The 72,089-nt window shown below is 42.9% G+C and overlaps 1 protein-coding gene across 2 annotated transcripts; it reads left to right on the top strand.

Annotated features, from left to right (window-relative positions):
* Nucleotides 1-6,734: 6,734 nt before the first annotated feature.
* RGS5 (regulator of G protein signaling 5) lies at nt 6,735-58,384 on the top strand. 2 transcript variants are annotated; one of them, XM_029935698.1, is made up of 5 exons: nt 6,735-6,844; nt 33,682-33,792; nt 41,357-41,418; nt 52,391-52,557; nt 55,635-58,384. In XM_029935698.1, the coding sequence occupies exons 1-5, from the start codon at nt 6,801-6,803 to the stop codon at nt 55,794-55,796; spliced, it is 546 nt and encodes a 181-aa protein (XP_029791558.1). In that variant the 5' UTR covers nt 6,735-6,800; the 3' UTR covers nt 55,797-58,384. The 2 variants fall into 2 exon arrangements, with proteins under 2 accessions (XP_029791558.1, XP_029791557.1); XM_029935697.1 differs by lacking the exon at nt 6,735-6,844 and having other exon boundaries at nt 33,635-33,792.
* Nucleotides 58,385-72,089: the final 13,705 nt, after the last annotated feature.

Consider the following 72,089-nt stretch of genomic DNA (forward strand, 5'->3'; position numbering starts at 1 on the left):
TTAGCCAAGTGTTTAAATTATAAACTAATATTTAAAATGTATACAGTATGGGGTGCCTGGGTGGCTCAGTCAGTCAAGCGTCTGATTCTTGACTTCAGCTCAGGTCACGATCTTGCAGTTCGTGAGTTTGAGCCCTGCATCAGGCCCTGGGCTGAACATGCAGAGCCTGTTTGGGATTTTTCTCTCTCCCCTCTTTCTCTGCCCCTACCCCATTCACATACTCTTTCTCTCTCAAAATAAAGAAGCTTTAAAATAAATAAACAAATATATATATATATATATATATATATATATATATAACGTACTCAATAAAATAAACATTAGAAAAATAGAAGGTAGAAAACAATAAAGATACAAACACAAAGTAATAAGATAGAAAACAGAAGACATAACAAGAATTAGTTGTTTGAAAAGGCTATCAGAAGAATAAACTTCTGGAAAGAAAGGAAGAGAGAAAAACAAAAAAACAAAGAATACCAGGGATAAAGAGGCATAAAAATACAAAGTAGAGATTTTCTAAAAATCAAGACATGTGCAGATAAACTTGGACACAGAGATGAAATGGACAGTGTTCCAGAAAAATGAAAATTGCCAAAACTGACCCAAGGAGAAATATAAGACTAAATTAAATTTGTTGCTGTTAGTAAAACTGAAGTGGCAATATAAAATATACACTTTCAAAGAACCCCAAGCCCAAATAGCTCTTCGAATTCTATTTACTACATTTTTACAGAACAGATGTGAACCTCTATCTTTGCTTTTATTTTCCTCTCCCTCCTGTGCTAAGAATGGTGTATTCGTCTCTGATGATTAATGTGTTTCTATCAAACCAGAGGGTGTCTGCTGTGTTTGTTATTCAGTATAAAAAACTTATAATTTTAGCATTTCCATTGTGAATTGTGGCTTTTAAGCCTTAAAAAGTATTTTCCTTTATCATGCTTGACACTTTGTGACTTGAATTCTTTGTATTAGATCGGAATTGCTTTTCTTCGTGTTCATACCTTCCTTTAGGCCTTGGTCCATCTCTTTGTTTTTAATTTTCCTAAATAACTTTGTTTTAACTGTGTTAGTTGTCTACAGAATACGGTTGGGTGTTATTTTGCAAGTCTAATGAAAACTTTGCTTTTAATTGGAGATTTACATCCACTCACATTTATTGATTCAACTTAAATTTTTGGTCTTAACTCTGTCATGATATTGTATGATGACGCATGTTTTGTAGTATTTTCTAATTTTTCATTCTCGGTGAAACGTCTATTCTCTGCTCTTTTATCTGCCATTTTTCTTTCATTTTGGTAAGTAGATGGGTTTGTATTTTTGCCCTGATGGTTACCTTTGTACATAGACTGTTGTTGGTGTTTTCATTCCTATCTCATTCCTATCTCGTTTATCAGATTCTGTGCGGATCCTTTAAGCCTAACCCATTGCCTAACCAACAGTGGGTGACCCAATTCTACTTTTCTCTTTCTTCTCCTTTCTCCCGTTTTCAGTTCCATGATTTGTAGGAAGAAGTTTTGCACATAAATATGGAAAAGCCAATCCACAAAAGAACAAACTGAGAATAAACAACTACAGGAAGAAAATAAATGTGACGGCCAATACAAATATGAACAGAAGCCCAAATCCACTAGTAATCAGAAAGGTACAAATTAGAATGGCATGATTTTTTTTTTTTTTGGCCTGGCAAAAAAAATAGTGTTAAAAAACTAAAGCCTGGCAAATGTTGTGGATTGGGGAAAGTGAGAGGAAATGATGCTTCTGTGCATTTCTGCTGGGGCTCCAGACTGGTCTGACCACTTTCTAGTTTCGCAGTATCACATCTGCCACTTCCACTTTGCAGGATACATTGTGGAGTGACTCCTCCAGGAGACATAGTCAGGGATAATAATTGAAGTCCTTTTGCCAATAGTAAAAAGTTAGAAATAACCCCAGTATTCAATAGTAGGTCTACAGAGAAATCCATCTACATATGCATATAATAAATTCTCTCCAGCAATTATAAGAAATAAACTGGAGGTAGAGTGTAGCTCATACTCGCTACGTTAATATTGATCCTTTTTTGACACCCAACAGCTTCATCTTCATTTAAAAGATCAAAGCGGGTGTGCTTAGGTGGCTCAGTTGGTTGAGCAATCGACTTTGGCTCCGGTCATGATCTCACAGTTCTTGGGTTTGAGCCCCACATCAGGCTCTGTGTTGACAGATCAAAGCCTAAAGCCTGCTTTGGATTCTGTGTCTTCCTCTCTGCCCCTCCCCTGCTTGCAGGCTGTGTGTGTGTCTCTCTCTCAAAAGCAAATAAGCATTAATAAATAAATAAACAAATAAATAAAAGATCAGAGTGCTCCCTTATTTTTAAAATGACAGGGGAGTCTGGGTGGCTCTGTTGGTTGAGTGACCAACTCTTGATTTTGGTTCAGGTCATGATCCCAGAGTCATGGGTTTGAGCCCCATATCAGGCTTGGCGCTAAGAATGCGAAGCCTGCTTGGGATTTCTCTCTTTTTCTCTTTTTCTGCCTCTCCCCTAGTGCTATGTGTGCTCTCTCTCTCTCTCAAAAATAAATAAATAAACATTTTTAAATGAAATTAATTAGACCACTTATCTCATGGTTTTATTGAGAGAAATTAATAGGTAAATATATGTAAAGTATTTTTAAAATCCCTAATACATAGAAAATGTTCTGTGTCCATATAGTCTAAAAACAAAAAGTTCATAATTCTGAATAAAACAATAAGGTGGAGATTATATCATTATATGTAAATGAAGCATATATAAATAATTACTTCATATTATTTATACAGGAAGAAAATTTTCAAATATCTGGAAGAAAACCACATACCAAAATCTGAATAAGGAGTGTGTGTGGAAGATGGGAGAAGAATGAAAAAATGGAAATAGAAATGGTAATTTACAAGGATTTCAGTCCTGTCTATTGCTTCTTTATTTAAAGAAAAAAAATGTAGAAGCAAATATAACAACTTGTTGACAGGGTGTACTTCTAAGCGGCAGATTTACAAATTGAACTAGTGCATGATTTTAAAAATGTATCAGAAAGAAGGAAATCAAGCACCATGTAAGATGAACACTTCACCTTATTTATCCTGTGGGCTCTTAGCGGGCCTTAGGGCCCGTGGAAGCCTGTTCACCATCCACAGGAGCCCAGATGTTTCCAGATCAGAGGTTCTCCCCACCATGTGCTGTCACTGGTTACAAAAGGCATCTCTGGGCACCTGGTTGGCTCCATCAGTTAAGCATCAGACCTCAGTTTAGGTCATGATCTCACAGTTTGTGAGTCCCAGCCCCACATCAGGTTCTCTGCTCTAAGAACAGAGCCCGCCTTGGATCCTCTGTCTCCTCCTCTCTCTGCCCCTCCCCTGCATGCTCTCTGTCTCTCAAAAATAAATAAACATTTTTTTTAAAAATTAAAAATAAAAGACATCTCAATAAATGTGTTGCTAATAATAGTTAAATAAGAGCACTTGGGTGGCTCAAACAGTTGAGAGTCAGACTCTTGATTTCAGCTCAAGTCACGATCCCAGGGTTAGGAGATCCAACCCTGAAGAGAGCTCTGTGCTGAACACGGAGCCTGTTTAAGAGTCTCTGTCTCTCTCTGTCTCTCTCTGTCTCTCTCTGTCTCTCTCTCTCTCTCTCTCTTTCTCTCTCTCTCTCTCCCCCTCAGCCCCTCCCCCCTTTGCCCATTCTCTCTCTAAAATAAAAAAACATGCATCTTTAAAAGTAATAATCATAATAGCTAAATGGATGGATGCATGATTTAATTAAGAAAATGACTCAGAAATGAATCACAGACATTCTGCGGGTCGGCGGGAAAACTTTCCCACTACCCCCAGTTCCGTAGGGAATGTCCGCCTCTGTAGAACCTACCGCTTCAGAGTCTGTGCCCCGTGGCATCATGCAAAGCACACGGACGCCTCTTTGAGTTGTTCTCTGATTTCTATTCCTCACTTCTTTAGTGACCACCTTTTATAAAGACACTGAAACCACTCTGAATACGACCGCCTGTTCTCTTTCCCTGTGGTATTATAGCTTTTTACATTTTTCATTCATTTACTACCATTTTGAGGGATGTTCGGGAAGGAGAATAGAAAAAAAATAATTCTATTTATTTTAAAAAGAGCTTCAAATGTATTTTACATGAGTGTAATCGTTAATTTTATGTGTCAACTTGACTGGCCAGAGGGTGCCCAGATATTGGACTACCCATGCTTCTAGGTGTGTCTGCGGGGGTGGTTTTGAATGAGATTAACATTTGGACCAGCCAACCCGTTTGCCCTCCCCAGTGGGGGTGGGTCTCATCCAATCCACTGAAGGCCTGAATGGAATGAAAACGCTACGGACAGAGAATTCATTCTCTCTTTCTGCCTGTCTTCACTGGCCCCTGGGTCTTCTTCCTGTCTTCAGATGTGGACTCAGCCTGGAAATCCACCACAGGCTCTGCTTCTCAGTCCTTTGCGCTAGGACTGCACGTCACTGGGTCTCTGGGCGCGAAGCTTGGTGACTGTGAGCCTTGGGACGTCTCAGCCTCTGTAATCACATAAGCCAATTCCTTGTCATAAATCTCTCTTTATATATGTGTATATATGTCTGCGTTTCTCTTCCGAACCCTGACTAATACAATGATTAAGCTCTTTTACATGCTCTTAGGCAATTCCATCCTTACGAAGTTTTTAGAAACAAACACGTACTGGATTCTCATTTATTTCTATTGCATTTTGCATCTGTTCGTATTCGGGGTCCTAGCCCACCTTTTAGTATGACTGAGATCATTTTGATTCTTGAGTAGTCCACCCATTCATCACTGGAGCTCTTCTGATCAGCTAGAAACCTGCTTTGATGTTTAGCCCTGGCTAAGACATCACCCTCCATTGCTCTACAGTAATTGTTTTCATATCATTCTCTCCTCGAGGATCCTTTCTTTTTTCTTTTAATTTTTTTATGTTTTTTTATTTATTTTTGAGAGACAGAGAGAGACAGCATGAGCAGGGGAGGGTCAGAGAGAGAGGGAGACACAGAATCCGAAGCAGGCTCCAGGCTCTGAGCTAGCTGTCAGCACAGAGCCCGAAGCGGGGCTCGAACCCACGAACCGTGAGATCATGACCTGAGCTGAACCGAAGCTGCATGCTCAACCGATTGAACCACCCAGGTGCCCCTCTCCTCGAGGATCCTTAAACATCAAGCGGTAAATTAAGCTCTTGCACAAGGAGTCATTCTGCTAGTTTAGATACTCCCAACCTGAGACTCAACGGTCAACACGCCGTTCATAACCTCTAGAAACACTGAGTGTTCCATCCCCCCGATTCATTGATCTGCAGGTGTTTATGCAGCCAGGAAATGGTAGAATCCAGACAGTTGCATTTAGTTCAAGCAATATTCATGAATGTCGACATGGTTGACATCATGCTAAGTGCTGGGGTTACAGAGGCTAATACAATAGCTGGCGTAGAGCTGTGGTCCTCAACCCTTTTTGATTACAAATTATAGTCAGAAACACAGCTTATGTAGTGACCTTGTTCGTACACCCACATTGATAATTAAAGCAAAAATTTCAGAAAATCATGTTTTAAGTTTCTTCATGCAATGTACTTGCATATATGTCTATTACAGTCTATTTATTTAATTTAGAATGTTAGATCTTAATACACTTATATTGATTTTACAAGCCAATAATGGGCCCTGACCAACAGTTTAAAACAAATAATTTCAGACGACATGGAACTCTATGAGAATCCTCTTGAATTCTTAATTTAGAGCTTTTCTTGCAGATGATCTGACGCTGTTTATTTTAGCTTGGACTCCTGCCCACCCCTCAGGGCATTGTATTAATTTATCAACCCTTTGGGTCCTGACAGGATGAAACACAAATAAGGTAACTTTTTTGGAAATATTCCTTGAATGGGAGGCAGGGAGAGGTTGAAAGGCAAGGGAAGACAAGCCTGGCTCAGGACGGGTAGTGGGGGATGGGTCCAAGGAATTAGCCGAAGACGCTACTGAAGTAAAGAATAATCAGAAGACCAATGACAGAAGCAGGGGGACCTGTGGGTGATACCTAGTGGATAGAATGGTGTAAGGTATTTTCTCTCTTACATCACTAAGCTCTGAGCTCATTTCCTCCCCATCTTGCCTGGTGACCCTTGTAAGCTTACACATTTGGTCCTTCCTCCATCGCTCACTTGCATTGCATTGCTATGATATGTTCAGGTCTCAACAGCAGGGGGTGCCTTTCTTTGAACCCCTAGCATCCTGCTAAGTGCTTGGCAGCCTGGGACACAGAGAAACTCAGTACACATCCCCTGGGCTTTCCCAAGTCTCGCCTTCTCCACTGTGACACAGAGTTGGGCCTTTGCAGTCCTAACAGGCTATGATTTTGGCAGATCTGGGCTGGCCCCGGGCCCTCTGCTCCAGTGCTGGCTCACACTAGTGTGTTAAAATGTGAATGACCTGCGCACAGGTGAGGGCCCTGCTCTGTCTTGCTCTGGCAGAATGAGTGTCCTCATTGGAGCAGCCAGAGGCTAATGCTGCAGAGACGAGGTTCCAGCCGCCTCCTCCTCCTCCTCCTCCTCCTCCTCCTCCTCCTCCTCCTCCTCCTCCTCCAACTGCTGATCCCTGGCCAGAGATTTCCTCTGAGGTCTGGATTGGTCCAGGGAGCCACAGAGGGCTGGCAAAGAGCCTCTATATATTCCTCAGGGAGGGAAAGGCAGTCCCAGACCGTTCAGAAGTTTTCAAAGACTCGCTCTGCTCTGCAGAATCTTGTGTTCGAAACTGAGAAGCTAAGCCACGTGCCAAAATGTGCAAAGGACTTGCGGCTTTGCCCCATTCATGCCTGGAAAGGTGAGAACTGAGTTATTTGGGCTTAAGAGATGCAGACACGGAGAATGTTTGCGCAGGGGGGAGGCTATCAGAGGCGGCAGAGAGCTGGTGTTTGTGCTGAAACAGGTGTGTGATTACAGATTGGGGCTGGCCTCCTCCCTCTGCTAACAGCACGGAGGCTTGCAAGAACCGAGCTATAGGAGGCAGACGGAGGCAACATGGGGTATCTAATGCATCCTTTAATATCTCGACCCTCATTTCCTCCAAGGAGATGCCTCATCCATAGGGTTCTTGCTCGGAGTCAAAAGTCTATGGTAAGAGCATAGAATACAATACCAAACTGCCTAGGTTTGAATCCCAGCTCTGCTAATTTATTTACTCTCTGTATCTCAGTTTCCTTCTCTGTGAAACGGAGATGCCAATAACCTGCCTCAGGGGCTGGTTATGAGGACTGGATGAATTACTGTGTATTAAACCCTCAGCACACTCTGGCACGTGTTAGAACTGTATAAACGTTAACCTTTATTGATTAATGTACGCGGACTGAGACAGGGAGGTAGGTTGCAATGAGGAAAAGAGGAATTCTCGTTGTTCTTTGAATCCCGATCTCACTCAATAAAATTAGCCGGAATCCTGGTGAGAAGAAAGCGTTAGGGACACAGAGGCTGTGTATTAGCTTGCTTTCTTTTTCGATAAATGGGAAAACACCTTTGAAGTTCTCTGGGTATCCTCAGGCTGGAAGATATTCTGGAGGGAATCCTAAACATCTGGGCTAAGTAAATAGAAGAAAACAAATATCTGACTTGTTCGAAAAGTTAACGCAACAATGCTCCCTGATGCAGAGATGTTTATTCTCCTCTTATTTCGTGAGCGTGGATTTGATTATATTTGGTGTGAGGCTTCATTGTTTAAAGGAAATAAAGGTGGCCTGTATGCAGCTGACTCCATCCCTAAAGGCTCAGGCGGCGTTTGCCTAAGAAGGTTGTGTTCAATGGGCTATTTAGGATTTCTCATGTCTCTTACAAGCTCAGGTCTGACTCCTATTACTGTTTTGTATCTGATTCATGATCAACCTTAACACTGAATCACTTTTGGAATCTTTGAGTGCACGGTGAACTCTTATGCTCCAGGATAGAACAAATGGGCACGTAGAATACTTAAGGGTGACCGAGGAGCAGCCATTTTTCCTGGATTGCGTGAACCTTTTCACTTACTGGCATGTGGTAGAATCTTGCAGTTGTGTCCTAGTAATTCTTTTTTTGTGTGTGTGTGTGGTCAATTTTCATTGCAAATAGAGACTGATTTCCAATTACAATGGTGCCTAAGAGGAGTGTTTTAGAGGAACAGCATTGTGCAACTGTTAGCGCACATTAGTGGAAAAAGTCTGAGACTGTCTACTCTCAGGGAAGCATGTTGCTTGAGTGAATGCATCCAAACCCATCATTCCTACTCTCCTTTCTGCCTCTCACCTCCTTCCTCCCCAGATGCCGCCCCCCACCTCTGATTCTCTCCATGCTACAAGAGGAACGTGGGTAGGTCTTACTGCTTACACAAAGATATTTGAAGACTCATGTAAAAGAAATTAGGACAACATACATGCATACAAAACGAATCTGTTCATAATGCAAAGCTCTGCTGAAGAATTAAATTGCACCTTTCAGTTGCTTTGGAAATAAATTCACCTTACAAAAACCACATTAACATGTTGTGATTTATCCTGGTGGAAAGGGGACCCATGAAGGAGTAAGGAACAGATTCAGTCTTGTTATCTATATTTGCACCCATGAGAAATTTCTTTCGCTGCCCCCGGAAATCTTCTATCTTCTTATTTAATCAATGAGACTTGGATTTGCAGTTCTCTAACATCCTTTTCCATTGTAACATAGTTTCAGTATGTTCAAAGCACAGTTGAACTCAATGGCTAGCAAGAGATGCAATTAAAGGGAAATTTTATCGGATCAGTTTCTCTCTAAATATTTGATAGCCATAAGACTCAATGAAAAATCATCAAGAACGCAGCCATGTCCTAAAATCAAGGCTGTGGCAGAAAAAACCTACTCAGTAACTCTAATTCTGATTTATAAGAAGGCAAACTACTTCTGGTACCTGGAGATTTGATCCCACCCAGAAAATATCGCTTTTCCAATGTGGAGGGAAGCATTAAACCAGAGTCAACTTGGGCATAATGATAGAAACTATTCTTTCTTTAAATCTTTAAGATCACTGCTTATTAGGGGCGCCTGGGTGGCTCTGCTGGTTGAGCGTCTGGCTTTGGCTCAGGTCATGATCTCATGGCTTGTGGGTTTGAGCCCCACATCAGGCTCTGTGATGAGCTAGATGTCAGCACAGAGCCTGGAGCCTATCTTCAGATTCTGTGTCTCCCTCTCTCTCTGACCCTTCCCTGCTCACACTGTCTCTTTCTCTCTCAAAAAAATAAATAAAACATAAAAATAATCACTGCTTATTAAAACTCAAAGTTGACCTCACATATTTTTATAGATTTAAAGAGATCAGTAATCCAATTTGGGCAACAAATGGCCACCATCCCAAATTTTTACCCTGTGTGTGAGTGGGAATGTTACAGTCAATGGAAAAATGAAAGACATAGAGCCAGTTGAAGTTCTTATTGTTTACTCATGATTTTCTCTCTTTTTAAAATGTTTATTTATTTATTTTGAGAGAGAGAAAGAGAATGAGTCTAGGAGGGGCAGAGAATGAGAGAGAGACAGAGAATCCCAAGCAGGTGTCAGTATGGAGCTCAGTCCCATGAACAGTTAGATCATGACTTGAGCCAAAATCAAGAGTTGGATGCTTAACCGACTGAGGTTCCCAGGCACCCCTTACCTGTGATTTTAAAAGTTGAATTTGATTTTTTAAATTTTTTTAAACTTTTATTTATTTTTGAGAGACAGAGAGAGACAGAGCGTGAATGGGGAAGGAGCAGAGAGAGAGGGAGACACAGAATCCGAAGCAGGCTCCAGGCTTCGAAGTGTCAGCCCAGAGCCTAACATGGGGCTCGAACTCATGCACTGTGAGATCATGACCTGAGCCGAAGTCGGACACTTAACCGCCTGGGTGGCTCAGTCGGTTAAGTGTTCAGGTCTTGATTTCAGCTCAGGTCACGATCTCACACAGTTCCTGGGTTTGAGCCTCACATTAGGCTCTGTGCTGGCAGTGCAGACCCTGTTTCTGTCTCCCCCTTTCCTTCCCCTGCTCCTGTTCTCTATCTCCCCTGAAAATAAATAAGCTTAAAAAATTAAAAAGAAATAAACATTGCTCTTTGGAAGAAGACAAAAATATTCTAAAATAAAAAGTGTTATGGTAAATCCCAAAAAGTAGTTAGTGTAATGTAAGGCAGCCGGTGTGATTATTATAATTCCTCTCCCTCAGTGCTGACTAGTCCTGTCACCAAGTTCACAGCTCCTACCAACCTAAAAAGGGGAGGAAACAAATAATGAAGACTCAACTTCTGACAGTTTTCCCTGGGATATTAGTAATGTGTCCCGAACTCTTTACCTCTGTCAGTGCTGGCTGTAGATCTGATTTTTTTAAATTTTTTTAATGTTTATTTATATTTGAGAAAGAAAGACAGAGATGGAGACAGAGACAGAGAGAGACAGAGCATGAGCAGGGGAGGGGCAGAGAGACAGGGGGAGACACAGAATTCGAAGCAGGCTCTAAGCTCTGAGCTGTCAATAGAGCCCAACGGGGGGCTCAAAATCGTAAGCAGGGAGATCTTGACCTGAGCTCAAGTTGGACACTCAACCAATTGAGCCACCCAGGTATCCCTGGATTAATGTTTAAGATGGTGAAAATATTTTCAGTTCACCTTTCACATGAAACTTCTGGTCATCTCCAGTTTGTGGTAATGCTGGGAATTTCAGGAGCTGTGGGAGGTTAATAAGGAAGGTCATTTTGGTTCTTTTAGTTCATTTTTATTTTTATTCAACATTCCATGTTTCCTTCTCTTCTCTGATTTATACAGGTCTAAGTGTGGATAATTTAGAGTAGAAAGGCATCTAATAAGCAGAGCCATTAATCAACTAATCTTTGAAGGTTCTTAAGGCGCATGAAACACCTTGCTGAGTGGGCCAAGGCTCCTGGATCTGCAGGATTAAGTAAACACGGGTTTTTCAAAGGCACGAACATATCCTTGAGCCAACTGTGGAGAAGACTGTGGCAGTGAAACTGAGCAAATCATAGCGCAGTCAGAATCGGTTAGAGATCATCAAAGGAGCCTACAGAGATAGTGATTGAGCCTCTAGTTGACTCTAGGATCATGATTTCTGCAAATAAGCATGAATCTGAAGCTTGCTGTAGCTCATAGTCTTGTGATGTCTTTGCCAAGAGTTCATTGAAACTCTATAATGTTAAGGAAGGAAATGAACAATTTAATACAGCTAAGGGATGGGGAATCACTAACAGTAACTTTGTTTTGATTCTTATTGAAGACACAGTATTGATCATTTCTCTGGATTGCCTTTCAAACCTCCACACTCGCCTTAGACCTAAGGACGGAAGACCCAGACCGCGCTCTCCAGGAAACCACAACCCAGTTAGGGAGACAAATGACAAGAACCCAGTGCGTGGAAATTAGTTGAGCTCCACTATGAAGGAGTAGATGCATGGAGTTTCCCTGACCCCAAAAGTGCTCTGAGCACCACCCACGACCCCCTGCGACAGCTTTTGGTGGTCAGGGAAACCGCAGGATGTTACTTGGAAATGATATTTAAATCAGGCTCATGAACTAAATCTCAGGAAGGAGTTAGCCTGGTCTAGATGGGAAGAGCCCAAAGAAAGAAGGCATTCCAAGGCCAACTGTGGAGCCTGCTTGTGCAAAGTCAAGGAGGGGAGAGAGCTCAGGGGGCCTGACTGCTGTTAGGACATCTCTGTACTCTTGGTGTTTTCTTCCTGAGACACGCACAGAGGGAACTTTGAATTCCTAATCAGTTACCCCCCAGTGCATCGTGTCCTTTTTACTGTTTCCTGGAAGACTTGTCAAATTGCCCTCTACTCCTGTCTGTGAAGATTAAAGAGATCTGCTCAGGAAGAAAGATATCCCCCTCCTCTTTGCCCAAGGAGTTTATATACTAATAAAGACAATCTGTACTTGGCATATAGTAGGTACTTAATAAATATTTTTGTCAAGACAATGCATGAATAAATTTACAAGTGGAGACAGACTTGCTCCCAGGTTGGCCTGGTGCTTCATCTGCCCCCAAAGGGATGGGGAAAATCAACTACAGTGACATTTGGGGCTGCCATGGGAGAGAGTGTGTATGTTCCAAAACAAAGAGGGATTCTGCGGGGGAGGGGAGGAGGGGGAGAGGAAGGAGGGTGGAGAGGAGACTCCCTTCTGCAACTTCCTTATAAAAACCCGGCTAAAGAGGTGAATCTTCTCATTTCTAGTGAGGGTAGGCCTGCACCTGTTGGTGAAGCTCCTAAAACAATACGGCTTCAGCTCTTTCTCACGCAGTTACTACGTCAGCTTTTCTGATGAATTACCTTCCCTAGGGAGGCACCACTTCCTCGTCTTTCATTCAGCCTGGCCTATGTTGAAACACCAGCTATTAACTCAAAAGACATTTGGATCCCAAAATCTTCAGTTTGGAAGGATCCTTGAAAGGTTATCTAATTTTTCCGGGGCACCTGGTAGTTCATTGGTTAAGCATCCAACTTCGGCTCAAGTCATGATCTCACTGTTCGTGGGTTCGAGCCCTTGCATCGGGCTCTGTGCTGACAGCTCAGAGCCTGGAGCCTGCTTTGGATTCTGTGTCTCCCCCTCTCTCTGCCCCTCCTCCACTTACACTCTGTCTCTCTCTCTCTCTTTAAAAAATTAAAAAAAAAATTTTTAATTATCTAACTTTTCCTTCTTTAGCAAAGACTACCCACTGTTATGGGATAGTTAGGGATGGGGTTAATGTTTCTGCCACTCCTGTTCATGGCTTTTGTCTGTCCTCCTGCAGGGGGACTAAACTTTAATTAGTTCCATTGGCATCAATCTTTAGTAACAGGAACCAGACTATGGCTGGAGGCCAGAAGATAGCAGGTTCTTATCTCTTTCTTCCTTTAAAGTTCCCGTGGGTTCTCAGATAACATTGAGCCTGCACTGTATTTTAAAGTCTGAGTCACCCAGAGCATAAGACAGTGAAAGCCTGTTTTTGACTGCCTGAGATTACACATTTTAGGAATACTAAAGAAAATCCAGAGGAAAGTAAACTAGAGAAGGACACCAGCTCACAGTCTATTTCCTGCCTTTACATCAGCGGTGAGGTGGAGTAGAAAGAACATGGCACTCTGACCTCTGTCTCTATTATTTCCTAGCTGTGTGAACTCGAGGAAGCCACTAAACTTCTCTGAGCTTCGTTTCTTCATCTGTAAATGAGGATATTTTTCTTGCTGGAGAGAGATGCTATAACCCCTATTAAAGAAATCATTTCCTTCCATTATTCTTTCCCTCTTCACGGGTGGTCCTGAGTTAAGTTTCAGTTATGTGCCAAGGCCTTTGATAAAGTTTAATTTTGTCCTTCCTCATCGCAATTTTATCTTTTTTTTTTTAATAATGAAGATGAGTTTGTCAGAGAGCACAGTATTTTTACCATTTCATCCACAATTCTCTCAGCAAGTATCTCCTTTAAAAACATACTAACTTTCCCCAAAACATTAAAAGACACCATATTTAAAAATGAACAACTCTTTAATATTTGTAAATATCCGGTAAACATCCAAATATCCTCAATGGTCTTTTTGTAGTTGGATTGTTTGAATCGGGATCAAACAAAGATCATACTTTTGTATTGCTATTACTGAGTTATATTATTAGTAGGTAGATAACCACTAGTGGTCAATCTAGTGTTCTTTTTACAATTAATCGGACTCGGTTATGAAAAAGCACTTCTCACAAAAGCACCTAAGAAGCCTAGAGACAGAGAGACCAGTGCTTTTATTTGGTGGGGAGACATTAGCAATCTTTTTGGGGGTGGGAGTTCATGTTTTATTTATTTTTGAAAGAGAGAGAGGAAGAGCATGAGCAGGGGAAGGACGGGGCACGGGGGGTGGGGAGGGGGGAGCAGTAGAGGATCCAAAATGGGCTCTGCACTAAAAGCAATGAGCCCAGTGAGAGGCTCGAACTCACAGACCATGAGATCATGTCCTGAGCTGAAGTCTGACGTCAATTGGCTGAGCCACCCACGCGCCCCAGAAATCGTATTTTGAAGCGATTTGACAGAGCAGGTGTGGTGAGGTGGGGGGCCTGGTTAGCAAACAACGCTGACCTGAGGGGTTTGTGTCCGGTGCCCTTTCTCCCACCCTTCCCGTCTGGTCACCGCTAAACCTTCTCACGGGGCCTGCCAGGCTTCTCTCATCACGTCACGCCCGCTACACTCCCACTGCATACAGCACGCCGAGCCGAGGCCTGGAAGCCTGCTGGGGTGCAGATTCTTCTGCTCTTTCACTTCTCAGGGGCGAGCGAGCGGAGCCCTCTCCCGGATGGGCTGCTCCGCTAGCTCACCTGCAGTCACCCTGCCCCAAGACCCAACAGATGTCCCTAAACCTCCACCCAGGCACGGACCACACGTAAACCCCAGGCTCACACCTTGGGTTGGGTTGAGACCCCCTTACATCACTCCTTAGTCAATAGGCTTCCTGTCTTTTATTTCTCTTTTTTCTTGTAATTATTTGTAGAATGCAAGAATTTTTAGATGCAAGCATAAAAGGCTATATAACATGTAGAGAGGGTACTGGGTGGGAAATAGGGATCCTGAGCTATAACCTTGGTCTCTAACCAGCAGCAGAGGGTGAGTTATGAGTTAGGTGCTTCTCTGGGGCTCCTTGCCTTTCTTGTAATGGTGATGAGTCAATTAACGAGACCCTCTACCTTTCTTCCAGCTTTATCATTTTGTTGTTCTTAATTTGGACACCGTGTATTTTGAGGAAAGATGTACTTTTATTCTAATTTTGCATCTCCTCCCAAGCCCTGCAGGAAGGCCTGGAAACTAACTTCTGGATGTAGCTTGAAAGCAGCAATCAATTAAAATGTGCAGCTTTCTTCCACCCACTGTGGATCTCAATGGGCTAAATTAAGAACCCCGTATTTCTTAAAAATACTCGTGACACATGCAGAATAAACTTTCAGTTTGTGAAAAATCTGTATTTATGTGCAGTGGAATGTGACTCTTTAATTTTCGTGAATTCCATGAAAGGAAAAGATGGTTTCAGTCTCTTGTCAAATTCGGGGGAAATGTAGGTTCAAAGGTCATGGATTCTAACGGTCTGTGATTTCTGTACCTCGAGGGCCTTGGGGGTGTTGTTCCACCCACTGCTTTCACACGGTGTCATGTTTTTCTCTAGTCAGTGGAAAGAGTGGCCTAGCCATGTTCCTCCAAATGCTACCCAAGACTCACCCTCTACCTTAATGGTGAAATAGTTTCCATCCTTGAGGCTAGAATGAGAAGGGTTGAATCAGGATTTCTAGGCCTTTATATATGGAACCAATTTTTATCTACTAGCTGAGTAGTTCCTGGAGTCCTCATAATTCTTAAGGACTGTTTCAACCCCAAGAATCCATGGTGGACGTACAGCACATGATGGCTGCAATTTCTGCCTTTGTGAGGACACACAGCTTGCCTCTACCCCAGGCATTAGAATCGGGTCTTTCCTGGAAAATCTGAAGGTGCAGTCAACCTAATCATAGGATGCCTGTGTCATCAGCAGAGCTGATGCTCACAGGAATGGGTTCACTGACTCTGGGAAGAGTGCTCCTGGAAACCTCAGACAAGGCGTTTCTTTGCAAAGCATTCTATCCAGTTCCCATGTCAAAATAAAAGACCTTGACCTGACACTTTTTTATTCTCCTTCAACAAGGAAATAGTGCAGGGTTGAAAGGATTCAGCCAAGTAGCCTTTAAATGCTTTGGGCAGTTGATGTCTGATCATCACAATGAGGCTACGGCCATTGGTCTACATTCTATCTTCTTCTCTGTCTCATCGACTACTTCCTGGGCCACTTCTCAAACAACATCTAGCCCGTCTGGACAGAGTCTCACTCAGACCCTCAAACTCTGCCTTCCAGAGAGATGTTGGAACCACCACATTTAAGTCGGATGACGAGATGCAGCACGAAGTAAAACACTTGAAAAATGTTAAGGGCTCTCCTCTCTAAGTGCTCATTATTGGTAGTAAAGTACATGGAGCTGTGTTGGTCATGCTGCTACTTTTTGACATTTTCTTGTGCAGAACATCTGTTTGGGGATGAGGCACTGGTCTGTGGGGATTCGGGAAGGTTTAGAAAGAATCAAGATGGTCCAATAACAAAGTCTTGTTGGGTTTGGCAGCGTGTTTGAAGTGACAGTTTACAAGAGACACCTGAGTCAAGACCATGGGACCAAATGACCTAGGCGCTTTGGGGCAAGGTCAACAGTGCAGGTCACACGGATGACTTTCTCCACAGAGCCCACTGTCTAAGGTCTGATACTGGTGCTTTCTGAGTGACAGCTTCCAGAAGCTTAGACTTTGCTTTAGAGTCCCCCAAATCTAAAAACGTATATCCCTTGAACATGCACAGGATGTTCACACATGTACACACACACACACACACACACACACGCATGAACTCATGCACGCACGCACACACCACTGAGATCCATGCAGACAAATTTAAAGTGAAGCTGTTCGCAAAAAGGAATATTTTCCCTTTCTGGCAAACATGTCTCCTACCTTCATAGTTAGCATCTATGCTTTCTCCTTTAGCTGGCAACATTGCAGGGAAAACCCTCTATACGTTGGGATTTTCTCAAAATTCTCAGCCGAGGGTTCAAAACCCTGTAGATTTTTTGTAATTGCCCTCTAACTTTTATCTTCCAGATTCACTAAGAATAGCTTAACCTTTGTCTCCCTTCTTGAGTCACCCAGGGCCCTTCGTGATTAAGCCAGAATGAGTACCAAAGGCTGGATGGGCAGGGAGGGAAGGAAAATGTGGCTTTCATCAGCCACTCACGGAACACCTTTTATTAAAAGCTACTGGCTTAAGAGCAAGAAAAGGGCAAGGAGAGCAAAGACAAGTGATGGCTATGACAGTCTAGAAACGAGTGCGTTGCACAAGCTTGGTCGCTCAGATGCACCAGGTAAAGCCAAGTGCCCGAAACTGATGGATTCTGCTCCTTGACAGATGTGATGTGCTTTTCCCTCTTCTCTAATACCACTAACTCAGAATCACAGACTGAGAACAGGAGCAGGGTCCCAGACAGACCCCTTCTTTTATAGACGAGAAAACAGGTCCAGACCTTTGGATGACTTGCCCAAGATCACTGAGCTGGTGAGAGCTGAAGCTAATTCAAGGTCTGCAGCTTGACTTTTCACCTTTATTGTAGCTGATGGACTTTAATAGATGAATTTTGTACGCTTTCCCTTTAAAAATACTTCTTCCAAAGACACCATCTTTCGAAAGGTTTTGGTTACCAAATAAACTGTAGTCTTTATGAAAGAAAATGTGTCTATTTTGACTTACCAGATGCCTAGTGCTGCCAACGAGAATAAGTGAACAGCACGAGATCGGCTTATTGCATAGTGATTACGAGCCCAGGCATAGAGCCACCAATGAGAATAACTGAATGGCATGGGACAGACTTATTGCATAGTGATTATGAGCCCAGGGGCTGGAAGGAGATTGACTTTGACTTCTACCATTGTCATTTATTAGATGATTTTGGACAAACTTCCCTGTACCTCAGTTTTCCCATCTGTAAGACGGGGATGTGTTGAGTAAAACTGTCTAGTGAGCAGACATACAGGTGTTCTGTCTTAATGCGGCATTTTTCTTAGTCATCTTCACGTTGGGAAAACTTCGCAGCCGAGTGTCAGGATGGGGCTACAACAGGGAGCTGGAAAGCACCCAAAGTCAAATGAGACAGCTCGCCCTGCCACTCCCCCTCCTTTGTCTGTGCCTCTTCAGTTGCACTGCAGTCGGTTCTGCCCTCTTGAGTGAACATTTCTCAGGCACAGGCCGTATCGCAAGGGTCTAACTAGTACTTTACCATTTAGAAGACGTTGCTCTTCCCAACTACTTTCTGTGGCATGGCGCTAGCCCCTCTCTGGCCCTGCTTCCTCGGATCTTTTGTCCCTTGTTGTGTTTTATATCTGATGGTCTCCTATCAGCGGTGACTTGCATTTGCAACACATGAAATGATGGGTGTGTTTGTCTAAGATCCTTTGTGCTATGTCTAGAGGAGGGTGCTCAGCCTGGGGACTCCTGCTTGGCATCTTGCCAGTGACCATCTGCTCGGTTCCTGGATCTTGTTACTATCCTGAGCCCAGATCTCTAACTTACTAACTCCCATCCTGTCCCAGAAACCACACAGTTTAGGGCAGTCCTTCTTCAGTTTCTGGTGTGTGGGCACCACAAGGCAGACTGCCTTGCTCCCTGAAGGAACGTGAAGGAATGCAATGCGCATGCTGGAGAGAAGTGTCCAAGATTGTGACCCTGCAACACGCTCTGTAAACTTTGAAAGCTTCTTTAGAATTTCTGGAAAATGTTTTAGGAAGCTGTGGACGTCTGTATTAAACTTGGGGAAGGATCCCTGGGGAGCTGGAAGAAACACGGGAAGTAAGTACCTATTTGGGGACACAAACCAATACCGTGTCTCCCCCATCATACATGGTTGCGGCCAAATCATACACCTCCCCAAATCAACCCCTCGGGGAGACTTTCTATGTTTCTCCCTCAGGGAGAAGGTAGCCCTCCGTCCTCTGAGCTCTCACAGAACTTTCGCATCTTCCTTGTGGTTCTTGCCACTTCCTTCCCTACTTTTGGGTATTTGACAGCACCTCCTTTAATTCTGATCCCAACCCTGCAAGGTAGATATGATCGACATCACTATTTTACCAGTGAAGAGGCACGGTAATTTAAATGTCCGGCCCAAGGGTGGACCATGCACTCCACATGCGTGAGTTCCAATGTGCTAGCTTCAGATCTAAGGCTTATGCCGGAATATCACAGCTGCATCCCCACAAAACTCGATAGCTGCATCTTCTCCATCAAATGAAAGGTGAGGACCAATCTCTTATGGATTTTGTGAAACATTCCCCTGTGCTCTAGTACAGGGCCCAACAGACAGAGGATACGCTCTTAGAGTCTGACAAGTGAATGAATGTGGGAACCAATAAGTAGATAGTTCTGGAAAATATAAACCTTGAGAAGAATGAGGGGCTGTTCCAGTATGTTGGCGACAAGAGAGAAGAAACGGTGTAAAATCAAATTCTGTGCCTCTCTCTTTCTCACAGTTCTGTCATTATTTTGCTCAACAACGTCTCTTAATAATTTGCCAAAGACAAATGTTAACCAACTGGTTTTGATTATTTGAGGTAATGCATTTGGATCCAATACATAAATTCACGGGAAGAAGACACATTAAACTTTGGGAACCATATTTTATTAAGTGATGTAACGTAACACATGTTACTGTTGAGTAAGGTCTCAATAAATAGAATTTTGCTCTTCTTTTTTTATCTTCCTTCTTCAATACTCTTTATTTTTTTATGTCTTTTATTTAATTTTGAGATACAGGGAGAGACAGAGCAAGCAGGGGAGGGTCAGAGAGAGAGGGAGACACAGAATCCGAAGACAGGCTCCAGGCTCTGAGCTGTCAGCACGGAGCCCGACGTGGGGCCCAAACCCGTGAACTGGGAGATCATGACCTGAGCCAAAGTCGGATGCTTAACTGACTGAGCCACCCAGGTGCCCACTCAATACTCTTTATTATGTATTTTATATCCTTATTTTGTAATATTTAAAACAAGTTACATAAGGCAGGGGCCATGTGCAACTAGAAACTTTCAGTCTGTAAAGTCCCTTAAGTTATAAAAATTTAAAACAGAATGACATGGAGAGGTTCAAAGGCTACGGCTCTCACTAGTGTCCAGAGAAGCTCTCGTGGGAAGGTCGCTGGCCCCTCCACTTTGGGAATTAAAATAAACCATAAATTTCTGTCTTCCTCAACTTAAGGACAGTGTTTCCACTATTTATTATCTGGCTTCCCAACTGAATTACCAAAAGTCCAGAAATCCTGCCAACAATATTTTGAATAAGACAGGGAATTGAAGGTCAAAGGGAAATAATCTGCTATCTTGTCTGTCTTGTCCCTCCCACAATGGCCTCTTTCGTCACCCCCAATAACGTGCTGCAAGCAATGCGCATGTCAGCCCCAGGCCATGAAAGCATGGGAAATGTCTCAATTTCCATGGGAACCCTTGGGTATGGAGTAGCCAGTGCTTGGGAAAAACAATATTTTTTTAATGTTTATTTATTTTTGAGAGACAGAGAGAGGGACAGAACACGAGCCGGGGAGGGGCAGAGAGAGAGAGGGAGACAGAATCCGAAGCAGGCTCCAGGCTCTGAGCTGTCAGCACAGAGCCCGATGCGGGGCTCAAACTCACGAACCATGAGATCATGACCTGAGCTGAAGCTGGACACTTCATCGACTGAGGCACCCAGGCGCCCCTCTTCTGTTTTTAAAAAGCACAAGGGAGGCGATATTACAGTGGGGCTCTGAGCCACACCAGGCAGCAGCAGGCGTCTCCGGATGGCCTTTCTGCGTCACGTCATAGGCATGCCTCCAGCAATGTCCTTTTACTGCACCTTCAGCATTAGCTGCACGATTCCAAGGTGGAGGCCTTCTGAAAGGGGCTTATCTTGCATGTCAATCAAACAGATCCTTGTTGGACATATTCTATTCTGTTCCATTCCATTCCATGCCATTAATCCATTCAATAAAAATTTAGGAACATGTGCAAGATGCTGTGAGATTGTAGGGCAAATAGAATTAAGCAGCATATGACTAGGTAACACTTATTGAATATTTACTACTTTCCAAGTGCTATTTTAAACATTTTAATGCATTAATTTATTTAGATTCATATCATAGATATGAGATAGAAACTGTATTATCACCATTTTACATAGAAAAACAGAGGCTCAGAAATTAAGCAACTTGCCCAAAGTCACCCAGGGGTAAGTAAGAGTTGCAGCATGAACCCAAGTAGTGGGCTCATGGTCTTAGGGCTTAAAGCAACTTTAAAGTACTTAGTTAATTTCAAGAGGCTCTGGGAGACCAAGGACTAAGATTCAGTACTTACCTCAAGAAACCGACTATTTCGCTGGAAGTATATACCCATGGGGCTGAGATGTACACTCGCGAGGGACTAGAGTAATTGAGTGGAAATGTGCTGTCCACAGCTTTGCGGAAAACAACGTGTTCTATCCCTCATTCTGTATTTCTTCGAGATCTTGGGATAAGATTTTGTGAGATCTTACAAAAACCTTTTAATTTCTATAAACCTCAGTGTTTCGTTTTGATTTTTAATTAAGGGGAGGGTGGGATGCCTGGGGGGCTCAGTCAGTTAAGCATCCAGCTCCCGATTTCAGCTCAGGTCATGATCTCATGGTTCATGAAGTTGAGTTCACATCGAACTCTGCACTGACAGCTCAGAGCCTGCTTGGGATTCTCTCTCTCTCTCTCTCTCTCTCTCTCTCTCTCTCTCTGCCCCTCCCCCTCTTAAAATAAGTAAAACAAAACAGACAAAATAAGTAAGGGGAGGGCAAATTAAAAGCCCTCTAAGGTCCCTTAAATATGCCTCTATTTTGTGACTAAAACCGAGAAGACAGAAAACATCCAGGCTGGAATAGTTGCCCACTTTTCAGGAAAGGAGTGAGGCTTGGTTGGGTCCTCAAGTGTGAGAATGGCTTTAAATTGCTGTGTAGACAGCAGGAGAGCAAGACTGTGTGTTTAGGAGATCATGGAGAGACCAGCAGGAAGAAAACAGACATTTCCTTCACTGGCCGAGGAGTTTTAGTAAATCATCATCATCATCGCCATCCTCACTATGTAGAGAGTGCATGGTAAATATGCCAGGGCATTAATACAAGTGTTCCATATGGAGTAACTCATTTTATTACCATAAAAGCCTTATGATCTCCATTTTACAGATGAGAAAACTGAGGAGAAGTAGGGTTTAAAAACTTGCCAAAAGTCACACATTGGATACATCTGGATGGTTTGGCCCCAACATCCATGCCCCTAACCACCACACTACTCCACCTCTTGCCTTTTAGCTTTGGTATTAATTTGATTTCATGGATAAGAGCTCAATGCTTTGCTTTGCTTTGCAAACTCTTACAGTTACATAACCTGAGACGGGCCTTTAGCACAGTTGGGAGGCAGACATTTTCTTTGCCAAGAGCAGGGAAGAAATTTAACACAATTCAATGTGTTATTTGTCATTGTAATAATGGAACTGAGATCTGGAAAGCGTCTTCTGAGATCATCCAGACAGATCCAGGTGGTGAAACATGACTTAAGTTACCCAAAACAGCTGCTTGCTTGTCTTTTCTGGATGATTTTTCTTTTTCGGCAGTGGAAACTTCGCCACATATAGTTCACTATCGCCATGGTTTACTCATCAGATGGTTACTGAGCTCTCCTGAACATTTACTGTGCTAATTTAAGCAGTCTTGTGTTTGTGTGGGGGATGCTTTTTCACACTTTCAGGTGACTGGCTTTGAACAATTTTAAAATGGATACGTCATTATTTATATTTCTTGTTTGAGGCTTCATAATGCTTTGAAGCCACTCCCGGGCCCCTTGCTTGTGTCTGGATACCATTTTGGATAAAGCTAGGAGCTCTGGTGCGAAGGGTCAAGTCTCACTGACACCTTGTATCTTCGCCCCTCTGTGGTCCTACCACCCCCTGGGGCCCTGCAAAGGCGCGTGGTGGACAAGGGTGGTGGTTTGAGGAGTTGGAGAACACGGGACTATAGTCGTCTGACCGTGTTTCAGGAGCGCCCTCTTGTCTCTCTGCTTTTTGGTCTCTTCCTTTACCATTCATTAAAAGCAAGTCTCTTCTATGGGAATAAACTACCCTGTTTCCCCAGCGAGTTCAGGATCTGGGGAAACAAAGGCCAGAAATGGAGTACTACCTTCAATTAACACCTGCTTTTGACCCTTACTTCACAGCTTGGTCAGAGGAAAGTAAGCACAAGTGCCTGGTTACCTTAGGCATTGCCTTAGACCTATGATTCAGGGAATCCAGATTCTTTTTTATTTATTTATTTTTTTTTTTTGGAGAGACAGAGAGAGACAGTGCAAGCAGGGGAGGGGCAGAGAGAGAGAGGGAGACATAGGATCCGAAGCAGGCTCCAGGCTCTGAGCTGGCTGTCAGCACAGAGCCTGATGCAGAGCTCAAACCCATGAACCGTGAGATCATGACCTGAGCCGAAGCTGGACGCTTAACCAACTGAGCCACCCAGGTGCCCCAGCTTGATGTGGGGCTCAAACTCATGAACTGTGAGAGCGTGACCTGAGCTGAAGTCAGACGCTTAATCCACTGAGCCATTCAGGCGCCCCTGGGGGATCCAGATTCTTAAAAGTAAGAGGAAAAACTCTACAGAGAGGAAAACACGAATTAGCACCTTGGTAAATTAATATTTTGTGTAAATCACTGTTATTATCTTTAAGAGTTGCTACAGATCACTTGCTTTCTGCCTGTGGTCTGTGGGGAGGAGTGGCCTCTTGACCGGGGGAAGGCTGACACCCAGATCGTGTGATGACAAGGAAAGTCCAGTGACCTCTCGTGGTCTCCCACACTCGTATGTATCTGGGATCCGGGGAGACAGAGTGTTTCTCTCCCAGGTCACTGAGGAAGAGAATGCATCATCCAACAGGGCTGGGCTCTATCAGCCTGCCCACACCCAGTGTGCTTTTGACCAGTAGGGAGCAAACAAGGATGCCACTAAGGTAGACCTTTCCACACCACCTATAGATGAGTTGGCCCCCCCTTCTGCTTTTGGTCACTGCAAAGACCCTCCTGTCTTTCCCAGAGTACGGCCACCAGAAATTGCTCCTGACTTTTCCTAATTCTCTGTTTGGTATCTTTGTTATCTTGCCAAGAAACTCATGTTGAAGGTACCATCAACCAAGAAGAGGCAGAGCTAAAATAAAACAAAAGCATTTATTTGGGGTCTGAGAATTGCAACTCAGAAAATACAGATCCGGGTTGCAACTCAAATTCTGTCATTTCTTCCTTCCCCCTTCCCCCCCACCCGCCTGCCAGGGATCAAAAGTCAGGGGATTTTAAAGACAAAAAGGAAGGGAATGCTTGTATATGTTGTTTAGGAAGTATTTTGTTTGGTGTTGGTGGCAGGAAACAAATCTTGGCCGAGTATAATTGGTTGTAAGGCAATCACTGAGCAAAATCTCTTACTCCAGCAAGTAGCAGGAGTAAGATTTCATTCTGTGAGAATGTGCATAAGGCCCAGTTCTCTAATGGCGTCCATTGCTCTATTTTAAAATTCCTGGACATAGGTAAGTCCTTTTCATTTCACCTTTCTCAGCATGCAGTTCATTCATCCAACCAAGAGAAAATGAGCTTCATGTGATCAAACACTAATATCCCCAAAGTTATTATAAGATATTCCCAAGCAAGAAACTGCTACAAACTGTAATACTAGGTGGTAAAAGATGAAGTTTCCTAAGTAGAGAAATGAAGACCATGGTGATGATGGTGATGATGATGGTTATGATAGTTACAGGAGGATGGGAGGGACATAGTCCTGGTCTCACAGAGTCAAAGAATGAATCTCATGGACAACAGAGAGTGAGCCAAGGGATAGAGTTTATTGAGCAAAAGTACAAGTGAGAGGGATCCCGACTGGGTTGCCTCCAAGTGAGAGGGATCCCGACTGGGTTGCCTCCAAAGATTTCTGTCTTTGACTTTTTATTGGGACCTTATCCGAAAGTTTGTGAGACTCCACTCATGACACTTAGCCCAGGCAGGTCTGGAATGTGTTTATCCTTTTTCCCCCCAAACCTCTGCCAGAAGCTATAGCCTCTTACTTGCAGCTGCAGCCTGCCTCTCCAGGGGTCCCTTATCTCTCCCTGCCTAACGTTAACCCTTTCCCTACTCAGGATGGTGGTGGTGATGGTGATTAGGATGGTGGTGGTGGTGGTGGTGATGGTGGTGGTGGTAGTGATGGTGGTGGTCATAAGAGTGGGGGTGATGATAGTGATGATGACGGTGATAGTGGTGATGATGATGATGATGATGAAGATGGTAGTGATGGTGATGATGGTGATGGTGATGATGATGATTATGATGGTGGTGGTGATGGTGGTGATAGTGGTGGTGGTGATGGTGATGGTGGTGGTGATGATAGTGATTACGATGGTGATAGTGGTGATGATGATAATGATGATAAAAATGGTAGTGATGGTGGTGGTGATGATACTGGTAGTGGTGATGGTAAAGGTGGTAGTGATGAAAGTGATTATGATGGTGATAGTGGTGATGGTGATGATGATGATGAAGATGGTAGGGATGGTGATGGTGGTGATGGTGGGGTGGTGGTGACGGTAGTTGTGGTGATCATGATGACGACAACCACCACCACCACTATATATTGCATTGCATTTATGTCCCAGGCACTATGCTGACCTTTATGTACGTTACCTCATGCTCTCCCCATGGACATTTTTTTTTTATAGACAGCACTACTGTTATCCTTTTTTAACAGAGGATGGAACCAAGGCCAAGAGATGTTATATAACTTGTATAAGGTCACACAGATAGAAAGTGGCTGTTGAAAACTAGTCTCAATTGATTTATTCATATCCAACTATCAGGTTCTTTCTGGTAGATAAAAACAACTATTAATGGTTAGTCATGGGTGATGGCTACTTTTTCTCCATGACTTTGCTACCTGCTAATGAAAACAAGACCAGCACCCACAGAGTAAAACCCAAATGGGCCATACTTATTATGTAAATAAATATTAACACACTGGCACATTATAACTTGTTCTCTAATCTCAGTAAAGGCCTCATTCTTTGTGCTCTGACACAACTCGTAGGAAAGGTTTAGTCAGATGATGTTCTGAGGCAGGATGTCGGACAGCCTCGTAGGGGACATCAGTCAACAGGGAATCTCTGAATCAAGGCTGGAAGGCAGGACTATGTTGGGGATCAAGCCACAGGTGTCGTCTCTGAGGGTGAAGGGAAATGGGTGCAGGTCTCCACAATAAGTCACATCCAAATGACTTGACCACTATTACTGTGTCCGAACACAGCCCATTATCTAGTGAACAAACCTACGCGTAAAAACTCATTTCTAACATATTCTGCTCATGGGCAAAGCATCTGACATTGACCCCAATAAGGACAGTTGAGACACTTCACAACTTGACAGTGGTCACCTCCAGAGCACGGTCTTTCTAAGAACCTTGCTGACCACCAGTGTAAGGAGAATTCCTAATTAGGGCGTAGAGCTGAGGCTGAAGCCCACATACACGATGTCGCACTACAGCAATGACAACCCGCTGGTGTTTTTTATTTCATCGTTTTGACTCCTCATTTTGTGTTTGTCTTGTTCAACTAAAATACAGACTCCATGAGAGGACCTTGTCTTTTTGTTTCACTGGGGATTTCAAAACCTGTAATAGTCTATGGCATAGACAAGCATTTAATGATTTGTTGAATAAATAAGTGAGCAAAAGGAGAACTCCACTGAGGCCTGTCTTTTCTATCTCAACTATAATCCTATGAAATAAAGTCCGCTGATTTGAATAAGCACCCTGACAACTTTCTAGCCTTTACTATCTGTCACCCGTGAGGAACCTGGAAGTCACAAGTTAATCTGGGGTAGCTGAGGTAGGGGCCTGAATATAAGCAATGTGTGGTCTGTCATTCATATCGGAGTAGGTTAATTCAGGAAGACGGTAGACTCCGGATGGATACATTCTCTCTCTCCCATAATGACCCTGTACCGCTGTCTCCCTCCACTTGAGCGTTGATCTTGATTTTAAGAGGCCGTGTTCCTTGCATCCTGGGGAGTTGAGAATCTTAGTTCCTGAACTGACCTGATTTTCCACTGGTATTTCTTTATATTCCGCTAAGGGTTTTCAAGGTCCCTTCCTAACCCCTACCTCTCCTGAGCCATCGATGAGTAACAAATTCCGTTCATCTCAAGCTTTAAAAGAGCCGCCGACCAGGCTTTCCCAGGCTTCCACCCAGTGAGGCCTTCCCATCGGGTCCTGCTGGTGACCGCACACCCTCGGGGCTCTGGGGGCTCCGCCAGCCTGTGCTCGGGTTCCGTCGGTGTGACTCCCAGCTTGACCACAGGACCTTTGAGGAGCCCGTTGCTTCCTCTGCACCTTCGATGAGCCGACTCCGCGGGTGCAGGATTCTCAGGCTGTGGAGACCTGCTGCAAACAAGTGCTTTAGAAACGGTTGTTTATCTTTTCTGGGCATTTATGACACTTTTAGGAGCCAAGAAAAGGCATGTCCTTTTTACTTCTGTGCTAACAAGCCCTGTGGTGTATCTTCAGAAAGCAGCAGCCTGGAGCACTGCCTTCTGATCATCCCATCATCTGGAGGGCTGCTTTCTAGAGGATTCTCCGCCGATGCGCACACTTTCCCACGGCCAGCAGGGGGCACCCGCGACACAGATTTAAACGGAATTGATTTCAAACTGGACTGTCCTTGATAGGGGACGTTTGGGGACACCTCTTTTGGAAGTGTAAAATCCCTGTTCTGTACTTCCCAAATGCCCTCCATCTTGTCTTTCCTCTTGACTGTCCCCAACATAAGTCTGGGGTCTAGAATGAAACCTGTGGTTACTAACAAGTCTTCCAACCACCTGACGGTGGTGTGTGCCTCGGGGCGACTTCTGTTTTTGAGGCCTGCTAAATGACAGTCTCACAATAGATCCTAATCAGAGTGTTAATTGTTGTGACTGCCTTCCCGGCCTCTTCTCTTCAGTCTGTCCTATCTGGCTTCAGGTCAGTTTGAACCTTACGTGCCTTTCATCCTCTTTAATGGAGAGAAATTGAATTTGGTTCCTTTAGAGGCCTTGTAGTCATTCAGTGGCTTTTTGTCTCTCCCAACTAACCAAATTAAAAAACAGCCTAGTCTTGGGGTCCCTGGGGTGGCTTAGTCGGTTAAGCAGCCACCTCTAGATTTTGGCTCAGGCCATGATCTCCTGGTTTTGTGGGTTTGAGGCCCCAGTCAGGCTCTGTGTGCTGACCACCCGGAGTCTGCCCAGGATTCACCCCCTCTCTCTGCCCCACCCCTGCTCTCAGTCTCTTTGCCTCTCTCAAAATAAAAAAATAAACAAACTTAAAAAAAAATTCTAGTTTCAGTGACATATTCTATACTGCACCCTGGTATTTCACTCACCCGCCCCAAAATGCAGTTTTACTGTAAGTGAGCAATTCAATTCATTAATTCATTTACTGATTCATCAATTTACATAGATCTTTTCTGAGCACCCTTTTTTAAAATTTTTATTTACTTTTGAGAGAGAAAGAGAGACAGAGAGAAATCAAGAGAGAGAGAGAGAGAGAGAGCTTATGCTCACATACAAGTCAGAGGGCAGAGAGAGAGGGAGACACAGAATCTGAAGCTCTGAGCCGTCAGCACAGAGTTCAACAGGAGGCTTGAAGCCAGGAACCTCGAGACCATGACCTGAGCCGGAAGTCAGGCACTTAACTGACTGAGCCACCCAGGCACCCCTATAATTGTATTTTTAATCCAGCTTTATTTATGTTTTGATTGATTGCTTCTACTGTCTTTTGTGCACCGTAAGGTAATATCCCTGACTCAATTCACGCGTAAGAAGACAGAAGGATTGAGGTGGCCCAGGGCCTCTTGAAACTTGAGTTCGTGGCCAGTATACCCACAGAAGGTGCGGATTTAAAACCACAAGCCCTACAATTATCCCAACCCCTTTTCAGTTTGAAATCACTATTGTGAGTCATCTACAGAAAGAATTATCTCCCTCTGAGCCCTTAATTAAAATCTCAGCCAGGCATTTCCAATTGATTTTATTTCAAAACAAGGTTTTCTTTGTAAAACAAAAGACAACCCAGAAGGGGATGAGATGGGAGGAGATAAAAACCGTCTTCGTGTTGTGTTCACCAGCATTAATGTCACGTAGCCAGGGTGTCAAACAGAGCAGAGACCAAGATGAAACCATAAATGAGTTAGGAAGTCTTCTTCTCTGGATGGAGTTATTTTTGACATTAAGTTAATGTCAGGTATATTCAAGTTGATTTTTAAGGGGGGGGGAACAAAATGAGCTTTTGTGTTGTGTCATTTTCCACTTGGTTTATTTTGATCACATATGTGTGTAGCTATGGTAGGGAGAGAAAGGCAAGGAGGAATGTTTCCCTTTGTTCCAGGAACTCCCAGGGGAGCAAAACAAATGTAGTAACAATGTTTATCCTTCCAAAAAGCATAAAAGGTTTCTAGCAGTTTCAACTGCATCCAAGGATTCAAGTAGTTCCAACGCCAGTATCTCTAACGGCTCCCTCCTGTAAACTTTTAGTTTTATAAGAGATGCAGTCATATTACTCATTCTCCGTATTCCTGCAAACTCCTCATTAAACCAAATGGACTTCCTGACTCAAGTACTCTCTTTAACGACTGACATTTGAACACACATTCAACTAAGAGTTGAGGCTATCGGAAGAAGTATTTCCCAAAGCCCAGCATTTCCTTTCTCCTTTACATCCCCAGGGCAAATATGAGGAAAAGAGCAATCTGACTTTCTGGCATGTTTGTCAACTCTGAGGAAATGGAATAGAATTTTCTATAGAGAGTGTTATAAATGGCCATTGATTTCTAGAGCATACTATGAAAAACTCATTTAAGCAGTGATGCAGATGAAATTGTACTAGAGTTCTGATTGATTCTGGTTGTTTTAATTTATTTTTTTAATTAAAAAATTTTTTTTACATTTATTTAGTTTTGAGAGACAGCGTGTGAGTGGGGGAGGGGAATAGAGCAAAGGAGACAGAGAATGCAAAGCAGGCTCCTGGCTCCCAGCTGTCAGCACAGAGCCCAAGGCGGGGCTTGAACCCACAAAACTGCAAGACCATGACCTGAGCCGAAGTTGGACACTCAACTGACTGAGCCACGCAGGCGCCTCTGATTGATTCTGGTTTTAAAAGGCTTTTGTGGGAGGTGTTAAAATTTTAACCACCTTTTGAAAAACCACATGTTTGTGGGAAATTACATCCTGAAAGAGTTAACAAAAGAAAAATTCAAACCAGATTGAGTTTGTAGGATGGGAAGCCACTGTTTACACAGACACGGTCTTCGGTCTTCGAAGGCCCTTTTCAATCCTATCACTTCTTTTTTGTTTTCCTACCAAAACTGGGGTAGGCTGAGTGCTGCACGGAGGCTCCTGGGTCATTCCCTCTTCATCCGGAAGGAGAGGCAGAGTGAGCCAGCTTCTAACCCGGCTTTCTGCCACCCCTCCTCACACCCCACCCTCCTGCAGTGCAGAACCACTTCTGCCTCCCTCCAGAGGACAGGCACACTCCCCTCTTGTTGCTAGGAAGGGCCCATCTTTTCCTGCTGCTCCCACTTTGCCTCCTCCCAGAAGCCCCCCCTGACTTGCCCTTGTGGGCCAGAGATCTACTGCTCTCTGGATCCTCTGCTTGAAAAGCTGCTTGTGATCGAATACAAGTTTGAAGCGTCAATGGGCTGTAAGTGCCTTGGAGGCAAGGACCAAATTCTGTGCGTATTTGTATGTTGACCACGTGCTGCTGACACTCAACACGATCAAGGAGGAAATGATTGGGTGCCGGGGTGGCTCAGTCAGTTGAATGTCTGACTCTTGACTTCACCTCAGGTCATGATCTCGCAGTTCATGTGTTCCAGTCCCGTGTCAGGTTCTGTGCTGGCAGCTCGGAGCCTGGAGCCTGCTTCAGATTCTCTGTCTTCCTCTCACTCTTCCCTTTGCCCACTCATACTGTCTTTCTCCCTCTCCCTCTCTCTTTCTCTCAAAAATAAAGAAACATTAAAAAAATTTTAAAGGAGGAAATTAATAACGAATAAACGAATTTTAACAAAACTCCACTCCTTATACTTTACCCCTTTGTGTCCAACCTGCTTGTTCACCAGCAATTATATACAAGTGTCTCTCTACCTTTTACAAAAAGCAATGGCCCAAATGGAGCAAAGGACATAGGGAGAAATAAGAACCAGAAATTGAAAGGAAAAAAAAAAACTTACAGAGCCTACCAAACAAAAAACGAAGCATATGAGACACGTTTGATAGATCGTCCTTATCTAAATGTTGGTGGGTGAACTACTGAGTCAAGGTTGAGACTGAAAACAGTTGCTTCATACACTGCTTCCCTGAAGGGTGGGGAGTAAGGGTCATATTTGGCCAGAAAGAGAATGTATCATGGGTGAAGTTCTACAAGAACTGGGTGGGATACCTGACCGCAAAAAATGGACCTGGTGTTTCTGGCTGTCCTGTTGAGCCCTAACCAGCAGAGGGTAGCCACAAATATTGCTTGCATCCCTCTTTCCCTGCCTTCGTAATGTTGTCTTTCTATTCCGGGTAAATATTAAATTGGTGATTCTTGTCTCCTGAGCTAGAAAATGGCAGGTGGTGGATGTAGTAATTCTTAGTAACTGGTGGGAATCTTTTTGGATGTTTTAATTTGGTACTTGAAGCTAGGGAACATGGGTTGAGCTTAGTTGGAAAAATGATTATGCAGTTAGAACTAACTTTGAAGAAGCAGTATTATATGCCAAACGCTGTGTGAAGTGATTCACATGCATTAACATATTTAATCATCACGAAAAAGAGGATGTACTATTTTATCAGTCCCATTTTCTGGGCAAAAAATCTGAAACATTGGTTAATTTAAGCAACTTGCAGAGCTTGGAATCAAAATGACACTTATTCTCATGGTTTATGTAAGCTCCGCCCGTGGAACTTTCCAGTTTCAACCAGAGTGCTGTGTTCTGGTGTTGGGCTGTGGGATCTGAGCCAGAATCAGCCAGAGAGAGGGTCCTAGGGAAAGAATGGAAGTGGAAAGAAATGAAAAGGAAAAGACATTGTAGAAGTGACTAAATCTAAATCATAGTTTCAAAATTGTATTTGTGATACTAAAGGAAACTATGATATAATTCAATATTTATAGTTTTTTGATAAGGTACACAGTAGATTTTTTAACTTTTGCTCTCTAATATCCATGATTGTTAATTTCACACATTTTCTTTTCAAAAATTTTTGTTTATTTATTTTGAGAGAGGGAGGAAGTGCGCATCTCAGCATGAGCAGCAGAGAGGGAAAGATAGAGTCCCAAGCAAACTTGCATCGTCAGCACAGAGCCAGATGTGGGGCTCAAACGCATGACCCTCAAGATCACGACCTGACTGGAAATCGAGAGTCCATCACTTAACCAACTGAGCCAACCAGGCGCCCTTCACGCATTTTCTTTACTTACGTTGTCTCATCACTATCTCCATGTGAATGGATGAGGAAAGTTTATTTGGAGCAGGAAAACCCTATCTGGCCACAAAATTAATCCCATCATAGCTCTTGAAGACTTCGCTTAGGATCCCTATTGATGGGGAGAGAAATGTTAGCAGATTTGCCAGGAACAAAGTCAAGATCTCTTCAATTCACTCTGGGGAAAGTTTTTGAGTGTTGACTGGGTGGCCGTGCATTAAGCTCCCGCAGGGTGACAGGTATTCAAGATTCAGCGCTTACCTTCACCTTCCAGTGCAGAAAACAAGACATGTGAATCAATAACCAGAATGCAATGTGATCAATCCTATCTTAAGAGCATGTGCAAAGCACCAAGACAGCAGTGAAAGAATAGTTTTTTGGGCCTATCAGTATACAACAGCTTGCCTTATGGATTAATGCTTATGATTTGCTGGTGCTGTTGGAGTTCACACTTAACGTGAAATAATGGATAACTCAGAAGGTTAGTTTTGAAATTAGACATGAAAACAGTTGTGTCCTATGGTCATGAAATACCCCAAATTTTAATTGCATCTACTCACTAAAATGTTGAGGATAGAAAGCAACAGGATAATGCTGCTAAAGTTGACCCACTGGCAGTTAATACTCATCTCCTGAAGGCTTACTGCATGTAAGATGCTCTACTAGCCATTATGGAACAATGGGCAAGTGTCTGGGGAGAAAAAAAAAACCCAAATCCACTAAATAAAAGGACGCTTTGTAGAGAATACATATTCAGGCAGAATCATTTAATCATAGAGCTGGAGACAGCTGAAGAAAACATCTAGGTTAGCTTTGTCATTTTACAGATGAGGGAACTGAGACCTGGTGATAAAAAAATGATTATTTTTCTAATTTTCTACATTTAGTTAATGATAGATCTGGGACCAGGGCCCTCGGAGGACAAATAGGCAATGCAGTGAGTAGCTCACTTATAAACTCTGGAGTCAGACATGTGGACTCAGTCCTATCTCCACCACAGACTGGCTGGGTTATTGTAAGCAAGTTTTTAATCACTCTGACTTTCAGTGTCTTCATCTGTAAAACAGGAATAATATTATAGTATCTGTCTTAAATAAAATGAAAGAATACATGTAAACCAGTAAGTAAGAATAAAATGAGAAGGTGCCTGGGTGGCTCAGTTGGTTGAGCGTCCAACTGTTGATTTGAACTCGGGTCATGATTTCACTATCAGTTGGAGGCCCACATCACATTCGGCACGGGGCATGGAGCTGCTTGAGATTCTCTCTTTCCCTCTTCCTCTGCCCCTCCCCTTCTTGAGCTCTCTCTCTCTCCATCTCTCTCTCTCTCTCACACACACACACACAAATTAGATTATGCATATTAACCAGGAATATAATAAGAGCTTGATAAATATTAATTATTAGTGCTCATGCATCTCTACTTCTGCATCAGGGTTCTTTCTGACACAACAGTACAATGGGGTTTTGTTCATTTTTGTTTCTCTGACACAGAAAGAAATCTATGTGTCAGATCGATGTGCTCATACGGTGTCTCCATTCTCCCTTACATCTTTCCTTTCAGGGCCAAGGAGATCAAGATCAAGTTGGGAATTCTCCTCCAGAAGCCAGACTCGGCGGTTGACCTTGTCATTCCATACAATGAGAAGCCGGAGAAGCCAGCCAAGACCCAGAAGTGAGTCATGAACATGGATCTCACTGCTTTTCTTTCAGAGGATGGCTATTTCTCAAGTGTGTGGCACCAACCCTCCCCTGTAGAGCGCCCCACCTTCGATTACTCACTGAAGGTCGTAAGATCCCTCAGAGAAGAGTTGGTCTGTAAATAAGCATATTTTTACTTTTCTATGTCTGGAGCATAATATTGGGTACTGACAGATGACTTAGAAAATAAAGATAAGGACTTGCCGGGGACCTTGTGGGAGGGACAGACAATACCTTATAATACGGCACCAGCCTCCTCATCTGTTAATTACCACACAGAAGTATGACAGGGAAAAAAAATACCTATTCACTTGCTGCCTGGTGCTCTGGTGAACCATTCTGATCCAATTCCTATGATCTCAGGGTGAGCTCACCTGCTGCCAAGCCAGCCAAGGCTGCTTCCTCGGCAAGAAGATACAAATGGAAACTTTTCCCTCAGGAAGATGCTAAGACCAAGACATACCATTTAAGCCAAATAGCTTCTTCTCCAAAATATTTTTCCCTCAGGGCCCAACAGAGGAACCGAGGACAGTTCCTTGACAGAGGAAGGAACACTCGACCAGCCAACTCTATTTAATGTACATTAAGCATTTTTAACCCCAATCCATAAATTACTATTCTTTCTTTCTTTCTTTATTTATTTATTTTTGAGAGATGGAGAGAGACAGTACGAGCAGGGGGGGATCAGAGAGAGAGGGAGACACAGAATCGGAAGCAGGCTCCAGGCTCTGAGCTGTCAGCACAGAGCCTGACGCGGGGCTCAAACCCATGAACCGTGAGATCATGACCTGAGCTGAAGCCAGACGCTCAACCGACTGAGCCACCCAGGCACCCCCATAAGTTACTATTCTTGACTGGACTTTTCTCTCCTTCCCCCTCCCCCACCTCCCCACTCCCATCAATTCAGGCATGGAGAGAAACTAGAATCCTAAAGATTCAAGCTGTGGTGGCACAGTCCAAATGACCATGGGAGGAATGCTCCTCACAGCACATACTGTTTACATCTCCATCCACACCCTCAAACATTTTCATGGGCATGAAAATCAAGCTGGGCAACTGGGTAGAAGAAAAACCAATGTAGTCGAGTTCTTCACTCTGCTATCTAAAAGCTTTGAGGAGATCGCAGAAGTGTGGTAGAAACACAAGAAGCCCTTTAGTCCTGAACTTATTTTAAAACATAACATACATATAAATTGGCCAGTCATTTCTGTCCAAATGACCCTCAATTTAATATAGTTGTGTGGGCTGGGAGAGGAAAAGATGGGTTATTCCTTTTAAATCTTTTTCCATCAACCTAAGTGGATATTTCCATTCTTCTCTTATTACTTCAAAGTGATTCCATACCGGAAGTGAGGCATAATTGAGTTTTCTGCATTTAGAAAGGGGAAGCTAATTCAGTGTGGAGTGGCAGACACCAGGCACTGGTGGGGAATGAGAAACATATTTCATAGCAGCAACAGATCAAAAAAAAAATCTATTTTGAAGTAAACATTTTGGTGGTTATGGATCTGTAGGAATTCACTTTCGAAAATAAATACAGTGCTACATTTCCTGCTTTGATTCTCCGTTTTAATTGTCCACACAGACATTCGAGCTATTTGGCCTAACAGGGATTCACAGAGAAGCCATTTGGGAAGAAAATCTGGGGTTGATATTTATTGGAGATTTTCTTCTCTTGTCTTCTGTCACCATTCTTCTTCCACAAGTTTAAATTGTTAAGGGGGGAAAAATGTCCTTCATATCCCTAGGGACTCTTGTGTGTCTCTATTGCATTTTTCAGGGTGACCACTACAAGGCTTTCCCACCCTTTGTCAAACCCCTAAACCCCCTCACCTCCTCATGTTTGGCCAATTTCCTTGCCTTTTAACTATCAAGAATAGACTGTGTTCTACATGAGCTCAACTGATCTCCCTTCTCCTCATTTAAAACTTCTCTGTCTTTTTTGTACCCATGTTCCTTTCTCAGTGAAGAAAATAAACTTTCACCAGACTGAAGGTATTTTTAACCCCCTCATCTTTTAAAAAAAGCATTCCCTTTTTTAAAAATCACTTCTATATTTTCAATGTTTTCCTTTTCTTTAAAAAAATTTTTAACGTTTATTCATTTTTGAGAAACAGAGACAGAGCACGGGGGGGGGAGGGGGGGAGGCAGGAGAGGAAGACACAGAATCCAAAGCAGGCTCCAGGCTCTGAGCTGTCAGCACAGAGCCCGATTCAGGGCTCAGACTCATAAACTGTGAAATCATGACCTTGAGCCGAAGTCAGACGCTTAAGCAACTGAAACACCCAGGTGCCCCACAGTGTTTTTATGTTTCTCATTAAAAAAACAGAAATTGAAAAAAATTGAAATGGAAAAAAAAAATAGAAAAGAGTTGCCCACATCTCTACCGCCCATAGTTGGCGTCTGTTACCATTTTCGCGTTCTTCATTGCTCTTTTCCTTTTGGGCTCGTGTTTCACTCTGAAAAAACTCAGCCCCCCTCCTCCCACTCCTATCTCTTTCTCTTGCTTTCCTGGGGTAATTCTAGAAACAGAAAGTGTCAATCATGAAGAGACTGTAAAACAACTGAAGCATTTATTTGGGGTCATAGGGTGGCAATCTAGGAGACACGGAGCCTACCAAATGTGCTCCCGATTTGCAGGGTGAAGTACAGACTTAATGAAGTAAAAAACCACAACGTTACATAACTTGTTTTGAAAGAATTGTGACTCGTGTGGCACAGCTACTAATACACGACTGGCTGTTTGGCTAACAGCTGTTTCTGACCTCTCTTTGGGTCCAAAGTAGAAGGATGTGTCCCAGAAGGTGGTCCAGGAGCTCTGACCAAAGCCACACGTTTATGATGTTAGGAGATGTGTCTGCTTCCTCAACATCTTCTTGACTCCATTTTGAGTCACTCTTCGAAATGCTTACTTGGATTTGAATCTTCTTTCGCAAAAGCCGCTGTTTCCAGGATCTTCTCTTCACTCTTGCTTTCAGGTTTAAACCTTACTGCCCACAGGAACCCTTTCTAAGGCCTCGCCTTTGACTTGTCACCAGGGTTTGACTCTGCTCCACAGTTTTCTCTCTCTCTAAGGACTCCCGCTTTTGCTCACCATGTCCATATGCGAGCATTTCCCAAGGCTGTGCTGTAGGTCCTCATGGTGAATAATAAATAAATTAGTACAACACATAAAGTTAGTCTGCAGTAACCGTTAGCGTGGCTTTCCACATAATCAACTGTGACATGTTCAGGAGCTGATACAGATATCCTTTTTTCTTAGCTTAAATCCAAGTTAGTTAACATCTAGTGGGATAATGATTTCAGAAATAGAATTTAGTGGATCATCACGTACACACAACACCCAATGCTCATCCCAAGTACCCTCCTTAATGTCCACCTGCCATTTAGCTCTCCCCTCACCCAACACCCCTCCAGCGACCCTCAGTGTGTCCTCTGTACTTAAGAGTCTCTTATGGTTTGCCTCCCTCTCTGTTTTTATCTTACTTTTCCTTCCCTTCCTTCATGTGATACAAATATTTTATAGTATTTTTTATATCCTAGATGTTCCATTTCTCCCGATACTGCTAATTTTTTTTTCAAAAAAATTTTTTAATGTTTTTTATTTATTTTTGAAAGATGGAGAGAGGCAGCTCGAGCAAGGGAGGGTCAGAGAGAGATTGGGAGATACAGAATCTGAAGCAGGCTCCAGGCTCTGAGCTGTCAGCACAGAGCCCGATGCGGGGCTCGAACCCATGAACTGTGAGATCATGACCTGAGCTGAAGCCGGACGCTTAACCGACTGAGCCACCCAGGCACCCCATGCTGCTAATTTTAGACTACACTTGGTTGTTGTTGTTTTACCACTTTATAACTCTAGAATGACCTCCACACAGAGGCAGGATCTAGCTGTGAACAGTTACAAAGCGTTTCCATTCTCAGATTCTGCGCTGGTAAGCAGCTGTGTGAGCTTCACTGCCAGGATTATGGCTGTATGTCCAATGTTTGGCCCAAAGCTAGACAACAAAAAGTGGCAGGTGTTTTTATCTGCACCCCTATAGTTGGCTCCCAGGTCACTGTTGGCCACGGGGTAAGGGCTCAACAAATGTCTGCAAATGGACTGGAGCAGAGGTCATGAGCACATTGCCCTGTGGAGAGGGAAGGGAGAGCAGAGCTAGCACATCAGGGCCAATAAATAAGTAGGATTTCATTTCCCTTGTCAAGAAGAAGAGCATCAGAGAATATTACCAGAAGTGTAACAATGCATGCCTGGGACCATGTGAAGAACAAACAAGGAAGGGAACCCAATGGTGTTTAGAGAGGTTAACACACTTTCCCATGGTGACAGCTAGGACGTGTCAGAGTTGCCAACAGTTGTAGCAATGGTTCAGGGGACTAGTGTTTTTGAAATCGAAGTTTTGTGTTATTTACGGCTTTCGTCAACCAGACTAACTATGGGCACACTGAATCATCGTTAACGTTTGCATTCATTTGATGCACACTTATTACAGGGTAGATTAATGGTGTAGGGGCTGCACCATTGGACAGGGGGACTGGGAAATGTTCTCCATGACTGACAAACTCTACATTTTGGCAGTGACTGCACTGCTGTCCTACTGTAAGCAACTCAACAAGTAAACGGGTAGGAGGACAGTAAAGAGAAACAACACTTCCGGTCGAGATGGTCACTTCCTGGACCAGGCGGCATTTACACTGGGCATTAGAAAATGCATGGCTAATCATCTCTAGAAATGTTTGTTTTCCCTTTCACGTGAACTGGCTTCCCCCCCTTCCCCCACACCCGCACTCAGAGACGCCACGCCTACTCTCTGTGGTCAGCTGTGACCTTGCACACCAGGGCACTTATTGGCCATTTAGATCTGCATCTATCTTGTTTCCAAAGAAGTCAGACTTAATGAGGGCTGGAAAATTCTGAGAATCAGGACAGGATGAACCTCTCTTGCCTCCTAAGCTGGTAATCGGAACACTGGGCTTTATGCTGCAAGGCATGTGTCCTGCTCAACTGTGTCCTTGAATCAATTTGGGTTAATTTAACCCCCAGGCGGACTCTGCACATGTCCTTTTCAGGAATTTAATCTTGGCTGTGATGTACTGCTGCTATTGATCATTAGTCTCGTTCGAACAAGACCATTTGGGACAAATTGGATCTGGGAGCCTGCTTAAGTCAGGTGCACCTGCTTATGTCATTTCTTCTTCCTGTGTTCCTCTCTACTAACCAGAGGAAAAGGGGGAAGAGGAAGGTGATTTCCTTTTATGAGAATATTCATGAAAGGAGAAAGCGGTTCACCGAGTAAACCAGGCCTTCCCCTTGCTCTGTTTCTTTTGTCCAATTATTTAATGTCCTGCTGTTTCTGTCAACAATAAGTCGAGACTTGATAGGGGTCTATTATTTGCAGAACATTGGACCCACTGTAGTGAAATTAAGATGTGGAGAGATTTATGGTAAAAATATAGATATGAAATAACATATACATAGAAAAAGCTCTCAGCATGGGGTAATAAAGGAGAGTCAAAAGGAGTTATGACCTCTAGAAAGCAGGTCATTTTCTGGTTAGAAACAAAATGAGCCAGGGGTGCCTGGGTGGCTCAGTCAGTTGTGTCTGACTTCAGCTCAGGTCATGATCTCATGGTTTGTGGGTTCAAGCCCTGTATCAGGCTCTATGCTGACAACTCAGGGCCTGGAACCTGCTTTAGATTATGTGTCTCCCTCTCTCTCTACTCCACCCCAGCTTGTGCTCTGTCTCTCAGAAATAAACATTAAAAGTTTAAAAAAAAGAAACAAAATGAGGCAGAAAAATATAGGAACATATTCACAATCCCTTTTTGATGTCATTTCTCTTTCCTGGGCTCCTTTATGCTAACCAGAAGAAAATGGGGCCACAGGGAGGAAAGACTGTTCAGATCTTAAAAATAAATTTCCAAGGGATTAGTGTGGAGTTCTTGATCTATGATACCTGTGTTCTTAGATAGGAAAAAGGAGACCACCTATGATCATTTCAGCAGGTGTGTTCTTCTTATTTTTGGCCTCTTTAATCTTCAAATAGTAAAAACACGAAACTTTATAGGAAATCAAATAATTAAGACCCCAAATCTGCCCATATTCCATGATGAAAAATAAAGACGTGAAGGAGGGGCACCTGGGTGGCTCAGTGGGGTAAGTGTCTAACTCTCAGTTTCAGCTTAGGTGGTAGTCTTGCAGTTTGGGAGTTCGAGCCCCACATTGGGCTCTGTGCGCACAGTGCAGAGCCTGCTTGGGATTCTCTCCCTCTCCCTCTCTCTCTGAACTTTACCCACCTGTTCTGTCTCTCTCAAAATGAATTAAAAAAATATTTTAAGTGAAGGAAATACTCACAGCACTTGAGCCAAAACATCTACTGTCATATTGGACTCCTGACTCGGATAAAGTGAATCTATAGCAAAGCCCGGGCAGCAAAAGGCAAAGTGGAATTTGCATTGTCTTATCAAGCTCAGCTGCTAATCTTCATACTTGAAACCCCAAGATAATATTTTTTAAAAAGGGGCAGGAACAGTCTTCGGCTGTCTGAACAGTAGATAAAAATAGTGAAGAGCTCAGAAAGTTCCAATTTAGGAAAAATACCTTCACTGGCCTTGCTATTCTAACAAATTCCATGCTCTCTCTTTTGAGTTGACAAGGCAGGACTCACATCATTATGCGGGAGCTGGCGCAGGTGGGGTCCAGGAGAGCACCGTCAGCCATTTTCCCCAGACAATACCAGCCTGACTAACACAGTCCTGTGGGGAGAAGGGAATTAGTGGTTATAATGAAATAGCCGCAGGGTTTCCGCATATGTAAACATTAAAATAAAAACAGCCTAAGGGGAAATTATATGTTGCCTCTTCCCTTCTCCTTCTGAGTCAGCATCTAGAGCATTTATGTACAACATTCTTATTCACAACATATACCACTTTTCTTCTCAGAAGGAGAACATCTATTAAAAATTGTTATCCTGTCCTAACAGGGCAGGAAAAAAAATGCATCCAGATTTTTAGAAATGAAGACTTACTCTGATCACATCTCCAATGTGAGGCAGCGTTACACCTTCCCTCTTCCAGCCTTGATGATGGCAACAGGATGTGGAATCAAATGCCCTTTGCTGATTAGATTGGGTGGTTAAAGTGGAGCATCAGGGAGGCAGAGAGCATGAGTTCAATCCCTATAAAGGGTCCACTGCATTTCATTCTGTTGCATTTGGGGAAAAAAGGCCACAGTTGGAGGTACTATCATAGGATATACAAGAATATCAAGACATAGCTTTATGTTGAATGGACTTTACTTCTAAAAGGAGACGGACCTAAACACATTGTTCAAAAAGAGATGAACATACATGATATAGATGTAGGACAGCAAACACAGACCACTCAATCCAGTTGTTAGAAATAATTCACGCTCTCTTGTCCTGAGGATGGGTGATTGGTTGTAGCTTTTCTAAGAAAAGCAGTTTTAAGGCATGGTCAATGGATGCGGTTAGTGCCCTTCCCATGACACTCATTTCTTTTTGTCTAAATTCTTGATGTAGACCCCCACTGGATGAGGCTCTGCAGTGGCGTGATTCCCTGGACAAGATCCTGCAGAACAACTGTAAGTTGGAATTGTCTTTTATAAAAGGTCAGGGGAGGGAATGAAAGTAAAAATTGCCTTTGTGTTGCCAGTGTCCTTCTCCAAGTTTGACACTTCTTCAAATTTTCTTTTTCTATTTTATTTATTTATTTATTTATTTATTTATTTATTTTTAAGAGAGAGAGAGAGAGAGAGAGAGAGCAAGACACAGAATCCCAATCAGGCTTCATCCGAGCTGTTAGCACAAGGCCTGATGCAGGGCTCATACCCACGAACCATGGTATCATGACCTGACCAAAGTCAGATGCTTAACCAACTGACCCAGGTGCCCTCTTCCATTTTTCCATGTGGACTCAGCAAAGGGAGGATGCCCAGGGAATGTGGCTATGCAGCTCGCAAGAAGAGGAAGGTCTACTGCCCTGTAAGAGAACGTGAAAATAAAGATCCCGAGGACTCATGGTCACGGATTGTTTTCCCATCTATCCTGCTTATCTGTATGAGCCAGAGCAAGTGACTTGACCTGTGTGTTTCTCAATATTTTCATCAGTAAAAGAGAGATTCTGCCTTTTTCAGCTGAGCCTCATAACGGCTTGATAAAGACTGGATATAGCAGTGTGAAGAACAGTGGATTAGGGACCACAGATTGGGTAGTAGGTCCTAGTCCAAGATGCTCTTAACTGCTTTTGGGGCCTGCCATGGGTTGTTATCTCCCCCAGCCTTGGTTTCCTTTTCTGAGCTTGCCTCTTATATCTTCATTCAAGACATGACAGAGGTCCCAGTGAGAACCCCTTTCCATGCTAATACCAATACACTTGAGCGCTGCTTGCCTCTCCCCTAATCCAAATTCTTTCTGATTCCCAAGGCCTATGGTATCAAGTTTAAGATTCTCCATGATAACAATATGGTTGCTGTGCAGTCAAACTGAAGTCTTCTTTCCTCCGTGTGGGAATTCTACATGTAATCCATGTGGCCGAAATACTTTGTATTCTTATCTCTATCTGTTGAAACTCTTCTCCTATGAAAGCAATCTGAATACTAAATGCCTACTCTTCCTTGGCCATCCAGAATGATTTATCCTCCCTCTGAGCCCCCAGAGCACCTGTCTGCACATCTGTTCTGCTGCTTGATACTGGCTACCAGGCACTTTTTCACAGCTGTCTCCCTCCTATGATAGATTATGAACTCAGTGACACCTAGGACTTAGCCTTTTGATCCAAATAATTTCCCAATAAGAAGTACACAACATGGAGAGAATCAATATTTGTGGGATAGTTCATTTTAAGGATATGATTCAATTTAAGGGATCCAACATGTATTTCTCCATCTTTGCCCCAAGAATGGTATATGAAACTGTTAGATGCTTTGCAAAAATAAAAATTTTTTAAATGGTTCTCAGGGAAGTATCATTATTAAGAGGCAAAGCACAGATAACAAAGAACATATGTTAAATTGTATGTGATAAATTTTTTTATGGGGCACCTGAGTGGCTCAGTCAGTGAAGCGTCTGACTCTTGATTTTGGCTCAGGTCATGATCTCACGGTTCATGGATTCGAGCCCTGCTTTGGGCTCTGCAATGACAGTGGGGATCTGCTTGGGATTCTCTCTCTCCTTTCTCTGCTCCTTCCCTACTCACACAGGCACTCTCCCTCTCTCAAAATAAAGAAATAAACTTTAAAAAAATGTCTTGTTTTGGATAGGGTAAGCTTCTACTTACCTAATAGAGAATCATTATCTTATATTTGGAGGAAGGCCACCCACACCTTGACTTTGTAACTTTCTTCATCTTATCCACTTTGATTCTCTTTGTTTCTGGTGCTAAACAGAATACTGTGCCCTGACGCATACAAAGTGTTCAGTAAATGTGTGTTGAGTTAATGGGTGAATGAATTAGTTCATTTTGCTTCTTGGATCCAGAAATTCCATGAGGTTGATTAAGAGACAAATATTTATGTTCATCAATTGACTTATTTGTTGTCTTCCACAATGGTTCTGGGGCCAACTGCAACCTGACAGATGATCTATTGCTACATTATGAATGCTAAGTACCCTGGGTACAGGTATTTATTGCTACTGTCAAGAAACCTGAGAATTAGCAGACCTATTTTCATGTTTGCAAAACCATTAAAGAGAAGGATATAAATTTGTGTGCCTACATCCAATCCTTTTCAGTCCTACTAATCCGTAGGGGCACATGTTCATATATTTCAGGATTTTAGGGACAGGGAGATGTTGGTATAAGAAAGAGAGAGATAGAAGTTAAACCAGAGGCAATTAGTGGTAACACCTTAGCATTTGTTGAGGGTCTGAAGGCTTTCAGTGTGCAAAGAGACGATCACCATGGTATGAGCTTGAGGCCTGAGACTCTCACAATGCTATCTGCTACTTCTCAGTGGGGAGAATATACACTCCCATCAGTGTGTTTGTGTAAATATGTACATGTAATATTCACATTTTATTTAATTATATATATTTCAAACTTACATATCCTTATAGATGTGTTATACAGTGTGTGTCTGTGTATACATGAGTGTGTACGTATAATCTTAAGTTCTAAGTAATTATCCTCCTGAGTAATTAACATTTTTCTTTAAATGTGTTTTTGTCACTTCCAATTTTTTTTAATTTGAGGAAAAGACAGAGAGCAGGGGAAGGGGCAGAGGGAGAGGGAAAGAGCAGGGGAGGGAGGCAGAGAAAGAGGGAGACAGCAGGGGTCGGGGGGCAGAGGGAGAAAAAGAAAGAATCTCGAGCAGCCTCCATGCTTAGTGCAGAGCCCATCTCAGGGCTCAGTCCCACAACCCTGAGGTCATGATTGGGAGCCGGAACCAAGAGTCAGACACTCAACCAACTAAGCCACCCAGGCACCCCAGTAATTAACATTTTTAAGACTTGGGAAGTTAATTTATCCTAGTGATAAATGGAAAAGCATTTGATAACCACTCAGGTCAAAATTCTTCCTTTGAAAGAGTATTTCTCTATATTCAAATTAGGTCAAGTGAGAAAGAGAGGTTCTGGTATGAATATAGAGATCTCGCAGAAAGAGTGGAGAGCCATGCGTGGGGAGGGGAGGGGCATTAGTAAATGAGACCACCTGTCTTTGAAAGTTTATTCCTCTGCTCTTACTCTCTGTGTGTCTCTCTTCCTCTTTATTTTTCCATTTCCCCTCTCCCCCTGCTCCCCTCTCTGAGTCCCCTTCTTGCTCTGTGAGTCTCTCTTGCCATGCTGTCTCTGCTTTCTGCTTCTAGCTCTCTCCTATGCCCTAGAGAAGGACTCATGGAACACCAGGCACCATCAACCTGAAGAAACATTTGACCTATTCTCCCGAACACCAGCTACTGTGTCTCATGAATAACTTGAAGCCAAACTTTAGCAACTCAGCTCTCATGAAATGACTGTATCTGCTGAAACTCATGGTCTGTAATCAGAAATGCCTAACATTAGCTGTGAATGAGGCAAAATAGGTAACCCAGAAAGAGACATTTGAGAAATCTCTGCATTTGAAACTCCACAATCTGCTTGCATGTTTGATTGGATAAACTAAACCATTGAACCTCAAGGAGTGGGGTTTTTGTTGACTTACGAAGAACACTTGGCATTCTGTTCCGCTAATGCAGGGTATGGACTCACCATTGATATAGTTCCTGAGTATTCCTTAAATCCATATTTTTCTTGAGTGGGAATGAAATCAATTGGTACCTAACCTCTTAAAGATAAGACAATTAAAGTGCTATTCAATCTTTTCCAGCTAATAAGAATTCTCTTGCTTTTCCTCATTTAAGAAATCATTTTTAGTCCTCCAGTGTATTTGACTCTGTTTGGACAGTACGTCAGTTTCTTAAATGTTTACTGTTCAGTTCTGTAGGTGACAACATCTGTATTCATTTGTCCATGGGACAAATAATGAGTGTGCTGCTCATTAAACACAAACACAGACTGCACATGGAAATTTAAATAAGACAGAGACATTAGGGGCGCCTGGGTGGCTCAGTTACTTAAGTGTTTGATACTTGGTTTCGGCTCAGGTCATGATCTCACAATTGATGCGTTCAAGCCCTGCATAGGGCTCTATGCTGACAGTGCAAAGCCTGCTTGGGATTCACTCTCTCTACCCTCTCTCTCTGCCCCTCCTCACCCCTCTCAAAATAAGTAAACTTAAAGTAAAAAAAATTTTAAAAGACAGTGTCATTAAATCCCTCCACGTGACTCTCTTTAAGACCCAAGGAAGGGGGTGACTGGGTGTCTCAGTCAGTTAAGCATTCTACTTTGGCTCAGGTCATGATCTCACAGTTCATGAGTTTGAACCCCAAGTAAGGCTCTGTGCTGACAGCTCAGAGCCTGGAGCCTGCTTCAGATTCTGTGTCTCCCTCTCTCCGCCCCTCCCTTGCTTGTGTTCTCTCTCTCTCTCTCAAAAATAAATAATAAACATTAAAAAAAATTTTTTTAATTCCAAGAAAGAATGAAACACAATCTAGTAGCAGCAGGGAAGTTTATATGTGAATTCTTTTTTTCCCAGGAGCTCCAAAATGTCAGAGCATTTCCTGAGACACCCTTGAGATTTGAACTCATCCATGGGGAGATGGAATAGCCCAGATCTAGTCTTCACTTCCTTTTTCTCTCTCTGTCTCTCGCTGTCCCTCTCTCTCTCTCTCTCTCTCTCTCTCTCTCTCTCTCTCTCTCTCTCTCTCTCTCTCTCTCTTCCTATCTTTGCCTTCTCCTTCTGCTTCTCTCTCTTTGGTTTCCAGTATTCTCCCTTCTTTTTTTTTGGCTGATTTATGTCTTCATCTTACTCACTGACAGCCAAAAATTCCTTCAAAACAACAATAACAACATCAGCTATAGGCTACATGTATGGCTCACCTTGTGAAAGGCACTGCCCAAAGCACTTTGCATGTAGTGGTTTATTTAAGGAGTGCAATATTTTAGGGCTTTGATACCATAACAATCTCTCTTTTTCAGGAAAGGAGATTGAAGTTAGGCAACTTGCTTATGAAATAAAGCACCGCCATGGTAGAACATTTATTTTTCTAACTTTCTGTTCTTCGGTTCTGTGATGTGGGAGGAAAGTCTTCCCTTAATGGGTCTTATTTGGCTCAACGTCTGTCTATTCAACGTGAGGCACAGATTTAGACTAGGAGGTGGACGTGAAGGAGAGGCAAAGGTACGTGAATCTCAAACCTTGAACTCACAGAATGAACAGCCTCCTGGAGAAGATGGGTATGTCGGGAACGGCATCAACAAGAGTGAAGAAAGCTCTTCTCTCACCATCATACAAATCTTTTTTTTTAATTAATAGTTAATTGCCAGTTGGTTTCCATATAACACCCAGTGCTCCTCCTCCATGACAATCACCCCCCCGTTCCCCCTCCCCACTCCATCAGCCCTCAGTTTGTTTTCAGTATTCAAGAGTCTCTCATGATTTGCCCCCTCCCTCTCCCTAACTGTTGTGTCCCATCACTCGCCCCACATTGGGGGCCACTTGTCGGGTCCCTTGCCCCAGCCGGCGGGGAGGTAAATCTTTGCGGGTCCATTCCTGAGGGAGAGAGAGAGAAATAGAGCAGGAGGGAGACGCAGGGAGTGAGGCAAGTCAAGCGTTTTCTGATCAAGCCCCCGTTTATTAAGAAAATAATCCATGCCTATATAGGATTTGGGGCGGGAAACTGACCCAGGTTGGTTGCCAGGTAACAAAGTCAAATGATTATTAGAAAAAGGGGAAACTGAAACTGAAACTCCGAACACAGCATCAAAGGAAGCGCCCAGACTTTCATCTGCAATACTGGGCAGGGGAAGATTAGCGCTGCATAAACCTGAATGCGGTTTGATCTTTTGTTCATTTTGGCTTTTTTCGTCTGGCTCAGTATCACTGTCTCTGAATCCTGGACCAGGAAATGCACTCTCCTAGCCTCCAGATGTAAATCTTGTTTTATGGTTGCTCCCTGGAGAGCGATATGTCCTTGCCTGAGGCGGCCAAAACTCGGCAGCTCCCAACACCTAACTTTATTTTATCCCCCTTCCCCTTCCCATGGTCCCTTGTTAGGTTTCTCCTGTTAGACCTATGAGTGCAAACATATGGTATCTGTGCTTCTCTGCCTGACTTGTTTCACTTAGCACGACACCCTCGAGGTCCATCCATGTTGCCACGAATGGCCAGATTTCATTCTTTCTCATGGCCATGTAATACTCCATTGTGTCTATATACCACATCTTCTTGATCCACTCATCAGGTGATGGATATTTAGACTTTTTCCATGTTTTGGCTATTGTTGACAGTGCTGCTATGAATATTGGGGTACATGTGCCCCTATGCATCAGCACTTCTGCATCATATAAGTCTTTAAGAGTGAGTAGAGGGACGTGTACTTCCCAGATGAGGCAGCATGGGAGTAGGCTTTGAACAATGGCAAATATTCATCTAAAGTTAGATAATAATGAAAGCCAGTGCTCAGTGAGCTCTCATTATGTTCCACACCATGTAAGAGTTTTACACAAATTGTTGAATCCTTACAACAACCTTATCAGGTGGGTTCCATGATTATATCCCTTAAACAGATGAGGCAGTTGAGCCTCAGAGAGTGTGGGTAACTTGCCTTAGTTACTGAGTAGTAACATTACTGAGTCGTAATGTGGTGACACAGGATCCGCCCAAGGGGACCTTGACTCCAGAGCCCATGTTCGGAACCGGGAAGCTATGTAATGGCACCTATCACCTACCACTTGTGACATTTCACTATTTTTCTTCTAGGAGAAGAGATTTATTCTACTCTCTCCTTTAATATTTTTTAAATGTTTATTTATTTGTGGGGGCAGAGATAGAGAAGGGGGGGAGAAACAAAACTCAAAGCAGTCTCCAAACTCCGGGCTCTGAGCTGTCAGCACAGAGCCCAACATGGGACTCAAACCCACAAAATGTGAGATCATGACCTGAGCTGAAGTCAGATGCTTAATTGACTAAGCCACCCAAGAGCCCCTCACCTTTAATATTTTTACTTTATACCAAATGGACGTGAAGTCGTCTCACATTCCTTTTATTTTCAAAGTGGTTTTAGAGCAGGCTTCATTTCACTCTTTGGTAGGGCTGCTACGTTCTTTTCCTTAGATGTCAAAAGTGACACCATTGCTTACCGTCAGCTCTGAGACTACAGTGTGGGTCACCATGCAGACTGTTCCCACAAGACCAGGGCTCAGGAGCTTTCATCAGCTGAAGATGTGTGTTGAGAAGTATCCTGAGGCTCCATGCAGGCTGAGCAGGGAAGGAAGCAAGGGTTCATCAGGGATGTGTGCCCGGGCCCCCACGGGGTAGGTGTGGAGTGCGCTGGCAGTGGTGTGGGCCAGAGACGCTGTGTGGGTCACTTGAAGACTGGAGACATTTCTCCTGGAAGCTCTTTGGCTCTGACCCAAGAGGACTTCCTCAGGGGTAATGGGAATTGAACAGAGAGTTGAAGAACGGCCCACAAGAAAACCGGAGGCGAAGGAGGAGAAGGTCCCTAGGCCATCTAGAAAACTCTCAAAAGCCAGGAGAGAGAAGAGCTTTAAGCATCTCCCAGGCCAACGGAGTGAGTTTAAAGCCATGTTATGAGTCTCTGATCAAAGTATGTGCACCAATAAAAAGCCCTGAAATCGTATTGCAGACTTCAATGCAAGGGATAACACCAGTGCCCAGGAAATGGACTGACTTCACTGGAAAGTTATTTTCCAAGCTCAGCCCCCAGACGCCTGGTAAATGTTCTGGACTTCTGGAGTCCTGGCGTGCATCCTCGGGTCATAAATAACAATGCTTAGGCGGACTGGGATTTTATCTGTACCTTTTATAAAGACGTGGAATGGCTGAATCACAGAGACTGATAGGTTGTGGGGACAGGAGCCTGATGAGAATAAATTGACCACAGACTTAATTCTGTGAAGTTATAGTTTCCTCCCTAGTCTTGCATAGGGGCTCATAAGACTTCACTCCTGTTATCACTTCCTGGCAGCTACAAAGTCCTGGGCATTTTTCCATTTCAACAGAGGCTACCTTTTGTTTAAGAAACTATGAAAACTTGAACTCTGACAGAGAGAGATATAGGCCTTATTTCTTCTTTCAGCATGTAGGTTGACTCCTATGGCACTAAATTATAATAAATGGTGCTAGAAATATAGTACAAATATGGAAAGGAAGAGAGGGAAAACACCCGATTTTATCCAGGCCTGTGTTGTCAAATGGTTTTACAGTAACTCTGCTAGCGAGGTTTCTAGAGCAAATTGTTTATCATGCCTACCGTGGCCCCCCAGATGTATTTTAGGTGTTGATCAGTAAAAAAGGAAAAAATCTGGGGCATCTGGGTGGCTCAGTCGGTTAAGCGTCCAAATCTTGGTTTTGGCTCATGGCCTCCCGGTTCGTGATCTCCCGGTTCGTGAGTTTAAGCCCCGTGTCGGACTCTGTGATGATGGTGCGGAGCCTGCTTGGGATTCTCTTTCTCCCTCTCCCTTTTCCCCTCACCTGCTCATGCTCTCTTATTCTCTCTCTCTCTGTCTCAAAATAAATAAGTAAACTTATAAAAAATATCTTAAGTGAACTATAAAAAGAGGAGATTAAAATGCAAAGTGTTTTTCTTTGGATCCAGAAATTGCTGGGGGCTGTAATCCAAGTTACTTACCACCTAACCAATGCTGTTTCTTTAGAATTTAATGTGGTTGCAGGGGATGGTAAGAGCCATGCAGACAATGAAAATGTATTGAAGGAAAATTGAAGGAAAAAAAGACAACAATATATCCTAGTTCAATTGTCACACGAGCTGTGTCGTGTTGTATGAAATGAGCATATGTGGCAAGGACGCAGGAATGAGAGCTCAGAGTCTGTAAGAAGTAGTACAGAGGAATGGTGGAGGGGCAGGGGGCAGACAGAAATTAGACAAAAGGACCTGAATTCAGTACTTGGATGCGTTTCCCAAGGAGAACTAATGGGGAACAAGCGTCTCCTGACGGGGAGCAAGTTAGAGGAAAATCGGACCCTGATGGATGGGTGACAGTCCTTCCGTCTGTCCCCGGAAGCAAAGTGACATGCCAATCAGGACACCGAGGGCTGGCCTGTCGTTGTGACGGTCTGTGGAAAGCTAGAGTTCTCTCCTCCCTTCAGAATCTACTTTCCTTAAATACTAAGTGGACATGGATTCACTCTACAGATATGCATTTGTTAGACCTTTGGTTAAATATATAGAGAGAGTTTTAACAACAAGGAAACTGTTAAAGATATAGAGTGATTTTTCCTTTATTCTTCTTTAGTGCCTTCCTAAGTCTTTAAAAAATTTTTTTTATATCTTTATTTTGAGAGAGATAGAGAGCAAGCAGGGGAGGGGCAGAGAGAGAAGGAAACACGGACTCCAAAGCAGGCTCCAGGCTCTGAGCTGTCAGCACAGAGCCCGACAAGGGGCTCAGACCCACAGACCATGAGATCATGACCTGAGTTGAAGTTGGATGTCCAACCTACTGAGCCACCCAGGTGCCCCTTGCCTTCCTAAATCTTTACTTTGCCTTCCACATATCAACCCCAATGGAGGTTAAGGAAGAAAAAGAAACACAGCAATCAGGCCTCAGAACTTCTAATGTACACATTTGTAATAGACATATGTATGCATGGATGTACACATATTTTGAAATAAGCTAAAGTCCACAAGAGCAACAGAACACTGAGCACACAATAGTTGTAATTATATTAAAGTTAACATGTTTTAAAAGCTGACATATCAGGAGCACCTGGTGGCTCAGTAGGTTGAGCATCGACTCTTGATTTCAGCTCAGGCCATGATCTCTGGGTCATGGGATCGAGCCCCACATTGGACGCCACACTGAGGGTGCAGCCTGCTTATGATTCTCTCTCTCTCTTTCCCTCTGCCCCTACCCCTGCTTGCTCACTCTCTCTCCTCTCTCTCTCTCTCTCTCTCTCAAATAAATACAATGGGGAGGAAAACACTGACATATGATTGACGGCCATAGTAACTTCTCAGCGCCTGGTAATTTCACATGGTCCCTTCCTGCTCATCCTCAGGTCTCAAGCAGAGCCACCCTTCCTCACAGGGCCTTTCCTAAACTTAAAATAAAGTTAAGACCCTTCTGTTACTCTGTTACTATCGTTCATATGGTTTTCCCTTTCTTTGTGTAAATGTTTGTGTATTTCTTTATTTTCTTCTGGCTTCCCCCAGAATCTATAACATCCATTAGGGCCAGACCCATGGCAACTTTCCTCACCATAATGACCGATCAGAGTGCCGGGGGCCTAACATCTGCTCACAAATCATCTTCAGGAAACAAAGAAAAGAATGTAATACACACAATAGTCAACACCACTATTACACTGCCTGGTCAAGTTCCAAATGTATCTTTTTCTTTTTGGTGATTGATAAGTATTCAGAATGGCGTTAGTGTTCATAGCATTCCTAGGTGCTCTCAGAAAACCCAGACTGCCTGGATTTGAATCCTGATTCCGCACCCTACCAGTGGCAAGTTACTTGATCTCTCTTTTATTTTTAGTTTTTTCAAATGTTTATTTATTCTTGAGAGAGATAGACAGAGCATGAGCGGGGCAGGGGAAGGGAGAGAGGGAGACACAGAATCTGAAGAAGATTCCAGGCTCTGAGCTATCAGCACAGAGTTTGACACAGGGCTCGAACTCACAAACCGTGAGATCATGACCTGACCCGAAGTTGGACACTTAATGGACTAAGCCACACAGGCACCCCTTGATCTCTTTTATGTCATTTGTAAAATAGGACATTAATAGCACCTCACCTGCCTCAAGGTTTATAAGGGGAGTAAATGAGAGTTAATATTCGTTAAGGTTCTTACAAAAGTAACAGAAATATGTAGTAAATAAATCTAGGCTATATACAGCAGGATCCAGTGTCAATAAACCGGCAAGCAGATTTATAATACATTTGTCATCTATTTTAGATAAACTTCTAAAAAATGTATGTATATCTGTAGTATGTATGATTTATCCATTTAACCAAACTTTTCCCTCTCCAGATGGGCTTGCCAGCTTCAAAAGTTTCCTGAAATCTGAATTCAGTGAGGAAAACCTTGAGTTCTGGCTGGCCTGTGAGGACTACAGGAAGATCAAGTCCCCTGCCAAGATGGCGGAGAAGGCCAAGAAAATTTATGAAGAATTCATCCAAACAGAGGCTCCTAAAGAGGTAGGCCTTGACAGGGAGGTGGGTGAGTGCAATCACTGTTGTCTGTGCCATGTGTCAGGGAGGACATTTGCGAAGTGAATGGATGCAGGCATTCCAATCCCAGGCCTTTCTCCGTGTGGACTTCAGGCGGGTTCTCCTGTCCTCCATCACCTTTGCTGTAACATCTCACATACATCGATGTGTGTGTGGAGCTAGAGTAGGTTTAAATGTTTATTTATTTATCTGGCAGGGGGTGGGGAGGGGCAGAGAGAAAGGGAGAGAGAGAGAATCCCAAGCAGGCTCCATGCTGTCAGCACAGAGCCCAACTCGGGGCTCCATCCCACCAACCTGAGATCATGACCTGAGCCGAAATCAAGAGTTGGACACTTAACCTACTGCACAACCCAGGTGCCCCTACCTCTATATGTTTAAAACTGCAACTATTCATACTTTAAATATTCTCCAAGTCTTCTATTTTTTCCTTAACAACATTTACTAGTTTGTTCTGATGAGGCACAGACTGACCCATATGGCATACTTACCCAGTCAAACGGCAATTAAAATTTTCTTTCTCTGAGTATTCACCTCAGCCTTTTCACAGCAGAAAGTGAGTGGTAAGGAACACAGTGGTAATAACTGGAATGAAGGGGCACCTGGGTGGCTCAGTCGGTTAAGCCTCCAGCTTGACTCAGGTCATGATCTCATGGTTCGTGGGTTCGAGGCACACATCGGGCTCCATGCTGACGGCTAACTCAGAGTCTGGAGCCTGCTTCAGATTCTGTGTCTCCCTCTCCTTCTGACCCTCTCCTGCTCACCCTGTCTCTCTGTCTCTCAAAAATAAATAAAAAACATTAAAAAAAAGAATTGGAACTAAGATTTTAAAAAGAGAAATAAATGGCCATGCATAGTGGAATATGTAGATGCTTTGTATCTTGCAGGTTGTCATGTGAGCATACCTCATCAACGCAATCATATTTTCCTGGCTCAGCAAGCACATGAGGACGTATCAGAATGATTCATTAGAGGGGCCTATGTGCATAAAAGTAATGAAATCAACAGAGGCTATTAGTTGCTGGATACAGTGTGTTAAAGAGAAGTAAAGTCATCCCTTCTCTTAAACATTAAGATTAGGAGACAGTCTTAAACTTTTTTGAAATTCAACCATCCTACGTAAGCTTGCCTACATAGCTCAGTAGATATTCAGTGTAAGAGAGGAAAAAGCATTCTTTCGTGTGGCAGCAAGAATAAAAAGAGGGGCGCCTGAGTGTCTCAAGTCAATGGAGCCTCTGACTTCCACTCAGGTCATGATCTCTCGGTTCATGGGTTTGAGCCCCACCTTGGGCTCCACGCTGACAGTGTAGAGCCTGCTTGGAATTCTCTCTCTCTCCCTCTCTCTCTGCCCCTCTCCTTATTACTCTCTCTGTCTCTGAAAATAAGTAAATAAACATTTTTTAATTAAAAAAAAAAGGAAAGACTGGGAACAGAGAAGTATACATCACAGCCCCGCCCCCATCCTGTCCCTCTGGAGGGTATGTACTTGACCTCCCCAGGCCCAAGAGCCCTGACACGCAGAGGCCAGCCCTGGACCTCAGCTCTGAGGCTGCTCTGTATCACTTCTGCCCGCAGAAAGCACTCTGGCCCTTCCCACCATGGAAAGTCTTACCCAAATCTCAACTCCCTTTTTTTATTTATGTTTTTTATTTATTTTTGAGAGACAGAGAGAGACAGTGCAAGCAGGGGAGGGTCAGAGAGAGAGGGAGATACAGAATCAGAAGCAGGCTCCAGGCTGAGCTGTCAGCACACAGCCCGACTCGGGGCTCGAACCCACGAACCATGAGATCATGACCTGAGCCGAAGCCAGACACTTAACAGACTGAGCCACCCAGGTGTCCCATCAACTCCCTTTATCTTGGAGCTTGGAGCCCAGCTCATGCTGCTGGTCCGGCCCACCCTGGCCTGGCACTCTCCACCCAGGCTTTCGTCCTGGACTCCACCTGTGGCCACACCCACATCATCTGTGCGTAGGGAGGTTTTCTCGGTGCCAAGGAGAGATCTAGAACATTTTCTAATATTCCAATGCAGAACCACTGGCCAATTTGAATTCTGTTTCTTTCCCTTTTACAGCCAAATAGCTTAAGAGTCCTGAAAGCATACAAGATGAACAGTGATTCCTCTCAAATCACACTCGGGCACACCCTTGCAGGGCTGTGCACTGCACAACTCCAGGGGACCATCCACCTGGACCCTAGTATGAATGGTGCCCCCCGGGACTTGTGCGGTGCGCCCGCCCTGCAGTCAGGCCATAAAGCCACCACGCCTTCCAACACTGCAGTCTACTGGTTAAAAGCTACACTGCTAGGCCTTCTAATCTTCTCTCTACCACTTATGACCTTGAGCAAATTCCTCACATTCTGTTGTAAGGCAGATGTCAGCGGCCCCCTCAGAGTTGTGAGGGAAATGTGTGCATCAGCACAGAGCCCGTAAAACTAACGTTCCAGGCAAGGAGCCTGCACAGAAGCACTCAGTCATCATTAGCTGCTTTTCTCAAAATGAGTCAGTCAAAGCCATTTTTGTCTGGTTTGTTTCCAAAAAGACTACATTTCCTTGCTCTTCCAGATCATGAGAAAAATCCAGGTGAGAATGGCTTTCTCCTCTTCCCTCTCTCCATCAGGCATGAGAGCAGATGGGGGCGAAGGAAGGTTGAGGGATTCGGCGTCACGACACCAGGATTCAAAATCTGAGTCTCTGATCCATATATATGTCTTAGCTCTGTGCCCTGAGAAAGCCACTTAAGCTTTATATGTGAACTCTTAGGACTCTTGTGAGGATTAGAAGCTGCTGGAGGACTTCTGAGATGGGGTGGGTGCCTAGCGTTGTTTGGATCTTAATCGGACTCGTGCATTTGTTTGGAGCATGTCTTGTTTTACCCCGCTGCCTATAAAACAGAAATGATGTTTCTTCTCACTTTTTATGACCCTCTTCCCCTCATGCGTTTTATTGGTGACCAATTCCTCTTCCCTCTCCTCCCCCCTCACCCCGGCACCGCCATCAAATCGTGCCGCCTGGGCTGACTCGTGACCCTGTTCCCTGTCCCGCAGGTGAATATTGACCACTTCACGAAGGACATCACAATGAAGAACCTGGTGGAACCGTCTCCGAGCAGCTTCGATGTGGCCCAGAAAAGAATCTACTCCCTGATGGAAAAGGATTCACTGCCTCGCTTCCTGCGCTCTGAGTTTTATAAGGAATTAATCAAGTAGCAATTTAGTTGGGCTGTGAGGTTCATCCAGTGTGTTATCTCCTCCATAGTAACGCTGCGTTTTCCGGCAATCTACATAGCTTCCCGTAGCTGCTTGGTTCAAAGATACCCAAACAGGGAAAAATCCCAGGAAGTGTTGCTTACTCGTTTTCTGCACAGTATTCTGGATGTTTATCTAGTGTCTGAATGCCTTCCTCTCCCATTTTCTTCTTCCATTCTTGAGTATGTTGTTGTCAAAGCGAATCACAATCACAGAAAAATTCTGCTTCTGGCAAAGAAACATAAGATAAGAATATGATACCTAGAATGTGGGTCCATTTGGTTTAGGTAATGGGTCTCTATCCACCCAGATTGGTCTGAAAAAGAATGTGGTTGTGGAAAGTGAGACCCATCAATCCCATTTGTTGGTTTCATTCTGACCCAGGTGGACTTACCCCTCCACTTCTGACCTTGGGTAGTAAAAGGTGATAAGAATTTTATGAGGCAGCCATTATTTGATTTTTAAGCAAATACATTATTTAAAATATCAGTCTTTCCTTTGGAGCATCTTCGGGTTGCTGGAGATCACTAACCAGAGATATAACCATAAATAGGTTATGTGTATACAAAATCAATCTGAACACAATCCATATTGATTCTTTCCTTATCCCTCTCTCATTCCCCCACTAAGTTACCAAATTCTATTTTAAATCAACAACCTGACAATGGAGTATTTAATAAATGTATGTATGCATCTAGTATGTAGGCCCAAAGTTTCAATTTTCAGATTATTTTTGGACCCTAGGAGTATAAAATTCCAAAATTTGCAACTCCACTCATGTAAAATAAAACAGATGCCGTCCAGTGCAATTTCTCTTATCTCAATATCAGGAGAGCTATGCACTAAAATGGGAACATTTTGTCAAGCCAACAATGGTTAATTACCCCATGATGCCGTCTGCTTGTTTAAGGAATGGTGATTATCTTCAAAATACCAAATTATTTTTAGGAAAATTAATTTGGCGGCATTTGGAGGATCTCTGAGATGACATTACAAAGACTCCATATTTGAGAAATAGTATGATTTTTTAGCAACTCCGTCTTCCCTCCCTGTTTTGCTACCATGTTAGTGGATGGTACTTACCTTCAAAGTGCACATTTATAGCCTAACGTGCCTTGCACACAGCTGATTGATAGGCCGTGGTATTTTTTAGTAGTTTTAAACTATTCTGTCTTTTGTTATTGTAAGTCTCACTAGATTTTTTTTCTTATCTTTAGTAGATTTGATTCAGTAACAATTTACATAATTTAGTGATAGGGAGACTCAAGCTAACCTATGTATGACACTAACCAAGAGGAGGGTACTGAGTTAATTTTAAAAGAATTTGTTAAGGATTAATAAAATTCTGAAATGTTTAAGGAGAAGATTACATTGTTTAGTCTTGTATTCCTCCTTCTATTTCCCTTTCTCCTTCATGCACTCCTAGTTTTCCACATTTGTAGCCTATGTATTCACATACTTCCTGGGAATATTAAAGGTGAAGCTTCTTAGCATTTCCTTCAGGCAAACACTGACTATTTCTGTTGGCTTTTCTCTACTTTTGCTGTTTCAAAGGATACGGTGCTCTTTTGAATACTTGTGATTTCACATTCTGAAAGTGGGTTGGAGTGAGTTGGTCTACTGATGCCAGTGTGGTAAGAGTCTGTGTATCTGTGGGTGTAAATATTGCTTGCTTCAGAGAAACTTGTCATAGACGGTCGACAGCGAGGCCAGATCACTGCTGTGAGTGTGGAGAGGGCCTCTCCGTGCACACTTGTGTGGGACTGGCAGGCGACTCAGACCAAAACTTCCTCAGCATCTGTCTACACTGTCCAGATCAGCCTACAATCGCCAGCCCTTTACTTTTTCCTGCAGCTAGAAATGGTAAGAACTCAAGGATCTGGGTGAGTTATTGTCCTTGAATGCCAAAACATTTTTCAGAAAAAATGTTCGTTGAGCTAAAAATTCAAAATTTTTGATTCATATTCTTTGAAATAGCCAAATGTTTGAAAACGCTCAGAGAATTTACGAGATGGTACAGAGCTCACCCAGATGGTTGATGTCGCACAGACCCAGATCGACTGGACTCACAAACTACATGCCCTGTGGCGGTGGGAGGACTTGTCCGTGGATGGCAAGAGGTGGACCTTCACCTTTTCGTAGACTGAACTCAGGAGGCAAAGGGCAGAAAAAGCACCCTGAGGGCAGGGCTGTGAAGGAAAATGAAAATGAATGCTTCCCAGCCAAACGATGACCTGTCATATAGACATCTCTATATACTAGTTTAAATTTAAAGTAGCATATACACACACTAGAAACTATTCTAACATATGAAATGAAAAAATTAAGAGGAATATAAGTATCAGAGCCTAAAATGAGAAAAGCAAACATATCAAAATTTTCCTACAGAAGTTCTGTGAAATCTTTTAAAAGTGTTTTTAAACTTAGACAAAAGATAAAACAACCCACAGTGTTACTGGAAGTTTCCACGGTAACACAAAGAAAATAACATTCTTTTAATTCTGGGAACTTAGAAAAACTAAGATGATCTTTCCAGGAAAAAAAAAAAAGCCTGTGTAATGTCTATTTATCACTCCCTCCCCCTCCTCCCCCCTTCTCCCCACTTTCTGTTGGATAAATTGCTGGGAAAGAGTGAAACTTAATGCAAGAGTCCTGTTTTCCTCCCTTGTGAAAAGGTAGCTTCAGTCGTAAGTGATCTGGGATGTAGAGAGGTAGCGGAACCAAATTGTGGTCAATGCGAAGAGGCATCTACGATTCTCTTTCTTGAAGGAAACCTAAGATTAGGCCAGGGAATAGCCCACAACCTAACTTTTCCTGCCTGGGTTTGATGCAGTTTGGGGTTGGCGTCAGATTAGGGTCCAAACCGGACAAGAATAAAGAGATAGATGTTGATTCTAGAGGAAATTAGGAGGCTGTGTTTATCTACTAAAGCAGTACCCGTTCACATGAACAACCCCCTCCACACACACGCACACACACACACACACACACATACACACCCTTTCCTTCTGCCAGCTAGACCTTCTGAAGTGCAGAAGGGAGACTTTTCAATCACTTTGCTTTCACATCAATAGAATCAATTGTATGGAAACATTTTGCACCTCATGGGTTTTTCTTGCATGATGAGAAAACCTTGGTGGAAAAAACCGTTTTTTATTTTTATCCTCTACAAAGACAAAGAGTTGCTTGTTTGGTGAGTTTCTTCTCTGGACTCCATTTCAGTAGGATGGCATTATCAGTTGCTTCCCAAAGAGTCACAACTGTTTGGAAGTTTCCATAAAAACTTGGTCATCAGCAAACCAACTGATCCCCTAACAATAATTCCCTGCCAGGGCTTGGTCACATTATCTGTCCCATCACAGTTTAGATAATAAAAAGTATTTAAAGGGAAATTTGCTGTTTCAGGGAAATGATTTTTATCCCTGAAATCATTCCTTCCAGCAGTCCGAAAATGTCCTCTGTTTCCTGGGAATTTAGCAAGTCTGGGAGATAAAGACTCCAGAGGAAAAAAAGGGAGAGAGGAGAGAGGGACACGGTGAAGAAGTAAATGCCCAGACCTATAAAGTTAATCCATTTCCTAGGAAACACTTGAGAACAGCTCCCCTTGACTGAAAACCAAACTACTTCTTTCTGTCATCACCATGATTTGCAAAAAGGCATTTCTTGACTCACCGTGCAGCTTAATGTAAACTTCCTCTTAAAATCCTAGGGAGTCTCACGAGGTGCCTGGGTGGCTCAGTTGGTTGAGTATGCAACTTTGGTTCAGGTCATGACCTCATGGTTTGTGGGTTTGAGCCCCATGTCGGGCTCTGTGCTGACAGCTCAAAGCCTGGAGCCTGCTTTGGATTCTGTGTCTCTCTCTTCTGCTCCTCCCCTGTTCTCTCTTTCTCTCTCACTCTCCTCTCCAAGATAAACAAACATTAAAAAATTTTTCAAAAACCTTAGGCCATCTTAATTAGAGGGAAGAATCAATATGGTGGATCTGCTGTCCCCACTTGGCTCACCTGTGCCAGGAAGCAGAGAGCGAAGAACTGAGTTTCTAACATCCAAACGTCCAAACCCAAGAGCTAGGCAACTCTATGTAGGTTCTGGACATGAGCTCTTCATGCATCTCAGTGTATCCTGACTGAATTGTCATTAGGCTTCTTTGGTTTTCTGGTTTCTTCATTCTATGAGACAAGTATGTACGTTATGCTTCTTTGGGAGGAGGCTCAACTGCTACTTGTGTTAAACATACTTTCACGCAAATAGGGCATAGGGTGGGCCAGAGTAATTGATACCCCAAGAAAGGCTTTCCCCAGCCTCAATGAACCATCCTGGAACTGAAAAGATTTTTCCAACTGATGAGACATTTGCAGCTTTGAATGGAGACTCAGAGAGTGAAGAGAGAAAAATAATCTTTGGAATATTGTCCTCACCTCACAGCTTGATAACAATAATAATCTTTTTATCTGATTTTTCTAGTAGAGAAGTGACACATCCAACTCATTCAAATCCAGTTTAAGAAGCCTCTTGTAAGTTACTAGTTGTCTCCTGAGGTATTGTATTATCCCTTCCCACCTCACACCTATACCGCCCTCTTCTCTTCCCCCCGTAAGAGGAAACATTTAAAGTAGGCAAGTGTAACCACAATTATGTAATAACAGATACATTAAAAGCATTTAATTTCCTGTCTAAGAAAATATGTGAGCAATGGGATATGCTGAGAAATTTTCCAATGGAGGGAAGTTATCTGGATCATTTTTTGCTACAAGTTTTTTTTTTATATATCATATAGTATGACAGCTTGGGAGAACTGAATTTTTAAAAAATGCTGGAGCTTACAACTCATCTCCAGGAGAGACAGAGAGACAGGAGGAGAAACGAGAGGCTAGAAATGCATCTGTCAGCATTTATCCCATAAATTTTTCATTTAGAAACAATTCTGTTTATCTTCTGATTGTGTTTCCAATATGTTGTGTACTATGTGACTCACACTTCTTGATAAAGCACCAAATATGCATCTGTAACCATGATCACGTACATTATATTAAATATATATCTGTATCACAACCTCCTGTGGGTCCTTCTTGACTCCTGCATATGTTTGATGTGAAACTGTCCCTCAAGATAGGCGTTTTCCCTCACCACGCTCCTGACACCGAGTGAGCACTTGATCGAGTGCAATGACCCTTATCCTAATAAGCATCGATTATAATACAGCCTGCCCGAAAAACCCAGGAAGGGAGATACGAAGTACCCCAGCCTCGTGCACTCCATCAACTACTTTTCCTTGGCTTCGAATGACAGCTTCTTGACCTTGCTGCTTACTGTTAGAATGAAGCCCATGATGTCATTTGGATCCTGCAATTTTGGGTGAGTATCGTAAATCCTTTCTCCCCTTGCACTCATGAAAGAGCTGAAATCCCAGTGCCTTTGCAAGCAGCTCAATTCTATGACCTTAAACTTGGTGTTCCGATGGTTTAGGTAATGGGCTGAAGTTATTCAACCAGAAGGATGGGGACTGTGGGATAGAGAAGTTTGTGAACAGAAAGACGCATAAATGGGAGAAGATTTGCAGGGAGAAACAATGATGAGAGTCCATGTGTATGGGAAAGAAAGAGAGGGACGGGGAGAGAAACTGGAGAGAATGTCTGTGCTGGTCTCTGACAGTTTCCTGGATCTCATCCCAAGCCCCCACGAAGCCTAACTCTTTACTATAGATGTAATGGCCTTGAGTCATTTCATTACCACCTACTCTCCTGTTTAATATCTCACCTAGCTAACTCCTATACATTTAAGAATTAGAGCACAGACACCATCTTCCCCTGGGAGTCTTTCTTCATACCCATCAGACCCCACTTAACTAAAGTGGGTGACATGCCTGCACTGAAGGCACGTCCCTACCAATTGGGTAGGATAATGGTATGGAACAGTTCGTACATTATCTTCTTTAAAGAGTGCTGGTATAGCCAAAAGGTCTAATACTATAGCTTCTGAAAAAGTCTGGACATGAAAGCTTCCAGATACCCCTCTCCCTCTGAGTTCCTAGGGTAGGCCCAGGGTCAGTTAACGGCAGACAGGAGGCCGGTGGGGCATCACTGACCTCTGACCACCCCCCCCAGGCAGGTGGCCACCTACCCTACCGCCATCAAGGCAACCATTCACTGACCTTCTTTGCTACTTTTCCGTACAAGTAGGTCAGACACCTCTCGTGTGCTTTATCCCTGCACATCCCCATCTTGCTAACCATTAAAAATAGCGAAAAGAAAGGACTTGTCCTTGATTATTTTATGGCAGAAGGCTCTTGTGAATTTCCATTCTAATACCATTTACTATAATTTCTGCTTCACCTTAGGAGGTGGGAAGGTATTAGAATCTAGTCTTACCCCTTTGAAACTGCACTTTACTCCTGTAAAAGGTTTAATGCTGTTTGGGGATTGTATGTCTTTTATCTTGATGAATCTCCCCAGCCTTGTCCTTCCAGAATTACTAAGAATAGATAAAAGAAGAAAAAGAGGGTATATTTTTAGCTTGTGTGAGGGACCTTCTATTTTACTTATCAGCTGTCTATAAAGCATCTGCATCATGATGATAAAGGCGTTTGAAATCCAAATGAAAGCATTTATTCAGAACTTAGCTCTACAGGCAACAGGGTTATAAGAGATTTCAAAGATACAGATGGCATATTTTGGTAAAAACTAAATCAATGTCTCTTTGAACTGTAAGTGCAGACTTCAGAAAATCATGTGTAGATAATATTAGGCTTTAGAGCTTGGGGGAAAATGGCTCTTCTAGTTACAATCATTTCTCTCTAGTTGGTTCAGTACATGTGGCTTAGAGTCACAAAATCTGAGCTGTAGGCTAGGTTCTTCCTCTAGTCCATCTTGAGCAGTGTGAATAATTCCCTGAGCCTCTGTGCTCTCAAGTGCAAAAATGGGGCTACCTTCATTTTCCGACACAGAGATGCAATAAAGAGCAAACGAAATAATATGTATGAAATGACTTTGTAACCTGTACAATAAAATCTCAGATCCTCATTCAGGTCAATTTGTTTCCTGTTATATCTTGTTTATATGAATCTTCAAGAGAATGATCAGGAAAGTAGGCATTTTCTTATGTATCACAAGAGAGACAGCAATAAGCCCTCATTTCTACCCCATGGCCCTTTCCCCAGCCAGTTTCCACCAGTGATATGGAGAAAGGCTTGGAACAGTTTCTGTTCCGAGGTGTCCTTATGTCCTCAGAGTCTAGAATGACACAACTGACACAGAATCGGGCTCGGTTAACTGGTCCACCATTATCTACTTGAGCTACTAGTTTCTTTAGTACCACAGTCTTCTCGGTGACCTCGAAAAACCTCGAAGATTTTTCTTACCTCATTTCACTTGATTGTCCTCATAACTCCAGGAAGTGGTCCAAGTAGGTAGGATTAAAACGTTCACTGCACATATGAAAAATCTGAGCCTCATGAGATATAAAGAGCATGTCAAGGTCACACAGTTAACATCAGCAGAGCTGAGCCTAGAATACGGGTCTTCTGGCTCTGGTCCTGCAGGTCTTTTTTTTTTTTTTTACACCACACTGCAGTATGCTGTTAACAAACTCAGCACTGAAGCACCTTGTCAGGTTTGATCAAAGAGCGAATGACCTTGAATAATGACTGTGTGCTCTTTATTGAAGATTCATGGAGGAATGTGTATCTATATGCAGAGAAATGTGATCTTTCTTTTAAAATTCTTTTCTCCATTAACACTAATACAGTTACAGCTTATCTAAGAAAATGAGAAGGATGCAGGACTGCACACACGAAGATTTTCCTCCAGTCGGCCTGGCTTATTTACAAAGCCTCTGGCTGATTCCTTTGTTTAAAAAGGTGTTTGATGGCAGACTGTAGCCAGCTGGGCTGTCTGATGCCTTTCTCCCAACCTAGAATTCTTTTTTTTTTTTTTTTTAATGTTTTTATTTTATTTTTGAGAGTGAGAGACAGCATGAGCAGGGGAAGGTCAGAGAGAGAGGGAGACACAGAATCCGAAGCAGGCTCCAGGCTCTGAGCTGTCAGCACAGAGCCCAACGCAGGGCTCGAATCCGAGAACTGTGAGATCGTGACCTGAGCCAAAGTTGGATGCTTAACCGACTGAGCCACCCAGGAGCCCCCAACCTAGAATTCTTGACTGATATCTGAGGTTATATGCTTTTATGTCCACCGTGAAGGCCTGATACCGGCTCTTTCTGTGTGTGGCTCGATTAGTTTAGTATTTAGTGACTTCTCCCCTCTGCAAGTTTCCTTTAAACTTTCAATTCATTTCCACATGTGTGATTATATTAGCTTCTCACTTCCGGTTTCTTTTCCTGCAGAATTTTTGTACCTATTCTGTCTTTGGTGTCTCATTGTCTTATTCTGGGATTAAATTATATCATTTATTCTTGGATTTAGTCCTTACAATTTTTTTAATTCTTCTTTTTCTCTCTTTTAACTCTTCTGTTACCTCTTCTAATTTTTATAGTACAGCTTCTTTCTTACTCCAAATTTAATTTTCTTCTATTCTTGGCAGATACACATATAATTCTATGATACAAGAATTTTTACTCCATTTGTTCTTTTATTTTTAAGTTTATTTATTTTGAGAGAGAGAGAAAAAGAGAGAGTGAGCGAATGGGGGAGGGGCAGAGAGAGAGAAATGGAGGGAGAGAGAGATTCCCAAGCAGGTTCTGTGCTGAGTCTGATGAGGAACTTGAACCCGTGAAACCATGAGATAATGATCCAAGCAGAAATCAAGAGGTAGATGCTTAACTGACTGAGACATAGGCTCCCCACTCCATTTGTTCCTATGAGGAACTAACACTCAGAGACATCCAGCAATGAGCTCAAGGTCACGCAGCTTAAAAGGGGCCAAGCGGGGATGCAAGGTGGCTATGGACACTGAGCTATGTTTTCCCTTTCCTTCCCTCCCTTGATTTTCTCTCTTCTTGCTTTAGCTTCATTCCAGGTTTTTTTCCCTGAAGAAGGCCCAGTTTTACTCATTTACGTCTTCAGAGGCATGGAATGCTGCAAGCAGGGTGCGTTTTCCACGTCCCTTCCCGCAGCACGTCCCGTGCACGCTGCTGTCCTACAAGGTGGTGGAATCCCATTGAACCCTGCCCACGCCCAGTCCTCTCTTGTCAACCACAGACCACCATCTCTAAGGCCCTAAAGAATTCATATTTTTTTTTAAACCCAAAGGAGGAAGGATCAATGCTAACAGCAACCTGAGGTTACAGAGATTTTCTAAGGCAGTAGCCATTCCAAATACCCTATTTGATCTTTCCCCAAAAGTAAGCTCGTCAGACTACGTGTTCTGGTTGGAGGTACAGAAAATGTATGGATTCCAGCTAAGCTGTAATCCAGCCGACAGACCAGGTTTGTAGAACTCTAGTCATGTGACGGCAGCTATAGAAACCTTCATTCCCAACATCAAGGTCCAAACAGCTGAATTGTCTAGATCCTAAAGGATCGCCAAACAAGTCTCATAGTGTCTAAGAAGTTTTCTCTTAGTAAAGGGATGGTCTAGGGTCGCCTGGGTGGCTCAGCCGGGTAAGCGTCCAACTTTATCTCAGGTCATGATTTTAGGATTTGTGAGTTCAAGCCCCACGTCGGGCTCACTGCTATCAGCACACAGCTCACTTCAGACCCTCTGTCCCCCTCTCTCTCTCTCTGCCCTTCCACCACTCACGCTCTCTCTAAAAAATAAATAAAACATTTAAAAATAAAAGAAAGTGGTGGTCTAATAGGATAAATTCAAAGATCCTGACCTGATCTTCATGAACATTGTTGCTTACGAAGCCTTCGGTTGTGCTTCAGGCAAAGTCAGGGGCTCCCTGGTTCTCTGCACATTAACGCTTTCATTCTGAACTTGATTGGAGCGCTCATCACAGCTGTTCATGAAACAAGTATTTACTGAGTCCTGTGTGCCGCTTCCTCTTTTGTTAGGAAGATAAACATGAATTAAACCTGTTCTTGTTCTCCAAAGGGTATGGGACTTAGTTGGGGGATATATTGCACAAACAGAGTTCCATAAGGGATAAGTGGCACTCTAGAGATCACGAATGTGGGATCTAGAAGGAACCCCACCTCTGTGTGGCACAGCACAGTGGGAGCATTTGATCAAGTTCTCCTCCACACTACCCTTTCATATTCTCCCGAAACGAGTTCATCCAACACATGCTGCACTGCAGTCACCTCTTCCGCCTGACGACCGGGAGCCACCCCTCCTCCTCGCCTGCAGAACCTTGTCTCATTCTGATCCAAGTGAGCCTTTGAGACTTAGCTGGAGAGTCATTTACTAACAGAGATGGTCTGACCTCACTCCCTCCAAACTAAGATGCATTTCTTTTGCTTAGTCCTTTCTCCCTAAAATAATAACATAATAGTAAATAATATTTATTTATAATAAAAATAATTTTATAAATTTAAATAAAAATATAATTTAAATTATAAATTATATTTGTATTTATAAATTATGTTTATAATAAATATAATAATTATTATTTATACCCTATCTATATGTTTTGTCACATCCTTTCTGTCCATTACCACAATAACCCCAAGAAATAATCATGAAGTACTTGTTGTCATTCCTATTTGGAAAATGAGAAAACAGGTAGTTAGTGACTCGTCCAAGGCTGAGGAGTTTCTTGTATCCATCTAGACTGTGAACTCGTGTCTTATTCAATTATGTAACCCAAGGATGTAAGGCAGGACAGTGCTGGTGCTAAATCATATTCTTAAAAGATATTTGTGGAATGAATGAATGAATGATTGACAAGAGTGAAGCTCACTTGATCTTCATTGCAACTCAGTGAGGCAAGAAAAGCAGATACAATTATCCTCATTTTACAGTTGAGGAGCGGAGACATTAAGTAATCTGCCCAGGTCCCACGAGCAGAAAGGAAGAGATCATACATGTCACAATTCCAAGTCCAAGACGCATACACTTCCACGCCCCCTGCTCAAAGTAGCACCTCTTCAATGCCCCTTCCCGAGACTCCCACATGTCCAGAGCAGAGTGGAGTTCTGCTGAGTCATGTCAATGCTGAAAACCAGGATTTCATGATTTGTGACCCCCTCCCCACTAGACCATTGAATTTTATGTTCACTAATCATGAATCTTCAGCATCACGCACTGCTCACAATTCTGGGTTGTCAAGAACCAGTCCTGACTGAGAAGGGTTTCCCTGGTACAGGGTGGCTCAGTTGATTAAGCGTCTGACTTCAGCTCAGATCATGATCTCACGGTTAGTGGGTTCAAGCCCCGCATCAGACTCTGTGCTGTCAGTTAGCTCAGAACCTGGAGCCTGCTTCAGATTCTGTGTCTCCCTCTCTCTGACCCTCAACTGCTCCTGCTGTCTCTCTGTCTCTCAAAAATAAAAACATAAAAAAGAAAAAAAACACTTTTGTGCCCTCTCCTCCCTTCCCTGTTCTTTAGTTGTTTCCTGTCACAACTAAAGAAAGGTTTAGAAACACTTTTACTACTTTTCATGGGCTTTGAAAAGGTAATAATTGGCAACCTCCTCCCAGAGAACTGGCTCAAAAATTTCTATTGTTTACTAATTTTATGGCAAAAATTTCCTTGAGTTGCACTAGAACTTCAAAGTCATGTCATTAGATAAGGTGAATCCTATTACACAAAAACTCCTACGGAGAATTAAAATGTTCTGGTAATTCAGGAGTAAGGTTATATCAGTCAGTCCCAGAAATTGTTACTTTCAGATTGCAGATTCTGTTAGTTTTTGTTTTTGTTTTTTTGGTTTTCACTATAATGAGATAAGAGATATGGTACAGAACAGAGTTTGGGATTGTGTTGTTGCTGTATGTATTAGGGATTAGATGTGGATGGAAAATGGAGGAGAGTGAATTCAAACTGATCCCACAGGCTTGAGCGGAAATACTTCCACAGAGAAAGACAGGAATCTGTGCTTCTCCAGGTGGCGAGCGTGTCCCTCGGGAGCCAAGCCCTTTTGTCACAGAGTAAATGTAAGCACCTGACTCAGCAGGTGGAACGAGGCAGAAGGAGGGTCCTGGGAGAAAAGAGGGAGGACTGGAATGAAACAAAAGCATTCACAGTAAAACCTTGGCTTATACACATAATTCATTCCGGAAACATGCTTGTAATCTAAAGCACTTGTGTATCAAGACAAATTTCCCTGTAAGAAATAATGGAAACTCAGATGATTCATTCCACAACCCAAAAATATTCACGTGAAAACAATGATAATACTGTAATATAATACAAAATAATAAAGAACACACAGAATATAAAGAAAAATAGACAGATCAATTTGCACTTACCTTTGAAAGTCTTCATGGCTGGTGTGAAGGAGACGAGAGAGGAGGGTTACTGTGTAGGACAAGTTTCTCTACCACTAATGGAATCCCTGCCCTCTATTGGCTCAGTAGAATCCTTTGCTGCATGGGGGCCATTGTATTTGCTCACACGGATGTGGACTACAGTACAGTAGTAATAAACTCTTGTCATATTCTCTATTTGATGTCACTGGCAATAAGGCAGCAGAGGAAAGGGTCTCTACCTACAGGAAGCCTGACCTAGCACGAAGCAAAGCATTCCTAAGCTCACTCTTTTTCTCTTATTTTTTATTGTTTATGTTTTTTCATTGATAACATTTTATTGTGTCTTTAAATAACCCTCTAACAGTGTTTTTCTTTTTTTAATTATTTTTTTAACAGTTTATGGTCAAATTGGTTTTCATGTAACACCTAGTGCTCTTCCCCACATAAGTCAGGCGGAGAAGGACAGATACCGTATGTTTGCACTCATAGGTCTAACAGGAGAACAGGAAAGACCTAACGGAGGACCATGGGGAGGGGAAGGGGGATGCGGGGGACCAGCCCATGCACCCCAGTCGAAATGTCCCTAGTAGGGGGTTGGTGTCGGCGCAATATCTATAGGAAAGAAGACAGACAAGACAGACAAGACAGACACCGTCAATGGTGGAAAAGCCACACTTTATTAAGATAGCCAGGGTCTTATATACCATGGGTGATTACATCATTTCTTTAATGGTTACATAGTTCAAGGTCCCTGAAGTAAAGACATGCTCCAGAAAAGGTCATTCTTATCAGGACAGTAGTAAATACAATCAAGTCATTGCAAGAGAGGAATTCCCTAATAATAGTCTGGTTTTATGCATAAGATAAGCCTGAAGAATTCTATGAAGAGATATACATTCCTTAAGGTCCTTCATCAGTTATTCAAGGGTAAGATGCTCATCCTTTTATAAGCAAATCTTTGGCAGAGGATTATGTTCACTCCCAACAGCAGAGCCAGAAAATAAAGTAAGGGAAGGTCACTGACTGACCCAAGTTGATTCAAATCCTAAAAGTATATGCCTCTTTGCAAAGCAATAAGAAAATCATAGGATGAACAGAAGCCATATGTGGGGCCCAGAAGGCCAAATATTGTTTGAGGGGTTTTTCTTTTGCCTACTGGGATGTTCACCCACAATCCCTCAGTGTGTGTGTGTGTGAGAGAGAGAGAGAGAGAGGGAGAGAGAGAGAAGAATCATTGGCTCAGTTGGAATCATGTGACTTTTGGCATCATGTACAACTTGAATTGCAAGATATTGCTTGTTTATCAAGTTAACATGTATTGAAATGTTTGCTCATCTTGCAGAACAGTTGCAGAACAAGTAACTTAACAATCCAAGGCTTTACTCTATTTGGGAGCTCAGAATTTGGGGAGCACAGATTTGGTTAGCAACCCAAATTGTGTACCCCTCAGGAACAAAAGCCAGGGGTTCTTAAAGACAAAGGGAATGCTTGTATATATTGTTTCCCAAGAATTTTGATTGGTGTTGGCAGCAGAAAACCAGTCTTGACTAAACGCAATCGATCCCCAGGGCTCTCACTAAGCAAAAGCCTGTCACTCCAGCAAGTTGCAGATGTCCGTGCAGAGGCCTTGCATTATTTGTCATTTGATGCAGTTCAAAAGTTCATGGTTCCATCAGGCGAGGACATGAACCTTCTTAATGGCCTCTCAGCTCCATTTTAAAACCCCTTGACATGAGTGACTCCATTTTATTTCACCTGTCACCAGGATTAGCATAGCAATTTCAGGCCCACCTGCTGCCTCAGCCAACAAGGGCAGCAGACAAGCGTCCATGTGTGTGAGCTACAGTGGCTGCTTCTCCACTCCCACCCCTCAACATGGAATCTCTTAGAGCCCCCTCTAACCAGAGACACACAGGGAAAGGAGTTCTGAAATACACAGCTCACCCCGACCAAGGTGAGACATTGCAAAAGCCACTGAATTTCACCCCTGGTCAGCTTGAGACCCATCACATCTCCTTGAGTCATATCTATTCTCCAGCGCCCGTGCTTATTATGTGGAGCCATCTGTAAGTGAGGCTCAAGGTTTTCCTTCCTTCATCAATTGGTCATTGGTAGAGCTCCAAGAGACAAGAGATGTGGGCTAAGAGAGAGAGAGAGGATCATGTATTAGGAGAAGGGCCTTGAACACTTGGGCTATTTCTTTACGGTCCAATTTCGTGCGTTTAGGGTCTGCTTGAGCTTTAGCTCATGTGTCACTTCTATTTGATGATGAAATACTGCTATGCACATCTAACTTTATGGGTTGGGGGGTCAGAATACTCCCAAGTCATGACAGAAAGCTTAGTTCACATGGTAATGTTGTGGCCATGGCCACACATTCATTGTATACTAAGGCCTCGTAGCAAACTCAAATGTGATCTACAGAGGATGCATGGCTGCATCAAAACCCAAATGTCTTATCTGCAATTAACTTAGAAGGGCCTGACAAATGCTCCAAACAGTGTCTCTATCTTCCACTGACATTTCAAGTACCATCAAATCTGCTGGGCCATATGGTCCAAGAGGAGCCCGAGATAGCTAAGATAGTCACGTGGTTATAATTGGCATTTGTAACTACATTCTTCCACTATCCACTCCACATTTCCATTACCCTCAACAAGCACTTTGGTTGGCTGTGGGTCTTAGCTAGATGGCATGACCCTGAGCCTTCATTCCTGGAATTCTTAGCAACCTAGACCTATTACAGAATTTCCTCTTATTACAGGCTTGACTCAAAACTGGTAGGTTTGGGGGTTACTCAGTGAAAAGATTTATGTAATATGCCCAAATAAAGTATATATGGCCTCAAAAATCCAAAGAATCTCATTAGGAATATGCCTGTTTCTTAATAGCAGAGCTGTTATTACTCTACATTGTTCAGGTGTGGTTTGAAGTGGGGAGTCAGGTTCATTATTTTCCCCGTGAGCACATCCAATTTTTCAAGCAACACTTGTTGAAAATTCTTTCCTTTTCCCAATGAATTTCTTTGATGACTTTGTAAAAAAATCATTAACCACAGGGCCATGTATTTATGTCTGGATTCTAATTTGATCCATTTGTATATGTCGCTAGGCTAACAATCCATTCTACTTTGATTAATGTAGTTTGAGAATAATTCCTGAAAGCAGATAAAATAGGTCCCCTAACCTTGTGCAAATTCAGTTGTTTGAGTTTGGTTGGGTTACCCTAGGGTTTTTGAATATCCGTATACATTTTAGAACCAATATTTAAAGTTATATTTTATAAAAACTGTTGAGAATTGTACTGAGATTATACAGATCCAACGGGGGAAAAATGATGTCTTAATAATAGTGAATCTTCCAATTGATGACCAAAGTGTATTTCACTTATATTTATTTTCTTTAATTTTTTAAAATAAATATTTGGTAAATTTAGTGTCAAGAATTAGTAAGCTTTTAGTTAAATTTATTCCTAAATATTCTTTACAATTTTAAGGTCTATAGTTTGATTTCTAGTACTTGGGAAGACAATTTTTATATTCATCTTGTATCCTTTGACTTTGCATAGTTTTTTTCTTTATAGACTTCTTATGTGCACATAATGACATTGTCACAAATAGAGATAGTTTAGCTTTTTCTTTTTGAGGCTTACAAATGTCTTCTCCTTCCTTGATTTACTCTGCTGGGTAGAACCCACAGAAAAGTTTTGAATAGAAGTAGAAAGAGTAGTCTTCCTTCCCTTGTTCCCACTCTTTTTTTAATGTTTTTTAAAATGTTTATTTATTTTTGAGAAAGAGACAGACCATGAATCCAAAGCAGGGTCCAAGCTCTGAGCTGTCAGCACAGAGAAAGACACGGGGCTCAAACTCACAAACCCTGAGATCATGACCTGAGCCAAAGTCAGCCGCTTAACCGACAGAGCCACCCAGGCGCCCCCCACCCTCGTTT

The sequence above is a fragment of the Suricata suricatta genome, chromosome 3, assembly GCF_006229205.1.
Source record: "Suricata suricatta isolate VVHF042 chromosome 3, meerkat_22Aug2017_6uvM2_HiC, whole genome shotgun sequence".
In the NCBI taxonomy this organism is placed as follows: Eukaryota; Metazoa; Chordata; class Mammalia; order Carnivora; family Herpestidae; genus Suricata; species Suricata suricatta.

Bases quoted from the DNA above. Each gene is read 5' to 3' on its own strand.
- RGS5 (XM_029935697.1), top strand. From the start codon at position 33,635: ATGTGCTCATACGGTGTCTCCATTCTCCCTTACATCTTTCCTTTCAGG. The intron at 33,793-41,356 runs GTGAGTCATGAA...TTCTTGATGTAG, and splicing joins AAGCCAGCCAAGACCCAGAA to ACCCCCACTGGATGAGGCTC. The intron at 52,558-55,634 runs GTAGGCCTTGAC...CCTGTCCCGCAG, and splicing joins AAACAGAGGCTCCTAAAGAG to GTGAATATTGACCACTTCAC.